The sequence below is a fragment of the Lactuca sativa genome, chromosome 8 (genome assembly GCF_002870075.4).
Source record: "Lactuca sativa cultivar Salinas chromosome 8, Lsat_Salinas_v11, whole genome shotgun sequence".
NCBI classification, from domain to species: domain Eukaryota; kingdom Viridiplantae; phylum Streptophyta; class Magnoliopsida; order Asterales; family Asteraceae; genus Lactuca; species Lactuca sativa.
Genome location: NC_056630.2, coordinates 131121153 through 131193241, shown reverse-complemented (window position 1 = coordinate 131193241; position 72089 = coordinate 131121153). Strand labels below are relative to the sequence as shown.

The window sequence follows — 72089 nt, the reverse complement described above, 5'->3', positions numbered from 1 at the left end:
AAAGCGTTACTAAGTAGGAGTATAAAATAAGTATAAGCGAAGCAACAGTATCTATTAAGTAAAAGTATACGTCGTGAAAGAGAAACTTCGATGAAAAACCTTTATATTCGGAGAAAATCACAATTTGTATTCTTTTGTAAAAACGTGTTTGAAAACCTTTGGTAATATTTCATAAATCAGTTTAGAATGAATTTAAACAAAACAGTATAAGCAAGAGTTTTGAAACAACTGAAAACCATTATAGTGTCCTGCTCGGTAAAACAGTGTACAGTGGTAAAATCTTGTGCATGCGGGTTATCAATCACATGTGATTGATATGATAACTGGCATGTTTAACTTGTATTCCCCCCTATAAAACATGTAAAAACATTTAAAAGGTTCATTCAGGGGTATGAACTCACCTAGTGTAAGTAGGTCCGACGAAGGTGCCGTTTGGGCGTCCGGTGTCACGCAAGGACTTGAACACACACAATGACCTATTTAACATATGATAACATATGTTCACATACAATTAGTATATTTAATACTAATTAAACAAGTATACGCGCTCAAAGGAGCGGAAAACACTTTGGATAAGTGTTTGGGTGTCCCGGGTAGCGTCTAAAGGTGTGTGTGACTTCGGAATGGAGTTTACTCTCCAAGATTAAGCCCTTAATATGATGTTTATGGCCCAGGGACTACTCACCATGATTTTACGATCGTAAACTCAAGGTGAAGGGTTCTAAGGTGTTTAAGGCTTCTAGCTTGTTCGTGGGATTTTTCTAAGCACTTTTCCAAAAAGGCATGAGTGGGTTTAAGGCTTCTAAAGGCACCTTATAGGAGTTTACGGCCTAGGGACAACTCCTAAGGAAGTTTACGGCCATAAACTCTCATTCTTTGAGTTTAGTGAAGTTTTAAGCCCTTAACTCACTTCTAGAAATCATTCAAGGCTATAGGGGGTGTTTGGGGTTCCAAAAGGGCACTCCTTTAGTGTTTATGGTCCAAAAGACCAATCCTTGAGAGTTTACGGCCGTAAGCTCTATGGCGTGGCCATGAACTCTCATACACCCTCCATTCTTTGAGTTTAATCCCTTAAATCCTTCCTAGCATTCTATAGAAATAGTCTAAGGTCATTTGGGGGGCAAAAACCACACTTTGGGCATGTTTTGGGGTGTTTACAGCCTTGGTATAAACTTGGGCCATAAACTCCTTTTTCCCCTTTATTTTGATGTGTTTAATTGATCCAAACCCCAAATACTAAGTCCCTAAATTATGTATGAAGCCTAAGGGTGATTTGGGAGTGTTTTTGGGGCATTTTGACAAGGTTTTGAGGGGTTTACGGCCTAAGCATGTGCTTGGGCCGTAAACTCTCTTTTATGCCCTAAATCATTGTGTTTTGATGTTTAAACACTCCTAGGCAATTCCCTTAATTTATTTCCAAGCCTATAGGGACAAGTTTTGGGTCTTTTGGCCTTGTTTAAGGGGTTTACGGCCTAAGAAGGAGCTTAGGCCGTAAACTCCATTCTAACAGCTTCTAAGTCGGAATTTTGGGCTATAAACATGAATCAATATGTTTAGAATAGGCTAGGGTAAGCGGACTTACAATTTGGAAGTGTTTGGTTGCGGATTCGGGGCGAAAACGAGTCTAGAGAGAGAGTATAGAGAGAGAGTTTAGGGAGTGTAAAAAGTCTCCAATGGACTCCACTCACCTTTATATAGGGTTTCGAGTCGGGGCTCAGTGGTATTTTACCCGATACTGCCGTTAAACGGGGCTTTTGGTCGCACCCGATTTAGTGGTCGTAATAATAAAAACTAACTTTTTCCAATTAAATGGAAATGTGTGTTATGTGTTTTTATTTCCTTTTATCACAACTTAACGGCATATTAATGTAAACCAATGGAATGTTTATTAAATTGACGCCCTCTAATTAACGGAACTTTTATACAGTGGAATATTCCGTTAACGGTAACGGGGAAATGTAACGGGACAACTTGGGTTGTCACATCATCCCCCCGTTAGAGGGAATTTCGTCCCGAAATTCAGGTCTAGGCAAGGAGGTAGGTATGAATGGCCAAGTAGAGGTAAGAGAGTACTTCCTATACGGTTGTCCTCGCATTCCTAAGTGACCTCTAGTCTGTGTTTGTCATTCCGACAGACCTTCACATACGGGATGCGGATTCCGTCTCGTGTAGGAAGTGGGTTCCGACTGGTGTATCTACGAATTTAGGGTTCTCAATGAATTCTATCAAGATGAGTGAGGCACAAAGAGTGTTATCGGGAATTCACATATCAAGTCTAAGAACTGGATCGACCGGGTGTGAATCTTGTGGTATATCCGAAGGTAGTAGCGGCCTGAATAGGGTTGGACCAAATCTCCATGAGAATTCTCATATGGTCCTAAGCTCTCGGAATGGTAGAGCTTTTCAGTACTCAGAACATAGTGTACTTCTATGGCAAGATCATCACTGGCGTGATCGCCATTTCGAAGTTCCCAACGTTCTTACTCGTACTGTGCGTGTAGTCCTTCAGGTTGGTTCTTAGGAATCTCGAGTGGTCTTTGGTCTAGCGTTTCCTGTCATTTGGCTGATGGAGACTTTCTAGATCGTCGAGTGGGTTGCGTGACTATGGTTACCGGTTTATTGAAGAGTGTCTATCTCAAGCTTGTGCAAAATGGACCTGCGCTAATGAATCTTGAGATACGGAAACCCTGAGGGTCGGGGAGATAGGGTTTCACCAGTCGAGTGTTGGACTATCTCAAGAGGTGGTTCTACTATCTCTGCGTGAGACAGTATTCGTGGAACACCTAATAGTCCAATTAACCTCTAAGACTTTGGTTTGATCTAGTGCGGAAAGCGCAGGCTCCTGCATAATCCCTCGACTAACACCAGGACTGGTGTCAAGTCTAAATCCTCCTTGGGGTCAGGGTCACGAGGCTTAACGCAACTACTTTTGCTCTTTGATCAAGTATTCTTGGCTGCGAAGTTTATCCTGTGGTTCTCGGTATTCTAGTGTTTACTTCGGAAAGTGTGATTCTTCGTCTACCGGGCGACGACGATTTCCTCCATGCGAGAGGGTGGAGGATGATAGGCACTACATGTCTATAACAGGGTGGGCAAGGTGCCTGAGTAGTAAGAGCATCTACTACAACTACTCTTCCGAAGGTTCTGAGTTTCCTCAGTCTAGGTCAATTCTAGTGAGTATAGGTTCTCTTCACTCGGAACTTTACTAGCTCAACCCGCAGTGATTATCTTGATTCAGGCTCCTATGTTATGGAATAGGGTGAAGGCGTTTTGCGAAGAGGTTTGTGGTAGAGCTCACGCTTGGCTTAACCACCAATACTTGGTGTATGCCAGCAATATACAATTGAGGTCGGCAGGATGTTCAGCTATGCGACTCCCCCCCCCCCCAAACCCACAACCCAACGAGGAACAGGGAGTAGGGAGGAAACACACACCTTAAATCTTTTTGATCTCAATTATATGCCACCTTTATGCATATACCTGGTTATAGTGGTCAGTCTCATGAGTTATGTTCTCTGGGATCAGGAACCTGATGTGCGAGGTGCGAAGGGTCTTTCTAGGGATTCTTCTGAGTATGCTCCGGGTGGTTGTCGTCTTCTGGAGTATCTGCAGTGTCGTTCACTTCGGTGTTCATCTGACTACAAGGGGTCAGTCAACAGCGCGGGGTACCCTCTCTTGGGTACTTCGGAAGGTTTGAGATAAGAGGGACGATTGACGGATCGCATTAGGTTTGATTATTTGTGTTAGGTTCAGGTTCGGGAGAACCTTTATTTTGCCGACATGGCTATGGAGAAAGTTCTTTTTACACAGCACTAACAATGTACACATGGTTGCACGAAGTCAAACCATGATCAATAGAGTCATCGAAGTTGGCACACTCCGACATGATATAAAGTGAAGATTGATAGAGTCATGTGCCGAACAGGCACACAAGTTCTAGGCGTCTCGGGTTTCGTCCTATGTATCACTACCGCGGATACTTGGACCGATAGAGTCGACGCGGAACTATAGAGAGTTCTAAGTGTTTCCGAATAGAGTATCTTTTCATGAAGGAAATTCTCACAAGGCATTTCTATAATCGCCACACATATACTAGTCATGTATATTTAAGGTGGGGAGGACTGTTGACTGAGCGACCCCGCCCTAAATCCACAACCAAACGAGGAACAGGAAATGAGGCGGCATTCGCTCACTCTAGGTCTGTCCATCTTAAATATACATGGCCGTAACGTATATGTTTAGCCATTATAGTTTTACCTAATGAATTTTAAATTTTATAACAATGCTGGGACTTTCGCCTTATTGGGAAGAATTTACATTTGAATTAGTCTTTTATTGTTCTTATTTTACTTATCCGAGATCAAGAGGCGTACCAAAATCTAACGAGTTCCTTGCCGCTCCTCCCTAAGTAGTAGTGTCAGGCTCCTTCTGTGTCTTTGTATTTCCCTTCGGTTGGGCAATTCCTTTTGAAGTGTCCAATCGTACGACATAGACGGAAAACTGTGCGGGTCGCCACATTGGTGGTTAATGTAATGAACTCAACCGGGGTTCTGCAGACGTGAGCAGTATGCCCCTTCATGTTGCACCTAGCACAATAGAGTTCCCGGCAGGCACCATGATGATGGTAGCTGCACTTGCTGCACTGGGGAAGGTCTCCTAGGTACGGTCTTCTTGGAGTCGGGAGGGAAGGATTTACAGGGGTATAGGCTGTCTCAGCTTGTTACCCTTCGGAAGGTCCTTGAGCCGAGGTACTTCCCTCCTCTATCTTGAGTTTTCTCTTTAGTGGGTTCAGTGGAGGTTCTTGGGTGGCTGAGTATGGAAGTGTTGGTTGTTGCTGTCCATCGCTAGGATTGGAAATCCCGGCAGGGCCCTTGCTAACTTTGGCGGTGTTAGCATTCAGGTGAGCCATGACAGCTGCTACAGCTGCTGAGACTGCAGCTTGGAACGTACCTTCGTCGAATAAGAGAGTAGGTTTCTTGCTTGTGGATTGGTTACGCTTCTTTGGTGGCATGGTTTTCCTACACGGAAAGGAATACAAGGTAATGAGAGATGATGGTTATCCCTGGACATTTCTGTCCTGAACGTATTAGGCATAAATTTTCCCATGCCTTAGGTACTGGTCGTCTGAGTGTCGACCTACATCCCTATGATGTAGTCTTGGTAATCGAAGTGGGTGTATGAGTATCGGAAAAAGGCCATAAGATGTGAGTCGTTCCTACTAAGCTACCTTTATACTGGGAAAGGTTTCACTCTCCGGCTTGGAGAGATTTGAGAACGGTTCGGAACGAAACTGCGGAAAGAGAGGCTCATGAAAGCTCATGGCTAAGCACTCTCAATAAAGGTGCGGGGATCCACCCTAATCGTGTATCTGGCAACGGGAAACGACGATTTACCTAACACATAGCGTGAGTAGTGTAACCACTAACTCACTAAACTGTATTATTTTATGGGTGTATTAGCGTGACGAACACGAGGAAAAGACACTTCTCGGGTTCCATGTACTGGCTCCCTCGGTCTGCCTCGTATCTTTGACTGGAATCGGCGTTGGTTTCCTTCGGGTAGTTTCCTAGGGTTCTTTTCTGGTGAAGACATATTGAATTTCTACTCCACCTTCCTTCTGATTCCAACTCTGGGTGTCACCACTTCATGATGGATGACTGGGAATCTCCGAAGTTTAGGCAAATCTCTCACCGATGTCCCTAAAAGAATATAGGCACCTGGTGAATTCAATAGTCTCGACCCAGTTCATTTATTTCCGAATAGGAAATCTTCTCAATGAACCTTCTCTGGGTCGGAATCAACTCTTCTGCCGAGTACTGAAGTGGATAGGGTTTTCTACAGGGTTCGTGCGAGAATGGAAATGTCTAAAGAATCCTAAGAGATTATTAACATTTCACTGGATGATCCATATCGAGCCCTGCTACGATTACACAAGGTATACAAATCATACATAGCTTAGATCCGATAGGCCTTCGAATATGTGATACTACTCGGAATCCACATCCAAACAAGGAAAAGGAAGTAGAGCGAAACCACACATTCTTAGCCTATGGGATCCTTATTATATATAACCTTAGGAGTACACCCTCTGTAGTTGTAGGTATATCAATAAGGATCTTTTTAGTTATTCACACAAGGTTGTTAATGGATTCTAAAATACCCCTATGGTATTTTAATTCTTGTTTGATTCTTATCTTCTGAGTTTCATTCTGGGATTAGTGTGGATCTTTTAGCGTTCTAAAATACTCCTATAGTATTTTAACTTTATGTTTGGCTCTAGCAATCCTAGTTGGTAAGTTTCAGATCTGTTGTACACCACTATCCCTCCCAAGCACACGTTCATCGCATCTCGCATAAATGTAGTTGATCAGGTTACATTTATCCCAGCTTGCAATTACATAACTGCCCAAGTTTGACAGTAATGCTCAACATCCGAAGACTTTTATTATTGTTCTTCTTGTGATACTTTTGTTCGAGTGTTTGGATTATGGATGTTATTATACTTTGGTAAAATATGGTTATATTTTAAAGTATAATTCTTGGTCAAAGAGTTTTATCCCATTGTGTTTATAGGTTGTATATCTTTTATGAATTGATATACTTAGCTCATTATAAACAATGCTCTGATACCAATCTGTCACACTCCAAAACCGAAACGGCGGAAACGTTCTGGGGTGGATGACGTCATGTCAAGTATCACCACACATGCATTATAGTAATCAAAGTACAACAAAACATTGCATTAATAGTAATAATTTGACATGGTTACATTAATACATCAAAGTAATACAAGTAATAGAATAAGTACAGCGCGGTACTAAGCTATCTTCATCAACAGCTCCGGGGATGTACCTGTCTAATGCTAACCTGAGAATACAAGTTATTTGAAAAGCGAGTATCATCATTTTTACAAATGCTGGTGAGTTCATAAGTATTTAGTGACATTTATCCAAATAACTTTATAAAGTAGTAGTTTAAGTGTTTACAGTGCATTAGAGTTCTTTCCAGAAAATCCTATATTTTCTTTAATAAAGCAGCCTTCTACCAAGGCTGGTCAGTGTTATGTGGTAAAAAGTAGTTTTCCCTAAATTGCTATCATTATCAAAATACTGAATTTGATTATTGATGAAAGCAAACGACATTAGGGAATAACATATGCCTCAACAGTGAGGACTGCTGACTAAGGAAAGGAATCATAGACTCCAGGAGAGTATCGAACAAACGACACGCCTGGTTCAATCTAACAAATAGAGACTCAGACCCCAGAAGGTACCAAATGAAAGGTACAGCTGGTAAGGTCTAAAACAGTGAATACAGACCGCAGACAATATCAAATGAAAGATACGTATAGCCAGGTCTAAAACAGTGAACACAGTGAATACAGACCACAGACAATATTAAATGAAAGATATGTCTACCAAGGTCTAAAACAGTGAATACAGTGGATACTGTGAATACAGTGGATACAGACCCCAGACAGCATCAAATGAGAGATACGTCTTGTAAGGTCAAAACAGAGGAGACAGACCCTAGACAGTATCAAATGAAAGATACGTCTTGTAAGGTCAAAACAGTGTGACTTTGAAATTGAATTACCAGCATACAGTGTAAATTGCTGGCGAAATACCGTTACCTTAAAGCCAATGAATTATAAGGTAACCCGGGATACTCGTAACCATACTGACTAGAGTACCAGACGCCCTACAAGCATCTAAAATGTGACATTTGTCACCCGTTGGCTTGGTAGGCCGGGACTGTAGCTAGCAGTCTGGGTGCGGGGTTGTCAATCCCGTATAGATCTATACACACAATGTCCGCTCTCCCTACAGGAGACTATGGTTACCAAATAGACGACGGAGAAGGCCGTGTCCTGAAGATGCATCCCAAATAGTGAGTAGAGACTTCCAACTAGTGGGTTTCTAATGGAAGTGCTGAACTAGAGGTAGAGACTCTTAACTGAATTGAATGAAGTAAACCCGTATGTCTATGCTTGTGTACATAATATATAAGTAATGAATCAAACGACCTTCGGATGGACATCCGATCCCACCAGACCACATCTCAACGAAGAAAAGGAAATACGGCGGACAAGCCTTCCTAAGTCCTTCAATCATTATTTATATGCATCTATACAAGCACAGACATACATCTAACTACGACTGAGTGTGTATCAAGTAGAAGTGATTCTTGTGAAGTAGGAGTGTCTAATAAGTGAAGTAGGAGCGGTCGCAAGTGAAGTAGGAGTGTCGAGCAAGTGAAGTAGGAGCGGTCGCAAGTGAAGTATGAGTGTCGAACAAGTGAAGTAGAAGCAGTCGCAAGTGAAGTATGGGTGTCGAACAAGTGAAGTAGAAGCGGTCGCAAGTGAAGTAAGAGTGTCGATCAAGTATAAGCGTATCACGAAGTAGAGACGACAATAAGTGAAGTAAGAGCGTCTACCGGTATAAACGTCTATAAGTATAAGTGAAAGCGTTACTAAGTAGGAGTATAAAATAAGTATAAGTGAAGAAACAGTATCTATTAAGTAAAAGTATACGTCGTGAAAGAGAAACTTTGATGAAAAACCTTTATATTCGGAGAAAATCACAATTTGTATTCTTTTGTAAAAACGTGTTTGAAAACCTTTGGAAATATTTCATAAATCAGTTTAGAATGAATTTAAACAAAACAGTATAAGCAAGAGTTTTGAAACAATTGAAAACCATTATAGTGTCCTACTCGTTAAAACAGTGTACAGTGGTAAAATCTTGTGCATGCGGGTTATCAATCACATGTGATTGATATGATAACTGGCATGTTTAACTTGTATTCCCCCCCCCCCTATAAAACATGTAAAAACATTTAAAAGGTTCATTCAGGGGTATGAACTCACCTGGTGTAAGTAGGTCCGACGAAGGTGTCGTTTGGGCGTTCGGTGTCACGCAAGGACTTGAACACACACAATGACCTATTTAACATATGATAACATATGTTCACATACAATTAGTATATTTAATACTAATTAAACAAGTATACACGCTCAAAGGAGCGGAAAACACTTTGGATAAGTGTTTGGGTGTCCCGGGTAGCATCTAAAGGTGTGTGTGACCTCGGAATGGAGTTTACTCTCCAAGATTAAGCCCTTAATATGATGTTTATGGCCCAAGGACTACTCACCATGAGTTTACGGCCGTAAACTCATGGTGAAGGGTTCTAGGGTGTTTAAGGCTTCTAGCTTGTTCATAGGATTTTTCTAAGCACTTTTCCAAAAAGGCATGAGTGGGTTTAAGGCTTCTAAGGGCACCTTATAGGAGTTTACGGCCTAGGGACAACTCCTAAGGGAGTTTACGGCTGTAAACTCTCATTCTTTGAGTTTAGTGAAGTTTTAAGCCCTTAACTCACTTCTAGAAATCATTCAAGGCTATAGGGGGTGTTTGGGGTTCCAAAAGGGCACTCCTTTAGTGTTTATGGTCCAAAAGACCAATCCTTGAGAGTTTACGGCCGTAAGCTCTATGGCTTGGCCGTGAACTCTCATAAACCCTCCATTCTTTGAGTTTAAGCCCTTAAATCCTTCCTAGCATTTTATAGAAATAGTCTAAGGTCATTTGGGGGGCAAAAACCACACTTTGGGCATGTTTTGGGGTGTTTACAGCCTTGGTATAAACCTGGGCCGTAAAATCCTTTTTCCCCTTTATTTTGATGTGTTTAATTGATCCAAACCCCAAATACTAAGTCCCTAAATTATGTATGAAGCCTAAGGGTGATTTGGGAGTGTTTTTGGGGCATTTTGACAAGGTTTTGAGGGGTTTACGGCCTAAGCATGTGCTTGGGCCGTAAACTCTCTTTTATGCCCTAAATCATTGTGTTTTGATGTTTAAACACTCCTAGGCAATTCCCTTAATTTATTTCCAAGCCTATAGGGACAAGTTTGGGGTCTTTTGGCCTTGTTTAAGGGGTTTACGGCCTAAGAAGGAGCTTAGGCCGTAAACTCCATTCTAACAGCTTCTAAGTCGGAATTTTGGGCTATAAACATGAATCAATATGTTTAGAATAGGCTAGGGTAAGCGGACTTACAATTTGGAAGCGTTTGGTTGCGGATTCGGGGCGAAAACGAGTCTAGAGAGAGAGTATAGAGAGAGAGAGTTTAGGGAGTGTAAAAAGTCTCCAATGGACTCCACTCACCTTTATATAGGGTTCTGAGTCGGGGCTCAGTGGTATTTTACCCGATACTGCCGTTAAACGGGGCTTTTGGTCGCACCCGATTTAGTGGTCGTAATAATAAAAACTAACTTTTTCCAATTAAATGGAAATGTGTGTTATGTGTTTTTATTTCCTTTTATCACGACTTAACGGCATATTAATGTAAACCAATGGAATGTTTATTAAATTGACGCCCTCTAATTAACGGAACTTTTATACAGTGGAATATTCCGTTAACGGTAACGGGGAAATGTAACGGGACAACTTGGGTTGTCACAAAAACGGATATGGCGGCTAGGGTTTGATGTTCTGGATGAGAGGAGTTGTAAAGGAACCCTAAGGAAAAGAATGGGGTGCTTAAATATTGCACAAGGTCCCGGATTTAGGGTTTCCCTCTTCAGACCGGACTCACCGAGTCCATACTCCGACTCACCGAGTCGGTCACTTACTCCTCGACCCGGATCCCGCTCGGACTCGTCGAGTTCCTCCTTGGACTCGACGAGTTGGCCCCCTTGACTTAGGGTTTTCTTTCCTTTCTTGGTCTTTCTGATTTTCGGGTGTTACATCTTGGCATCATCTGGAAGGTAACAAGTCGTTTCCTTGACTTCTCTTTAGCTAGATCTCTCCATGCTTAATTCTAGAGCCATTTTTAGCATATATGTGAACCCATTTCGGGTATTGGTCATGATCTGAACTTGTAGCTTTAGATTTGGACTCCTGTAAGTCCCTATAGCCATAAAGTTATTAGATTTGGCAAGCTTGGGCCCTTCTCTTTGGGTTAAACCTTTCCTTTAACTTGGTTTTCGCATCTAGGACCATGCATGCACGCAAAGTTTGCAACTTTACATAGAAACCATGCCCTAGGAGGTTAGATCTGCATTTTAGAGCTTTGGGGTAGCTTAAAAATGTCTGAATGAGAATGGAATGAAGGGACTCAATGAGTTGCAGGGTCAAATTGACGAGTCCGATGAAGATTGACAGTTGTTGGTTTCTACATGGACTCGGCGAGTCGGTGAGACGACTCGACGAGTCAGTTAGGGTTTTCCCGACTTTTGGACATGCATGGACTCGATGAGTTGTCTGGAAACTCGACGAGTCAACTAGGGTTTCATGGTTTCTTGATTTTTGGAAGGACTCGACGAGTCAGTTAGCTACACTCGACGAGTTGGGTTAACATGGACTGTTGATTTTGACTGTTGACTGTTGACTTTGACTTTGACTCGACGAGTTGTCTGGAAACTCGACGAGTCAACTAGGGTTTCACGGTTTCTCGAGTTTTGGAAGGACTCGACAAATCAATTAGCTGCACTCGACGAGTTGGGTCAACATGAACTGTTGATCTTGACTGTTGACTGTTGACTTTGACTTTGACCAAGGGTTGACCAGTTTGACTTTTGGGGGTATTTTAGTAAATTGGGAATTTATGGAAGTGGTCCTATGATGAATATAGGTGGTGGAGTTCGTGGCTGTAATTCGAGAGTTTGATCTTAGCACTACAGTTCAACATTTGTGAGGTGAGTTCTCCTCACTATACTAACAGGGTCTAAGGCACCAATGTCGGCCCTTTTTGGATTTGTATCCGGTTTTACTGCATGATATGTTATTAATTTACATCTTGGTAGTTAGGATAGTGATATGCTTAGTGGCCTGGTTGTGTCGGTATGCTGGTATATAGGATAACGCAATGTTAGTGACCGATTAGGTCGGTATCCTGATATATAGGATAATGCTATGTTAGTAACCGGTTAGGTTTGTATCTTGGTTATAAGATGTTGCTATGATTAGTGATCTGTTAGATCGGCTTGACTTCTGTATATGCTAGCATATGATATTTATGTGCACATGATTGTTTGATTTGGGGGTTGGGTTGAGGTAGACCTACTTTATGCGGAAGGCCAACATACCCTGGGCTCACCAGATAGACTGCAGACCCGGGAGGGAATATTAGTCAAGTCGAAGGCCCGGCGAGCCGTCCGGATAGGTTGAATGCCCTGAGAGGCGGTCCAGACGTGTCGAAGGCTAGGAGAGCGGTCCAGATAGACTGAAGGCCTGCGAGGCGGTCCAGTCAGGCGGATGACTTATTATGCATGTTGTTTGTTTATATGATATGATTATGATTGTATGGCGTTGGTATTTTGGGGAAACTCACTAAGCTTCAGGCTTACAGTTGTTGATTTTATTTCAGGTACTTCTGATGATCACGGGAAAGCGAATGTGTGATCGTACACCTCCTTATGTTTTATGGTTTGATTCTGAGATGCTCTAATACTATACTATTTTGAAAATAAGTTTTGTAATAATTATTGGTTTTGAAATGTTTTAAAAAATTTAAATTTGGTGTGATTTTTATGGATGTTACATGATCAAGCAAACAAATGTTAGTTTGGAGAAAATGACACATTTAATCCCTCTTTCTAAATTATTAATATAAAATCAAGATTAATCCTTTAGTTATTCATTAAAAATAATAATAATAATTTTTTTTAATTCCCCCCTAAAATTAGGATGTACCATGTTGTTGTCGCAATCAATAGACTACCCACTATGACCATTCACAGTCCATCAACTTCACTAGCAAATGTCTGAGCAATATGTAATACGTAGTTAATAAGTGTGTCGCTTGGAATTCCAACGTCACATACAAATGTGCTAATTTTTATACACTATGATTTGAATTTTGAATATATGAAAGGTAGAAATTTAATGTATCTAGTTATAAAAAAAAATAAAGATAAAACGATAAATAATTTTATGAGCATAATACTTTATAATATATGATACATGTTTTACATTTGAAAGTTTTGAATTTTTTTTTTAAATTATATACTTTTTATAGAAAAATATTTAAAATTATTTTATGTGTTTAATTAAATAGATTAACTAATAAAAATAAACGTATTTGACATTTAAATACAGTTAGAACATAAAATAAAATGTTATTAAATATATTAACTAAAATAGTCAAATCTTATAAAAAAAATTAAAATATTATTAAATATATAAACTTTGACATACTGATATGTTAGAAGGTATTAAAAGGGAAAAAAAGTGATTAAGTGGATAAATGTATTGTTAAACTAAGAGTATATATAATTATATATGTGAGGTTTTCTGTAAGTTGGAATATTAATAGTAAATCTCATAAGAGTATTTTTGTTACTATTAGAGTATTGGAGTGAGTTAAATTTTTTTCTTTTTAATTTTGTATTTTATTCTGCTATCTTTATTTACAGTTTAAAATAAACATTTTATATATTATAAGTAGAAATATTTCTTTGAAAAAAAAAAACTCTGAAATTTAAAGTTCATATGTAATTAGGACATTTGGGAGAAAATTATCATTTTTTAGAAAATAAAAAAATATTATGTTTTAGGAAAAACTTATTTATAATGATTAGTTTATTCAATTTCTCAAATATAATCTTCAAACTTATCTAGAACAACAAAAGTGTTTTGAATTATTAAGCAAAATATCGAAAACAGTTTTTTGGGTTGAAAATGCTCGAGGAGAACTTGAACAAAAGAAGTACAGCAAAATGAGAGGTTGGCATTCACTCCTTTTAAATGTGCACCTACATTTGTTGGCTATGTACCCCTCTGTAAAATAAGGATAGGATGGTACCGGTTTATAGTTTAAAATGAAATGAATATATATATATATATATATATATATATATATATATATATATATATATATATATATATATATATATATATATATATATATATATATATATATATATATATATATAATAAAAGAGTAGCTCTTTTGCCATGTGTCATCATATTAGACATTTTAATTAATGTGTTGCCACTTGTCAATCTATTAGTTTTTCATTTTAAATTTATTAGATCTTCTCATTAATGTGATTCTATTTTAAATTTTAAATTTTAAATTATTATTCAAAGAACCAAGGAACCAATCCAAAGCGTCGGAATATAAAGCGATCAAGGCAAAAGGAAGGGTTGTAAATTTTTATAATGGACTAAAGGATTATAACAAACTCACTTCCTTTTTTCATTTAAAATATTTTTTAGGCCATGTTTTTTATCGAAAAAAAATTCAAATATACCGTTGTTCACGATTTTTCATCCTCTTTCCATAGAAATCTATGATGATATATATAAAAAACGATTTTTTTCGAAAAAAACCCACTTAATTTTCTTATTTTTTTCAATATTTAAGTTTTTTTATTATAAAATAAAAAACTAATTATACGAAAAATATTAATTTTTTGTACTCTATTAATAAACATCAACACCGATGAAAAAAAAAAACCTCGAACAGTGTAGATTCACACTGTGAATCTAAACTGTAAATATTTCAATTTTTAACATTCACAATATGAAAAATCTCAAACAGTTCAGATTCACATTGTGAATCTGAGAAGGTTCACAAAAAAAAACCCTCGATCAGTGTAGATTCACATTGTGAATCTAAACTGTAAATATTTCAAATTTTAACATTCACAATGTGAAAAAGCTCCAATCAGTTCAGATTCACACTGTGAATCTGATTTATTATTATACATACTGTGAATCTGAGGAGGTTCACAATGTGAATATGAACATGTTTACAATATGAATCTAAACAAGTTTACAATGTGAATCTGAACTGAAATATCGTTTTTTTTAATATGAATATGAATCTATGTTTAAAAAGTACAAAAAATATGAATTTTGATATATTTATTAATTTTTTTCTATAAAAAATAGACCTTAACTTTTTTCATTAAAAAAAATGAAGTGGGTTTTTTTCGAAAAAAAAAAAGTTCGTTTTTATATATTATCATGGATCTCTTTGGAAAGATGACGAAAAATCGTGAACAACGGTATATTTGGGGGGTTTTTTTTTTTGATAAAAAACATGGCCTAAAAAAATTTTAAACAAAAAAAAAAAGTGGTCGGTTATTTTTTGTAAAGGGTGGATTTTTTTGTATAATCCGGTGTGTGTGCGTCCAATGTAAAAGTCTACATCTATTTTCTTGGCCGTTGATCGTTATGATTTCCGATGGTCACGATTGGTTCCTTGGTTCCTTGGTTAATTATGGTTCTCTATTGAACCTCACCCTATATAGGAAAAGTTCAATAGAGAAGTATAATTATGGATTCTTCAAAAAACCAAATCTTTCTTTTTAATTTCTAGAGCTTATTCTTTATTGAAAAAAAATCTAAAAATATCTAAATTCATATATTAACATTATGAATGTGAAAAGTATTTTTTGGATTCAACTTGTGAATCCGGATTCACGTTGTGAATTTTCGAAAATTCACATTGTGAATTTGACGTAAAAAATAATAATAATAAAAATTCGAATTTTATATCATTGGAAAAAGGATAAAAAGTTATGCTTTTCTGTATTTTTAGTTTTTTTTTGATAAAAAATAAGTTCTAAAAGTTGAAAAAAAGATTGGTTCCTTGGTTAATTATAGTTCTCTATTGAACCTCACGATATATATATATATATATATATATATATATATATATATATATATATATATATATATATATATAAGTTAGGTTATTTTGTTTTTTCTAACTATTATGTGCCAGAATGCACAGATCTGGACCATCAGATTAATAAAATCAACAGTAATGATCTGAAGGTTTATGATATTACAAAATGGTAGCATGTATCATATAATCACACAAATTTCAACAAAAAAGTATTTTGGTCAATTAACCTACTTTAAAAAAGGAAATTTTCAGATTTTAAGGGATCAATAATTCCCTTATTTTTAAAAAATCTGAATTTTTTGAATTAATTATAATTAAATTTTAATATTATTTTTAATAATAACCGATTTTATTCTGTTAGAATGAAAAAAAGTCAACAATAAACTAGTAATATATTTACAGTTTTATTCTTGTAGAATATGGTTTCATTCAAGAAATTTTTTATATTAAACATGCGTAAAGAATTATATAACATATTATCAAGAATAACATTTTCTAAAAGAATACGGATTTTATTCATTAAGCATCACTATTTACGTTCATCCGTAAAGAATAAGACTATAACAATTATTACATTCATTCTAAAAAAATGATGACTAATAATGGTTTAAGGATTATATTTATTCTTAAAGATTAAAACTAAAAATGGTTAAAAAAAAAAAAGGGGAAAAAACATTAAAATCTAACAAAAACATTAATCCATTTCGAATTAATAATATTGTTAAGAAACACTTTATACATTCTAGTAAAATACATTTTGCAAGAATGCACTCTAGTTCTCCATGTTTATTCTTCTTTTTCACATCAATGACAGTCTCTTCAAAACCTAAATCCACAAAAAAAAAAAAAAAAAAACATAATCAACTTTTAAATATTAAAAAATTTAGAGTATTCTAAAAGAATAAAAACTATAAATTCTGATAGAATGTAGTAGACATTAAACAATTGTAATTTATTCTGATAACATACATTACTAGTTATTCTGTTAGAATATACTATCGCTATTCTAATAACATGCATTACGCGTAATTCTGCTAGAATGCGTTACCAGTTAAACAAATATACTTGTTGTTAACAAAACATTCTTAAAGACATTTTGACAGAATGCATTTATATAAATAAATTTTGACATAATACACACAAGTTTTAACTTATATTCTAATAGAATTTATAACATCTTTGTTTTATATAAAATAAAAACATCAAAATAACATAACTACACATATTAACATCAATTCTAAAAGAATATTTCATTTCTATTTGTTGTTTAAACTTCAATTCTTTAAGAATTATAACAAAATATTATTTACTTTACTTCTAACAGAATATTTCAACACAAGTATAAACGTGTTACCTTAACATATTATCGCAGAAGCTTCCCAATAAGTCCAACATATCAAACTTGCCTCTTTTACACAAAAACTTTCTCTTTTTGACATTATGTCAAACACTACACTTGGAAGATATGTTTTAATATCAACATTCAAAAAACCCAACAGTACAAACAACATTCAAAAGCATTGATAACAAAAAAAAATTGATTATTGATTCTGATTCACTTCCAAAATCACAAGTAGTAGATAGAAAATTTGAGTGCAATATTTCAATGTCACATATATGACTTATAACTATAGGAAATAAGGAATCGAGTCAAAGCCAGTGTAAAATAAGTTAAACACATTTATGAAATCCACCAAAAAAATTCTTTGCCTCCTGATAATACTCCTATTTTCATACGGTGAACAATTTCTTTAATTATCAAATGCAACTTCCCGGAATTAATATGATCTGAAAAGTGATTAACTACAAACCATTAAGAAATCAAAATAAAATAATTAATAATTATCATAATTTTAATGCAACGATGAGTAGAAAAGAAAAACATTAATGGTATACCCATTTGTTCTATAAAACTGAGCCATGATTCATGATTTTGTTACAAAACTCTAATCGTAACCGATAATTTCAAATTACAAATCTTATCACACTTTATGATTTTATTATAGGGCTCTAATTCAATAGGGATCTAATTAAAAAGTGGGAGATTCGTCAACAAACTATACATGTGATCTTAAACAAGGTATCAAAATCAAAGCAACAAAAAAAAACTATTCATGCCTTTGCGTTTTCCTTTACATTCGTCTTCAGAATCCGATGACGAAGAATGCTTCAATGCCACTGCCAACAATAGTGTTGGTGTACGATGACATCATCACGAGAACCAATAGGTGAAGAAGAAGAAAGTGATCGACGACTGATAAAGGGTTGTTGTCGGCATTGATTGAAAAATGGAGATGCATACTGTCGAGGGAGAAGAACGACATCATCAGGAGAACCAACGATAAATACTTTGATATAGAATTAGGGTTATGAGGATGAAGGAACCGTGATTTAAGGGATCAAATACGTGATTTGAAGGTAATTAAAGATTTTTATTATTTACCATAAATAATTACAACTAATTTACTAATATACCTTATCAATTTAATTAATTATTTATTATTTTCTTAATTCTCATTGGTTCCTAAAATCACACAATAATTATCAAAAACATATGAATCAAGCTCTCTCTCTCTCTCTCTCTTTCTTTCTCTCTCTCTCTCTCTCTCTCTCTCTATATATATATATATATATATATATATATATATATATATATATATATATATATATATATATATATATAACCAGGTTTTTTTGAGAACCAAAAGTTTTGTGATAACTTTGCGAATTCATAATTAGTTCGTCATTTTTTAACACCAAAAACACAAATCTTCTCCAAATGGTGCGTCTAATCCATATTTAGGCCCCAAAAAATATTCGATGATTTTTTTTATTATGGTTTTTTTTGTAGGATTGCCGATGAACACAATCAGTATATATATATATATATATATATATATATATATATATATATATATATATATATATATATATATATATATATATATATATATATATAACCAGGTTTTTTTGAGAACCAAAAGTTTTGTGATAACTTTGCGAATTCATAATTAGTTCGTCATTTTTTAACACCAAAAACACAAATCTTCTCCAAATGGTGCGTCTAATCCATATTTAGGCCCAAAAAAATATTCGATGATTTTTTTTTATTTTGGTTTTTTTTGTAGGACTACTGATGAGCACAATCAATAGTTGTACGGACTACTGATGAGCACAATCAACGTCACACCCTATGATATGTTGAGTAAAACACACAACACGCTGATAAATCAACGTCAGCATCTACTACATCTATAGCGTCAACGTATCAAGCTTATCAACGTCAGCTTACAGTACAATTATCCAATTGTAATCTTTTGTATATTAGGTAATGATATAGATAAGTATAGAATAGATCACAGATCCGGTAGCTTTATGATAAGATCGGTTCTTAGTATAGATTAGACGCAATTCCTTCAATCAAAGGATATATATATATATATATATATATATATATATATATATATATACACACACACACAACATTAGGGCAAACCCTAATGTTGTGATCATGTCTCTGTGTCAATCATCTTTGTGACAAACCTGTCTTCTTGGTCAAGAAAAAACTATTTCTTGGTGAAAGAACAATTTGAAGAACTTCTGTGTTATTTACTTTCTGTTTATTATTTTTCTTAGATTAGTTTTACGTTTGCTATTCATAGTTGAAGTGTATCTGATCGATACCAACCTTCACTATGGAATGATGATTGCTCATCAACAATCCATATGACTACTGATTGTGCACATCAGCAATCCATATGACTTCTGATTGTGCCCATCAGCAGTCCGTACAACTGTTGATTGTGCATACATGTAAATTTCGAAAATAAATTTAAAAAAAATTATCAAATCTTTTTTTAGTCTAGATATGGCTTAGACACACCATTTGGAGAAGATTGATGTTTTTGATGTTGAAAATGATGAGTTGATAATGAGTTCACAGGTTAACATGTTTTTTTTTAATTCTCACAATAACTCAACCCTATATCTATTCTAATAAATAAAAATCATTTTGCCACATGTAACACTCTTATTGGCCACATGTCATTTTGTGACTATTTTCAATTAAAAAATTTCCACATGGCATTTTGAGGTTTTTTTTATCATTTTATTAATTTCACATAGTATTTATAAGTCAAAATGTAACGCCCTGTCTTCAGGTATTGATTTAATGTGTGAGTTTCTTGATTTCAAGGGCTACTCGACGAGTTGCTTGCCCTACTCGTCAAGTAGCAGTGGGTTGGTCCACGTATTTTAATGACCTACTCGCCGAGTGCAGGAAGGGACTCGACGAGCAGGAGCTGGCAAATGAAACCCTAAATCTTGGAGTTTTGCACCCTATTTAAAGGATCATTGGCCTCCCCCAGCCTCCCCTTTACTGCTTCTTGCCCTTCTCAAACCCTAACCGAGTGTGTGTGTTCCATTTGTGTATTTTGAGCTTGGAAGAGGATTTTATGGAGAAAGGAGCTTGGGGAGAAAGTATTCAAAAGCAAGGAGCTTGTGGGATCTGAAATCTACCTTTGTGGGCATCTTTTGGAAGGTATAAATCGTTACCCTGACCTCATTGCATTCTAGATCCCCTCTTTGGACAAACCCTATGGTTTTCATGGTATGATTGGAAGCTTTTCTTGTGTGCAAGTTAAGATCTAAAGTTGTAACTTCAGAACTAAGCTCCCTTGGGCTTCTTAGTCCATAAAGTTTCCAGCTTGTGCAAGGATGAGGCTCTCCCAAGGTGTAAAGCTCCATTGGAAGCTTAGATTGGTCATTTAGGGCCTTTAGAGCCTTGCATGTGCGTAAAGTTTGCAACTTTACGTGATAAACGTGCCTTAGAAGCTGGGATCTGTAATCTGGAACCTTTCCATGGATTAAAAAGCGTTTGCATGGAAAAAGGTTTGCATGAACTCGACGAGTTGATGAACAACTCGGCGAGTCCGTTGAAGATTGCCTTGAACTAGGCGAGTCGTTCGAAGACTCGGCGAGTCGGCTAGGGTTTCTCCCAATTCTTGGACACGTATGAACTCGACGAGTTAAAGGGGAACTCGGGGAGCCAATCAGGGATTTCACGACTTCTCGAGTTCAGGAATGACTCGACGAGTCGGTGAACTGCACTTGACGAGTCGAGTCAACATGGACTGTTGACTTTAACTGTGGACTTTGACTTGGACCAAGGGTTGACCAGTTGACTTCTTCAGGTATTCTGGTAAATTGGAGATTTATGAAAAAGGGTTTTACGGTAACTATAGGTGGTGGAGTTCGCGTTGGCGATCCGGGAGTTGAGCTTTCTTGTTTCAGACGTCAGTTGCAAGGTGATTTATCCTCACTATATCAACAGGGTCTAAGGCACCAAGGTCGGCCCTTATGGATTTTTATTTTGATTATTATGTAATATGTGCATTGTTTCGCATCCTGTTAGTTAGGATGGTGATATGCTTATGCTTAGTGATCGGATTCGGTCGATATCCTAGTTATAGGATTATGCTATGATATGACCTAGGTAGGTCGGTGTCCTGGTTTAGGACGTTGTTATGCTATTTGATCTGTTAGATCGGTTTGTCTGTTATTATGATAGTCTATGAATGTATGTGCACTTGTTGTTTGATTTGTGTGTTGGTTTGAGGCGGTCCTACTTTGTGCTGAAGGCCAACATACCCAGGGCGGTCCGGATAGACTACAAAACCCAAGAGGGTATGTTATTCAGACCGAAGGCCCGACGAGCAGTCCGGATAGGCTGAAGGCCCCGCGAGGCGGTCTAGACGTGCCGAAGGCTCGAAGAGCGGTCCAGATAGACTGAAGGCCTGCGAGGCGGACCAGTCAGGCTGAAGGCTCATTATGCTTGCTGTTTGGAGATATATATATATATATATATATATATATATATATATATATATATATATATATATATATATATATATATATATATATATGTATGTCATTGTTATATGGTTGGTATTTTTGGGGATAGCTCACTAAGCTTCAAGCTTACAGTTTCAGTTGTTGTTCCAGGTACCTCTGGTGATCGTGGGAATGCGAAGGGTTGATCATACTGCTCCTCTCGCTGTTACAACTTTTATGATTTGATACTGGGATACTCTGATAACTGTATTTTGAAAACAAGCTATGTAATGACCTAATGGATTAAAATGTTTTCAAAAGTTTAATTTCGCTTGCATTTTTGGGTGTCACAAGTTGGTATCAGAGCCTTGGTTTGAGTGAATTGGAGGAACATGCGTGTGAATCTAGTCTCAAATCAAGGAAAGGTTTTCAAAATAATTTTTAAACGATTTTCAATATAAGCGAAAGAGGATGCAGAATGTACGATTACTCGGAGCCAGCAAGTATCCCCAAAATACCATATAGTTATTTGATTATGTGACATGTTAAAACAGCATGCTAGTATTAGGCTAGGGATCATCAGGAATTGCATGATAGAATTGCCTAAATACATGATGCCTGCTAGCCTAGGGTTATCTTTATATGGGATTGACATCATTACTGTAGTTGCTCAGTGTATGCATCATGGCTATACGAAACTAAGATCTTATAGCCTGAGAATGTTTGATTTGGCCTTATGTTCTGTTCTTGTTTGATTGGGAGCTTAGGGTAGGATTGGATATTCGAAAGTCTATAGGGTCCAACGTTATGTATGACTAAAATACACTAGTGTTGCAGGGTTGGTGTAAGTTCCATGGATGGGTGGGTTGTGTGAGGCCGGGAGGCTAGTTATGAGATATTTAGCATTTCCTCTAAGAGTGAGGATTGAGCGTTTTCCATGTTGAGTATTCAGTTAGGTCATTGTGGTGATGCTTGAGGCAAATATGGGTAGGTATGGAAGGTAGTATGTGCCCGTACTACTGAAAGCATAGGACCCATATGCGTGTCAAGTAAGTCACAATCCCTAGGGGTTAGTAGGGAATTGACTCCCAGTTATCTATATGGATTATCTGATATCTTGTGCTATGTTTTAGAATAGTGATGATGAGGTGCTTTGTGACTGGATCCGGTTCGGGATCAGGATTAGGGGACGGAGGCCAGGAGGGGCCAACAACACCTAAGTCGGTGGTATAGATGGGTACGGACGAGTTGGATGCCAGGATTTGAGAGATCCTATAGGATGGGGTGGCTACTGCCTTCCGGGCACAGTTACCAGAGATGTTTGGGTCAATTAAGACCACTATGGTGGAGTAGTTTGATGAGCGTTATGCAGCCCTTGCTGAGATAGCCGCCGCAGCAGCTGCATCAGCTGTATCAGTGGAAAGGGGAGGAGTCAGTAGGGGTTTCCAGTATTGAGACTTCGATAACACAAAGCCCCCGACATTTGACGGTACATAGGACCCTATTTGAGCCATGAGGTGGTTATCCGACGTGGAGGGTTGTTTCTTCACGTGTTCATGTCCTACTGACCAGAAGGTCAAGTGCGCCCTGAACATGCTGAGGCTTGGGGCCAACGACTGGTGGAGACTGACGACATGGTCATACATGGATTAGCAGAGAGTTGCGGTTACATAGGAGCAGTTCCGGGACATGTTCCGCGCCCGTTACATTCCATGGGTCGAGCGGGAACGTTTGGCACATGAATTTTTGAGTCTGAGACAGGATGGAGAGACGGTGACAGAGATCACCCGCATGTTCACTGAGAGCGCGATGTTTTGCCCTGAGTTCGCGTCTAAGCAGACCCAGATGACACGTTATCTGAGCATGCTCAAGACTGATATTCACCAGTTTTTTGCCACACAACGATGTAATACTCTATTGGAGTTACAGGAGGCTGCTAGTCGGCGTGAGTTGGAGATTAAGCTGCAATTGAGGGAGCAGCGGTCGCCCCCGGTGCAGTCGCAGCTAGTGCTGAAGTGGTCTAAGATCGGGGGTCAGCAGGGTCACACTTGTGGAAAGTGCGGCAAGGGTCATAATGGAGCTTGTCGATCTAGTAGCGGGTGGCACAAGTGTGGCAAGGATGGGCATTTTTCTAGGGATTGCCGCCAGTCTGCCCTTGCCTCGGATATGAGGATATGCTATCATTGTCATCAGGTTGGTCACGTGAAGACCAACTGTCCACAGCTGGCGGCCAAGCCGATGTAGGCTCCAGCACCAGCTACACTGAGGATTACCGATGGGAGGCAGGGTAGGGCAGAGCCCCCGAAGGCTCAGGGGCACGCCTTTCATCTTACGGCTGAGGAGGCCAAGGCAGCTCCGAACGTGGTTGCTGGTATGTTTCTGTCCTTTACCTCATTTACCATATCTACTGTATGCTTATCTGTTGTACCTGTGATTAGGTATGTTTTTAAAGAACTCTTTTCCTGCTTTGGTCTTATTTGACTCGGGGGCGAGTCTGTCCTTCGTATCTCAGTCATTTAGTAGGGAGTTCAGTGCGCCAGTGGGCGAGTTAGAGTGTCCGTTGCGAGTGTCTATCGCCAATGAACATGGTGTTTCTGCTTCTTTAGTTTATCGAAGGTGTGACTTGGAGATTTTCAGGGTGTCCTTTCTGATAGATTTGATTCCGATCCCCTTGGGGGAGGTGTGCATGATTGTGGGCATGGATTGGCTCAGTCGGTTCGGTGCTATGATTGATTGCGAGGGCCAACGAGTGGTAGTTCGAACCCCAAATGGGGGAGAACTGATTGTCTATGGCGAGGGCACCAGAGTAGGATCAGGGTTTTGTTCAGCTGCCAGGGCTCGGCAGTACATTCAGCACGGGTGTGCGGGTTATCTAATGTATGTGGTAGATATGCGAGTCAGAGATCAGATTTCGGTTTCCGATGTATCGGTGGTAAGGGAGTTTGCAGATGTGTTTCCGGAGGAGTTGTCAAGGATACCTCCGGAGAGGCAGGTCGAGTTCAGGATCGACCTGGTTCCAGGTGCGGCCCCTATCGCTAAAGCGTCGTATCGATTGGCACCACCAGAGATGCAGGAGCTGTCATCGCAGCTTTAGGAACTGCTGGGCAAGCAGTTCATTCGACTTAGTAGTTCTCCATGGGGAGCGCCGATTCTTTTTGTCTGGAAGAAGGACGGTTCGCACCGGATGTGTATTGATTACCGGGAGTTGAATAAGTTAACGGTGAAGAATCGTTACCCACTCCTGAGGATAGACGATCTCTTCGATCAGTTGCAGGGCGCATCTTGGTTTTCCAAGATAGACTTGAGGTCTGGGTATCATCAGGTCAAGGTCAAAGAGGAGGACGTGGAGAAGACCGCATTCCGAACTCGTTATGGACATTACGAGTTTGTGGTGATGTTGTTTGGGATCACCAACGTGCCAGCAGTGTTCATGGACCTGATGAATCGGGTCTGCAGACCGATGCTTGATCGCTCGGTCATAGTGTTTATAGATGATATCTTGGTGTATTCCAAGACCCGAGAGCAGCATGAGGAGCATCTGCGAGAGCTGTTAGGAGTTCTGAGACGAGAACGGTTGTACGCCAAGTTCTCGAAGTGTGAGTTTTGGTTACGAGAGGTCCATTTCCTCGGACATCTTGTTAACCAGGAGGGGATTTTGGTCGATCCGGCCAAAATCAAGGCGGTTATGCAGTGGGAGATTCTGAAATCTCCCTCAGATATTAGGAGTTTTCTGGGATAGGCAGGTTACTACCGGAGGTTCATACAGGATTTCTCCAAGATTGCAGTACCCCTCACTCGTCTGATAAGGAAGGGGGTGGATTTCCGGTGGGTCCCGGAGCAGCAGAGGGCGTTTGATACCCTCCGTCAGCGTTTGTGTGAGGCACCAGTCTTGACACTCCCGGAGGGAGTTGAGGATTTTTTGGTGTTCTGTGATGCATCCATCATAGGTTTGGGGGCGGTCCTCATGCAGAGAGGACGAGTGATAGCCTACGCATCGCAGAAGCTAAAGCCGCATGAGACAAGATACCCTACACATGACTTGGAGCTGGGGGCGGTGGTGTTCGCCCTCAAGATATGGAGGCATTACCTCTATGGGGTCCGCTGTACTATTTACACGGATCACAAGAGCTTGAGACATATCATGGATCAGTCGAACCTGAACATGAGGCAGCACAGGTGGCTGGATGTAGTCAAGGACTATGATTGCGAGATCGTTTACCATCCTGGTAAAGCGAATGTGGTTGCGGATGCCTTGAGCCGCAAGTCAGCTGGGTCTTCCACCCCCGCGGTATGTATGAGGATAGCGGTGGATTCTCCGCTTGTGATTTTGATCAGAGATGCCCAGGTAGAAGGCATGCGACCGGAGAATTGGAAGCTGGAGAGGATCAAGGGTGAGAATACCCAGTTCGTGTAGGATAGTCGGGAACTATTGACCCGATGTGGTCGGGTTTGGGTTCCGATGTCTGGTGGGGTTAGGCAGACGGTTATGGAGGAGGCTCATAAGTCTCATTTCTCTATTCACTCGAGGGCCAGCAAGATGTATCGAGATTTGAGTTTGAGCTATTGGTGGCCGTACATGAAGCGAGAGATCGTTTGGTACGTCGAGAGGTGCTTGACCTGTAGGATGGTCAAGGTCGAGCATCAGAGGCCACATGGAAAGTTACAGCCTCTAGAGATTCCCATGTGGAAATGGGAATAGATCACGACGGATTTTATTACCAAGTTGCCGAGGACGGCAAAGGGGTTTGATGCTATATGGGTCATCGTGGATCGATTCACCAAGAGTGCCCATTTCTTGGACATACGGGAGAGCTCATCGGCCGAGAAATTGGCCGAAGTGTATGTGCGTGAGATCGTCTCTCGCCATGGGGTTCCCATTTCCATTGTCTCTGATCGGGATGTCAGGTTTACCTCTCGCTTCTGGCAAAAGTTTCACGAAGAGCTGGGCACGCGGTTGCACTTCAGCACAGCATTCCACCCGCAGACAGACGGCCAGAGCGAGTGGACTATTCATACCCTCGAGGACATGTTGAGGGCATGTGTCATTGATTTCGGTGGGAGTTAGGATTCTCACCTACCACTTGCGGAGTTTGCCTACAACAATAGCTATCATTCTAACCTTGGCGCCCCGCCATTCGAGTTGTTGTATGGGCGGAGGTGTCGCACCCCGGTTTGTTGGGGTGAGGTTGGTCACAGGGTGATGGGTCGGACGGAGGTGGTCTTGCAGACTACCGAGAAGATTCAGCAGATCAGGCAGCGACTGCAGACCGCTCAAAGTCGGCAGAAGAGTTACGCCGACCGGCACCACTCCGAGTTAGAGTTTCAGGTCGGTGACATGCTACTCCTGAAGGTCTCTCCTGGAAGGGTGTGATCCGCTTCAGGAAGAGGGGAAAATTAGGTCCCCGTTATATTGGGCCATTCAGGATCATTGCTAGGGTTGGCAAGGTAGCTTACAGGCTAGAGCTGCCGGAGGAGCTTAGTCAGATACACAACACATTCCACGTTTCGCAGCTGCGAAGGTGCATTATGGATCAAGAGGAGGTGGTGCCACTGGATGATATCCAGGTTGATGAACGCCTGAATTGCGTAGAGAGGCCTGTGGCCATACTGGAGAAGAAGATGAAGATTCTGGGCAATAAGGAGATACCTTTGGTGAAGGTACAGTGGGAGCATCGGAGGGGGTCCGAGTGGACATGGGAGCCGGAGGCTGAAATGCGGGAGCATTACCCGGAGTTATTTGCTGCAGCAGACTTTGAGGACGAAGTCTAGTTCAAGTGGGGGAGAATTGTAATGCCCCGTCTTCAGGTATTGATTTAATGTGTGGGTTTCTTGATTTCAAGGGCTACTCGACGAGTTGATTGCCCTACTCGTCGAGTAGCAGCGAGTTGGTCTACGTATTTTAATGACCTACTCGCTGAGTCCAGGAAGGGACTCGACGAGTAGGAGCTAGCAGATGAAACCCTAAATCTCGGGGTTTTGCACCCTTTTTAAAGAATCATTGGCCTCCCCTAGCCTCCCCTTTACTGCTTCTTGCCCTTCTCAAACCCTAATCGAGTGTGTGTGTTCCATTTGTGTATTTTGAGCTTGGAAGAGGATTTTATGGAGAAAGGAGCTTGGAGAGCAAGTATTCAAAAGCAAGGAGCTTGTGGGATCTGAAATCTACCTTTTGTGGGCATCTTTTGGAAGGTATAATCGTTACCCTGACCTCATTGCATTCTAGATCCCCTCTTTGGACAAATCCTAGGGTTTTCATGGTATGATTGGAAGCTTTTCTTGTGTGCAAGTTAAGATCTGAAGTTGTAACTTCAGAACTAAGCTCCCTTGGGCTTCTTAGTCCATAAAGTTTCCAGCTTGTGCAAGGATGAGGCTCTCCCAAGGTGTAAAGCTCCATTGGAAGCTTAGATTGGTCATTTAGGGCCTTTAGAGCCTTGCATGTGCGTAAAGTTTGCAACTTTACGTGATAAACGTGCCTTAGAAGCTGGGATCTGTAATCTGGAACCTTTCCATGGCTTAAAAAAGTGTCTGCATGGAAAAAGGTCTGCATGAACTCGACGAGTTGACGAACAACTCGGCGAATTCGTTGAAGATGGTCATGAGCTCGACGAGTTGATGAACAACTCGGCAAGTCCATTAAAGACTGCCTTGAACTCGGCGAGTCGACAAGGGTGTCTCCCAATTCTTGGACACATATGAACTCAACGAGTTAAAGGGGAACTCGGCGAGCCAATCAGGGATTTCTCGACTTCTCGAGTTCAGGAATGACTCGACGAGTCGAGTCAACATGGACTGTTGACTTTAACTGTGGACTTTGACTTGGACCAAGGGTTGACCAGTTGACTTCTGTGCGTATTCTGGTAAATTGAAGATTTATGAAAAAGGGTTTTACGGTAACTATAGGTGGTGGAGTTCGCGTTGGCGATCTGGGAGTTGAGCTTTCTAGTTTCAGATGTCAGTTGCAAGGTGAGTTTTCCTCACTATATCAACAGGGTCTAAGGTACCAAGGCTGGCCCTTATGGATTTGTATTTTGATTATTATGTAATATGTGCATTGTTTCGCATCCTGTTAGTTAGGATGGTGATATGCTTATGCTTAGTGATCGGGTTCGGTCGATATCCTAGTTATAGGATTATGCTATGATATGACCTGGGTAGGTCGGTGTCCTGGTTTAGGATGTTGTTATGCTATTTGATATGTTAGATCGTTTTGTCTGTTATTATGATAGCCTATGAATGTATGTGCACATGTTGTTTGATTTGGGTGTTGGGTTGAGGCGGTCCTACTTTGTGCTGAAGGCCAACATACCCAGGGCGGTCCGGATAGACTACAAAACCCAAGAGGGTATGTTATTCAGACCGAAGACTCGACGAGCAGTCCGGATAGGCTGAAGGCCCCGCGAGGCGGTCCAGACGTGCCGAAGGCTCAGAGAGCGGTCCAGATAGACTGAAGGCCTGTGAGGTGGACCAGTAAGGCTGAAGGCTCATTATGCTTGCTGTTTGAATATATATTTATATGACCTGGTTATGTGGTTGGTATTTTGAGGGATAGCTCACTAAGCTTCAAGCTTACAGTTTCAGTTGTTGTTTCAGGTACCTCTGGTGATCGCGGGAAGGCGAAGGCTTGATCGTACTGCTCCTCTCGTTGTTACGACTTTTATGATTTGATACTGGGATACTCTGATAACTGTATTTTGAAAACAAGCTATGTAATGACCTAATGGATTAAAATCTTTTTAAAAGTTTAAATTCGCTTGCATTTTTGGGTGTCAGAAGTTGGTATCAAAGCCTTGGTTTGAGTGAATTGGAGGAACATGAGTGTGAATCTAGTCTCAAATCAAGGAAAGGTTTTCAAAATAATTTTTAAACGATTTTCAATATAAGCGAAAGAGGATGCAGAATGTACGATCACTCGGAGCCAGCAAGTATCCCCAAAATACCATATAGTTATTTGATTATGTGATATGTTAAAACAGCATGCTAGTATTAGGCTAGGGATCTTCAGGAATTGCATGATAGAATTGCCTGAATACATGATGCCTGCTAGCCTAGGGTTATCTTTATATGGGATTGACATCATTACTGTAGTTGCTCAGTGTATGCATCATGGCTATACGTAACTAAGATCTTATAGCCTGAGAATGTTTGATTTGGCCTTATGTTCTGTTCTTGTTTGATTGGGAGCTTAGGGTAGGATTGGATATTCGAAAGTCTATAGCGTCCAACGTTATGTATGACTAAAATACACTAGTGTTGCAGGGTTGGTGGAAGTTCCATGGATGGGTGGGTTGTGTGAGGCCGGGAGGCCAGTTATGAGATATTTAGCATTTCCTCTAAGAGTGAGAATTGAGCGTTTGCCATGTTGAGTATTCAGTTAGGGCATTGTGGTGATGCTTGAGGCAAATATGGGTAGGTGTGGAAGGTAGTATGGGTTCGTACTACTGAAAGCACAAGACCCATACGCGTGTCAAGTAAGTCACAATCCCTAGGGGTTAGTCGGGAATTGACTCCCAGTTATCTATATGGATTATCTGATATCTTGTGCTATATTTCAGAATGGTGATGACGAGGCGCTTTGTTACTGGATCCGGTTCGGGATCAGGATGAGGGGATGGAGGCCAGGAGGGGCCAACAGTACCTGAGCCGGTGGTACAGATGGGTACTGTAGCACCTGGTTTCCGGTATGTGAATTTTATTTGAGCATTGACCTAATTTAGCCTTAGACTCGGCGAGTCATAGGGTCCGACTCGCCGAGTAGGGACGGGACTCAGGACGCGTTTTAAGTAGGCGACTCGACGAGTCCATATCCTGGACTCGGCGAGTCACCGCTGCGGGATGAAACCCTAAGTTTCAAGGGTTTGCACCCTATTTAAACCCTCATTCCGCCCCAACTCGTCCCCATCCACCCCAGAACTCCCCCTACATCGTTTTCCCCTTGTTTTCTTGAGAGTTTGAGGTGCTCTTAGTGTATTCTTGAAGGTTTTGAAGTGTAAGAGGAGTAGATCAAGAAGAGGAGAAGGAGATCAGCCATCCTTGTGTCATTTCAGCATTTCCCTTGAGGTATAACCCGTTTTCCCCTTGATTCCATGCTTAAAACTTCATTTGGGTCCTTCTTGGTCAATTCCCCAAGTTTGCATGTTCTTTATATGTTGTAATAAGGCGTTTGGCCTTTGGATCTATGTAAGATTGAGCTCCAGGAGCTCAGATCTGCTAGCTTTTTGGCCTCATAAGACTTGTTAGCCCTAGATCTACCATTTTGAGACATTTTGAGCCTTATAATCCTTATTGGTGGATATCCACACGTAAAGTTGGAAACTTTACGTGTGATTCGTGTCCCAGAAGTCCAGATCTATGAATGGCATAGTCTGGAACCGAGCAAATCGGTATGTTTAAGGAGTGCATGGCGACGACTCGGCGAGTCGCATAGGTGACTCGGCGAGTCTGGTCGCGAGTCACAGAATTGGTCCCTTCTTCATGTGTCGAGTTGAGCCTTGAGTCACAGGGGGTGACTCGGTGAGTTGGGAGCTGAACTCACCCATGTTAGGACTCGGCGAGTCAATGCCCTGACTCGGCGAGTCCAAGGCAATCTTCATAGCTCAAGAACAGACTCGGCGAGTTGTTCATACAACTCGGCGAGTCTTAGCATAAAGTGTTCATCGGATGAAGATGAACTCGACGAGTTGTTCATACAACTCGGCGAGTAGGATGAAGGACTTGAATATTGGTTAAGAAGGTGAACCCGTCAAGTCGTCGCCTAACTCGACGGGTAGAATCGGGATTCAGGGCAGTCGTTTGGGCAGGGACTCGGCGAGTTGGAAAGCCAACTCGGCGAGTCGGGTCAACTGAAAGTTGACTCTGACTTTGACTTAGAGCATGGTCATGGGTAAAATGGTCATTTTACCCAAAGGTCAGTGAGCAGTGTTTGATTGGGTATATTGTGGAAATTGCAGCCGGAGGACTCCCGGAGCAGCAGTCAGTTAGTTCCCGATCAGTTCAGCAGCTACGTTGAGGTGAGTTACCTTCCAGTAGAGGTGGGTCTAAGGCCACAATGCCGACCCACCAGTAGGAGTTGTATGATAGATGACTGTCTTTGTGATATCATCTAAGTTCGCTAGTATATGATATGTTATATGCTAGCATGATACGTTGTTTGTGATAGTAGTCGGGTACGGTCACTAGGACCGAAGGGTAGTCAGACACCCCAGATGCGTCTGACAGTATATGATTATATGTTTGCATGCGGGCTTGTTATGTTATACATGATAGAGGTAGTATGAGGGGACCAGTCCCTGTGGTCGGTTGTTAGGACCGACGGGTAGTCAGCACCCCAGAATGGCTTGACATGGGTAGTCAGCACCCCAGAATGGCCTGACACGGGTTGGTCGGCACCCCAGAATGGCCGTACCGGGTAGTCAGGCACCCCAGAATAGCCTGACAGTATATATGTCATGTGTTTGTATGGTATGCGGTACGTTGGGGGAACTCACTAAGCTTTGTGCTTACGTTTACAGTTTTGTTTTCAGGTACCTCTGCATTGAAGGGGAAGGAGCCGGCGCGGTAGTGGCACGTCATACACACACTCTTCGGTTTCCGCATTTATGAGATTTACTGGGACTGTACTCTGATATTTTGATGGGATGTATGGTGTGGCTTTTTAGAACATGGTTGCAATGTGTTATGGTGTGAACAAACAACGTTTCTTTTTATTTAGACAATGTTTCTACTTATTAATGTTCTCTAAAGTAATATTTTAAAAATGAAATTTTCGGACGTAAAAATTGGGTCGTTACAAGTTGGTATCAGAGCCCTGGTTTGAGGGATTCGGACACGCCTTCGGGAGTGTTTGGACTCAAACCAAGGGATTGAAAGAGTTTTCCAAAAGAAATTATTCTTTAAAACCCGGAAAAGAGTCACGAGAAAGAGTAAAGTGTGTGACGTGCGCGACCGGCCGAGCTCAAGTAAGTATTCCCCATAGTACCCATACAAGTTTATGTTATGTTTATCAGCTTTATGAATATTGCATGCTAGAATAGGCTAAGGATCTAGGAGTGATGCCTTATGTGCCTGTTTATTTGTTCCCGCTTATTGAATATTGCATGCTAGAATTGAGTAGACAGCAGTAGGGTAGCCTGTTTAGGTTATGCCTAATAGTAATAGCTTAGCATCCTATGTTAAGTGTCGTTTCTTGTTCTAAAAACAGTTTTGGCTTGAGTCTGTTTTTCCTTATCCGAATGCTGCTTGCTTCGTGCTTGGTGGGATTCTGAGTAATGGGAGTGAGCCACTAGGTAAACACGTCACACCACATGTAATCGGGGTTGAATGATCCCAGAGTATTGGAACTGGCCCTATTGCGCAGCTCTTGTTTGAGTCCAACCGTTGTAGGGACGGGTCTTTTACTTGAAGGATGATCTAACCCTCATCACAGGTGGTGGTGTTAGGGTGGTGGCTAACTGGCATTATGAGGAGACCTACAGCAGCTGAGGACCAGTTGTGTTGAACTTGAGTTCTCCCTAGGGCAAGCCTAGGGTGAGAATAGCGGAGGGTAGCAGTAGTAGAGGGGAGTTGGTGGAGTCGAGGAATTCCTCGGAAAAGGTACGGATAGATGTGGAAGGTAGTATGGGCCCGTACTACTGAAAGCAGAGGATCCGTACCCGAGCCGAGGAAGGCCAAGACGAGACCAAGGAACCTATAAGTAGTTGAGATCCCTCAGAAAGTAGCAGTACCACTAATGATTATTATTGATGTTTTGCAGAATGGTGGTACTTCGACCGAGATCGACAGATGGCGGGTCAGGAGAGGGGTCAGGTTCGGGATCTGGCACCGAGCCGATTGAGGAGAGGCTACGTGAGTTCATCACGTCGGAGATCACTAGGGGCATCCTTGAGTCGACCCCCATCATCTTTGGGTCGATCAAGGAAGGGATCGTGGAGATGATGGAGGATCGCCTACGGGCATTCAGGAGCGACTTGGCCTCTAGCCAATCAGGATCTCGCACACTGTCCTTCAAGGACTTCAGGAGCAGTGGTGCGCCGGATTTCCATGGGGTGAAGGACCCCATTGTCGCCAGGCGGTGGATTGCGGATATCGAGTCCGCCCAGTTGATCAGTTTCTGCCCCGAGGGGTCGAAGGTGAGGTACGCGGCAGGGTGTTTACGGGACCGGGCCCGAGATTGGTGGGAGTCAGTGGGTGACTCGATGGGAGCCTCGGCTGTCGAGGCAATGACCTGGTCGGACTTCGTGACTAGGTTCAGGGCAGAGTTTGCGCCAGCGGTCGAGCTTCAGCAGCTGGCCAGGGAGTTCTTAGACATGAGGCAGACGACAGAGACCGTGGCGGAGATCACCGCCAAGTTTCGGGAGAGGGCTTTATTGGTGCCCCAGTATGCAGGTGACGAGGACATGAGGAGGACTCGTTACCACGACATGCTACGAGCTGACATTCGGGAGCATGTTAGCTTTTCGGCTTGCCCTACCCTGGACTCCATGATTGCCAGGGCTAGGGAGAGAGAGATAGATTTGGAGCACATCCGGAAACGGAAACTTGAGGATGGTCAGTCATCGGGGGCTTCGGGGAAGAAGCCCAAGGGATCAGATGGGAGGCCGAAAGGCCAGTCGGGACCGAGCCGCTGCAGGAGGTGCGGCAGGCCGCACGAGGGGGCGTGCAGGATGGGTTCGTCAGGCTGCTACAAGTGCGGCAAGGTTGGGCATATCAGCAGGGATTGCACTGCTCCTGCGACCGTTATTCAGACATCGGAGTTGCTGTGTTTCCACTGCAACCAGAGGGGCCACAAGAAGGCCAATTGCCCCATGTTGACAGCTTCAGCGCCAGTGAAGGCGCCAGCTCCAGCGACCCTGCGGATCACGGATGGCCGTCAGGGCAAGGCAGAGGCTCCAGTGGTGAGGAGTCGGGCATTTCAGTTGACTGCCGAGGAGGCACGCGCCGCGCCCGATGTGGTGACGGGTATGATTCCTTCCTTCTATCTTTTATTTTACGTTGTTATGATATTGATATGTGCTCTGTGTGTATATATGTGTATTAGGATCGTTCCATGTGAACGGCATCCCGGTTCAGGTATTGTTCGACTCGGGTGCATCCCGATCGTTCGTTTCTCTTGCTCTTAGCAAGAGATTTCATGAGACTTCAGGCGAGTTAGATTGCCCGTTAGAGGTGGAGATTGCCGATGATCGATCGGTGCGAGCATCGAGGGTGTTTCGAGATTGTGCCCTGCGACTGTTTGAGGAGTGTTATCTGGTGGACTTGGTTCCCATTCCATTGCGTGGGAACAAGGTGATTATTGGTATGGATTGGTTGAGCCCTAATGGGGCAGTGATAGATTGCGCGCAGCAGCTGGTGCGAGTCAAGACCCCAAGTGGGGGAGAGTTGGTGATCCATGGAGAACGGCCGCAGTGTGGACCCACTGTATGTTCAGCAGCGAGGGCTAGGCGCTACCTTCAGCAAGGATGCGCGGGTTATGTCGCGTACGTGATGGACACCCGGGAGGCGGGTAAGGCGACCGTAAGCGAGGTCCCGGTGGTTCGAGATTTTGCTGATGTTTTTCCGGAGGAACTACCTGGGATACCTCCGGAGCGACAGGTGGAGTTCAGGATTGACCTCGTTCCCGGTGCGGCTCCGATAGCCAAAGCACCGTATCGGTTGGCTCCTTCCGAGATGCAGGAGTTGTCCACGCAGCTGCAGGAGCTGCTGGACAAGGGATTTATTCGGCCGAGCAGTTCGCCCTGGGGAGCCCCGATTCTGTTTGTGAAGAAGAAGGATGGGTCGCATCGGATGTGTATAGATTATCGGGAACTGAACAAGGTAACGGTGAAGAACCGTTACCCGCTTCCGAGGATTGATGACCTCTTTGACCAGCTTCAGGGCGCATCTTGGTTTTCCAAGATTGATTTGCGTTCGGGTTATCATCAGATGAGGGTCAGGGAGGAGGATATGCAGAAGACCGCGTTTCGGACGCGCTATGGCCATTACGAGTTTGTAGTGATGCCGTTTGGGCTCACCAATGCTCCTGCCGCGTTCATGGACCTCATGAACCGTGTATGCAGACCGATGCTGGATCGGTCTGTGATAGTCTTTATCGACGATATCTTGGTTTATTCCAAGACCCAGGAGGATCATGAGGAGCATTTGAGAGAGGTGTTAGAGACCCTGGGGAGGGAGAGCTTGTATGCCAAGTTCTCCAAGTGTGAGTTTTGGTTGCGCGAGGTGCAATTTCTGGGGCACCTCGTCAACCAGAACGGGATTCTGGTCGATCCGGCCAAGGTCGAGGCCGTGATGAGATGGGAGGTTCCGAAGTCCCCATCTGAGATTCGGAGCTTCCTAGGATTGGCAGGCTACTATCGGAGATTTATCCAGGATTTCTCCAAGATAGCCGTGCCCCTGACGCGGCTGACGAAGAAAGCCGTGGTCTTTCGGTGGGGACCCGAGCAGCAGGCTGCATTTGAGACGCTGAGACAGAGATTGTGTGAGGCGCCGATCTTAGCCCTGCCAGAGGGCGTAGAGGATTTCGTGGTTTATTGCGATGCGTCCATTTCTGGGTTGGGCGCGGTGTTGATGCAAAGGGGGCATGTCATTGCTTACGCTTCGAGGCAGCTCAAGCCTCACGAGGCGAACTACCCGACGCACGATTTGGAGTTGGGGGCGGTGGTATTTGCCCTCAAGATTTGGCGACATTACCTCTATGGGGTTCGGTGTACCATCTACACGGACCACAAGAGCTTGAGGTACCTCATGGACCAGCCGAATCTGAACATGAGGCAGCGTCGGTGGTTGGATGTGGTGAAGGACTATGATTGCGAGATCCTTTACCACCCGGGAAAGGCCAATGTGGTGGCCGATGCGCTTAGCCGCAAGGCGGCGCCGATCAGGGACGCCTGTTTGAGGATGACGGTGGTGACTCCCCTGTTGGAGCAGATTCGGGAAGCTCAACAGGAGGCTATCAAGGAGGAGCATCGGAAGAGCGAGCGCGTAGTAGGTCAAGTTTCCTCCTTCGATTATGATAGCCGAGGGTTATTGACACTACACCGTAGGGTGTGGGTGCCGTATCACGGGGGCGTGCGCCAGATTTTGATGGAGGAGGCGCACAAGTCCCGATTCTCCATTCATCCCGGGGCGACGAAGATGTATAGGGATCTTCGTCTAGATTATTGGTGGCCCTGCATGAAGCGGGATGTGGCATGGTACGTCGAGCGGTGCTTGACCTGCAGGAAGGTCAAGGCCGAGCATCAGAGGCCGCATGGCAAGATGCAACCGTTGGACATTCCACTGTGGAAGTGGGAAGATATCACGATGGATTTTATCACAAAGCTTCCCAGGACCGCACGTGGAGTGGATTCGATTTGGGTCATCGTGGATAGATTGACCAAGAGTGCTCACTTTATTCCGATTCCGGAAAGCATATCGGCCGAGAAATTGGCCGACATCTATATCAGGGAGATTGTGGCACGGCATGGGGTGCCAGTATCGGTGATCTCAGACAGGGATGTGCGTTTTACTTCCAGGTTTTGGAAGAGATTCCATGACGAGTTGGGCACTCGTCTGCATTTCAGCACCGCCTTTCACCCGCAGACAGATGGACAGAGTGAGCGGACCATCCAGACTTTGGAGGATATGTTGCGGGCGTGTGTTCTGGATTTCGGTGGTAGCTGGGATACCTATCTTCCTTTGGCTGAGTTCTCCTACAACAACAGCCATCACGCGAGTATCGACCGCCCTCCCTTCGAGATGTTGTACGGGCGGAGGTGTAGGACCCCGATATGCTGGGGTGAGGTTGGCCAGAGAGTTATGGGAAGCACCTAAGTGGTGCTCAAGACGACTGAGAGGATACAGCAGGTCCGGAGCAGGCTTCAGACTGCTCAGAGTCGACAGAAAAGTTATGCCGACAAGCGTCGATCCGATTTAGAGTTCCAGGTCGGGGATATGGTCCTCCTGAAGGTGTCGCCGTGGAAAGGCGTCATCCGATTCAGGAAGCGGGGCAAGTTGGGCCCGCGATTCATCGGACCGTTCAGGGTCTCAGCCCGGGTGGGCAAGGTAGCATATAGGCTGGATCTGCCAGCCGAGCTTAGCCAGATCCACAGCACTTTCCATGTTTCGCAGTTGCGGAAGTGCCTAGTGGACGATACTGCAGTAGTACCTTTGGAGGATATTCAGGTTGATGACAGCCTGAACTACATCGAGCGCCCAGTCGCAATCCTCGACAGGAAGTCGAAGGATTTAAGGAACAAGAGGGTGGAGCTAGTGAAGGTGCAATGGCAGCACCGCAAGGGTTCAGAGTGGACTTGGGAGCCGGTAGACGAGATGATGGAGCACTATCCCGAGCTGTTTCAGGATCAGGCAGCAGACTTCGAGGACGAAGTCTAAAATAAGTGGGGGAGATTTGTAGCACCTGGTTTCCGGTATGTGAATTTTATTTGAGCATTGACCTAATTTAGCCTTAGACTCGGCGAGTCATAGGGTCCGACTCGCCGAGTAGGGACGGGACTCAGGACGCGTTTTAAGTAGGCGACTCGACGAGTCCATATCCTGGACTCGGCGAGTCACCGCTGCGGGATGAAACCCTAAGTTTCAAGGGTTTGCACCCTATTTAAACCCTCATTCCGCCCCAACTCGTCCCCATCCACCCCAGAACTCCCCCTACATCGTTTTCCCCTTGTTTTCTTGAGAGTTTGAGGTGCTCTTAGTGTATTCTTGAAGGTTTTGAAGTGTAAGAGGAGTAGATCAAGAAGAGGAGAAGGAGATCAGCCATCCTTGTGTCATTTCAGCATTTCCCTTGAGGTATAACCCGTTTTCCCCTTGATTCCATGCTTAAAACTTCATTTGGGTCCTTTTTGGTCAATTCCCCAAGTTTGCATGTTCTTTATATGTTGTAATAAGGCGTTTGGCCTTTGGATCTATGTAAGATTGAGCTCCAGGAGCTCAGATCTGCTAGCTTTTTGGCCTCATAAGACTTGTTAGCCCTAGATCTACCATTTTGAGACATTTTGAGCCTTATAATCCTTATTGGTGGATATCCACACGTAAAGTTGGAAACTTTACGTGTGATTCGTGTCCCAGAAGTCCAGATCTATGAATGGCATAGTCTGGAACCGAGCAAATCGGTATGTTTAAGGAGTGCATGGCGACGACTCGGCGAGTCGCATAGGTGACTCGGCGAGTCTGGTCGCGAGTCACAGAATTGGTCCCTTCTTCATGTGTCGAGTTGAGCCTTGAGTCACAGGGGGTGACTCGGTGAGTTGGGAGCTGAACTCACCCATGTTAGGACTCGGCGAGTCAATGCCCTGACTCGGCGAGTCCAAGGCAATCTTCATAGCTCAAGAACAGACTCGGCGAGTTGTTCATACAACTCGGCGAGTCTTAGCATAAAGTGTTCATCGGATGAAGATGAACTCGACGAGTTGTTCATACAACTCGGCGAGTAGGATGAAGGACTTGAATATTGGTTAAGAAGGTGAACCCGTCAAGTCGTCGCCTAACTCGACGGGTAGAATCGGGATTCAGGGCAGTCGTTTGGGCAGGGACTCGGCGAGTTGGAAAGCCAACTCGGCGAGTCGGGTCAACTGAAAGTTGACTCTGACTTTGACTTAGAGCATGGTCATGGGTAAAATGGTCATTTTACCCAAAGGTCAGTGAGCAGTGTTTGATTGGGTATATTGTGGAAATTGCAGCCGGAGGACTCCCGGAGCAGCAGTCAGTTAGTTCCCGATCAGTTCAGCAGCTACGTTGAGGTGAGTTACCTTCCAGTAGAGGTGGGTCTAAGGCCACAATGCCGACCCACCAGTAGGAGTTGTATGATAGATGACTGTCTTTGTGATATCATCTAAGTTCGCTAGTATATGATATGTTATATGCTAGCATGATACGTTGTTTGTGATAGTAGTCGGGTACGGTCACTAGGACCGAAGGGTAGTCAGACACCCCAGATGCGTCTGACAGTATATGATTATATGTTTGCATGCGGGCTTGTTATGTTATACATGATAGAGGTAGTATGAGGGGACCAGTCCCTGTGGTCGGTTGTTAGGACCGACGGGTAGTCAGCACCCTAGAATGGCTTGACATGGGTAGTCAGCACCCCAGAATGGCCTGACACGGGTTGGTCGGCACCCCAGAATGGCCGTACCGGGTAGTCAGGCACCCCAGAATAGCCTGACAGTATATATGTCATGTGTTTGTATGGTATGCGGTACGTTGGGGGAACTCACTAAGCTTTGTGCTTACGTTTACAGTTTTGTTTTCAGGTACCTCTGCATTGAAGGGGAAGGAGCCGGCGCGGTAGTGGCACGTCATACACACACTCTTCGGTTTCCGCATTTATGAGATTTACTGGGACTGTACTCTGATATTTTGATGGGATGTATGGTGTGGCTTTTTAGAACATGGTTGCAATGTGTTATGGTGTGAACAAACAACGTTTCTTTTTATTTAGACAATGTTTCTACTTATTAATGTTCTCTAAAGTAATATTTTAAAAATGAAATTTTCGGACGTAAAAATTGGGTCGTTACAGGTACGGACGAGTTGGATGCCAGGATTCGAGAGATCCTACAGGATGAGGTTGCTGCTGCCTTCCGGGCACAGTTACCAGAGATGTTTGGGTTGATTAAGACCGCCATGGTGGAGTACTTTGATGAGCGTTATGCAGCCCTTGTTGAGATATCCACCGCAACAGTTGCATTAGCGGCAGGGGGAGGAGTCAGTAGGGGTTTCCAGTATCGGGACTTCGATAACACGAAGCCCCCAACATTCGACGCTACGCAGGACCCTATTCGAGCCATGAGGTGGTTATCTGGCGTAGAGGGTTGTTTCTTCACGTGTTCATGTCCTACTGACCAGAAGGTCAGGTGCGCCCTGAACATGCCGAGGCTCGGGGCCAAGGACGGGTGGAGACTGATGACAGGGTCATACACGGATAAGCAGAGAGCTGCGGTTACTTGGGAGCAGTTCCGGGACATGTTCCGCGCCCGTTACATTCCACGGGTCAAGCAGGAACATTTTGCATAGGAATTTTTGAGTCTGAGATAGGATGGAGAGACGGTGACGGAGATCACCCACATGTTCACTGAGAGGGTGATGTTCTGCCCTGAGTTCGCGTCTGATCAGGCCTAGATGGCACGTTATATGAGCATGCTCAAGACTGATATTCGCCAGTTTGTTGCCACACAACATATGATACTCTATTGGAGTTACAGGAGGCCGCTAGGCGGCGTGAGTTGGAGATCGAGTTGCAGTTAAGGGAGCAGCGGTCGGCCCCGGTGCAGTCGCAGCCGGTGCCGAAGCGGTCTAAGACCGCTGATTCTAGGACTGGGGGTCAGCAGGGTCACACTTGTGGAAAGTGCGGCAAGGGTCATATTGGAGCTTGTCGATGTTGTAGCGGGTGCCACAGGTGTGGCAAGGAGGGGCATTTTGCTAGGTACTGCCGTTAGTCTGCCCCTGCCTCGGATATGAGGATATGCTATCAATGTCATCAGGTTGGTCACGTGAAGACCAACTGTCCACAACTGGCGTCCAAGCCGGTGCAGGCTCCAGCGCCAGCTACACTGAGGATTACCGATGGGAGGCAGGGTAGGGCAGAGCCCCCGAAGGCTCAGGGGCACACCTTTCATCTTACTGCCGAGGAGGCCAAGGCAGCTCCGGATGTGGTTGCTGGTATGTTTCTGTCCTTTACCTCATTTACCATATCTACTGTATGCTTATCTGTTGTACCTGTGATTAGGTACGTTTTTAGTGATCTCTTTGCCTGCTTTGGTCTTATTTGAATCTGGGGCGAGTCGGTCCTTCGTATCTCAGTCATTTAGTAGGGAGTTCAGTGCGCCAGTGGGCGAGTTAGAGTGTCCGTTGCGAGTGTCTATCGCCAACGAACACGATGTTTCTACTTTTTCAGTTTATCGAGGGTGTGACTTGGTGATTTTCGGGGTGTCCTTTCTGATAGATTTGATTCCGATCCCCATGGGGGAGGTGTGTGTGATTGTGGGCATGGATTGGCTCAGTCAGTTCGGTGCTATGATTGATTGCGAGGGCCAGCGAGTGGTAGTTCGAACCCCAAGTGGGGGAGAACTGATTGTCTATGGCGAGGGCACCAGAGTAGGATCAAGGTTTTGTTCAGCTGCCAGGGCTCGACAGTACATTCAACACGGGTGTGCGGGTTATCTAGCGTATGTGGTAGATATGCGAGTCGGATATCAGATTTCGGTTTCCGATGTATCGGTGGTCAGGGAGTTTGTAGATGTGTTTCCGGAGGAGTTGCCAAGGCTACCTCCGAAGAGGCAGGTCGAGTTCAGGATCGACCTGGTTCCAGGTGCAGCCCCTATCGCTAATGCGTCGTAACGATTGACACCACCAGAGATGCAGGAGCTGTCGTCGCAGCTTCAGGAACTGCTGGGCAAGCAGTTCATCCGCCTAGCCTCATAATACTGACAAAAAGAATGCCATAAGGTAATTGTTATCATTTTCTAGGATATACTTTACTTTTACTGAACAACGCTGTCTATTCACTATTCATATACAATCACCTATTACCTATCTTTATTAATTGTTATATTTTTCTAAAAAAAGCCTACGTAATTAATTTCTTTTAATAATTTAATTTATTTATATTTCATACTTTATTATTATTTAATTAGTTGTTATAATTAACAGCCTAAGATCGTAAGATGGGTTATATAATATTAACTCATTATATGATATTAGTTCATAAATTTTCTAATTAATTGTTTAACTATATATATATATATATATATATATATATATATATATATATATATATATATATATATATATATATAATGTTTTTTTTTTTAAAATTTTGTTTAGTTGTGTGAATAAAAGATAATAAGGTACCGACTATTATTTTAAAATTTTCTTTGAGTTTTTGGATTAATTTTATGACTATACTTATTTTATGTGGTATTATTGACGACCACAACCCAAATGTTTTAGATCATTTAACTTTGTTATCATGATTAAATTGGATATATGTGACCTTGAATCCTAAATTCATCACAGAGATCAATTTGTTGTATTAAATTGTGAATTAACTGTATTAAAAATTTTAAGTTGATAATATGGTTGTGAATACATTTTTTGTGTATTAAACTGTAATATTATTGTATTAAGCTGTGAATTTTATATATTAAGTTGTGTTTTTTGAGTTTTAAACTTTGAATTAACTATATTAAGGTATGAATATTCTATTTAAACTGTGAATTAACTATATTAAGCTGTGAATTTTATGTATTAAACTGTGCTTTTTGTATTTAAAACTGTGAATTGACCACATTAAGTTATGAATTTTTTGTTTAAGCTATGAATTGATTGTATTAGGTTGTGAATTTTTAATAAATTTTGTATTAAAATATGAATAATTTATGTATGAATGTTTGTACTAATTTTTTTGTGAATATATTTATTTTTTGTGTTGTATAAATATTTAAGAATATATTATTTTTTATAATTATTTTGCATTAAACTCTGAATAAATTATTTAATTGGTTTATTAAATTGTGAATGTAGTATTTTAGCTCATAATTAATGATTTTATAAACATATACTATTTGAAAGGAATGATGATTGCGACGGTGACATATATGGTTGATGGTGACATGCAGTAGTTGGTGGTGGTGCTATAGTTCGAGTTAGTTTGAGTTTGACTTTATTAAATATGTGAATTAGTGTAGAATAGATTATATTATGTTACAGTTTGAATTTTATATATTAAACTAAAAATGAATTGAATTAAGTTAATATTTTATATAATTTTTGTGTTAAAATATGAATGAATGTGTATGTCAAAATAATAAATTGTGTATTAATCAATAAATATGTTTATTAAACTATGAATATGATATTTTAATATGTGAATAAATATGATACATGGTATATAATTTTTTTTTTTTTAAAATCTACAATTTCAAAAAAATGAATTTGTCAAGGCATGATTCTATCTTTGTATATTTAGTTGCAAAAATAAAATTATATGTTATAAAAAATATTACAAAAGAAACTTGAAGTAAATCATTTGTTCTATTAAGTAGTGAATGAGACAATAAAAATGCAATCGAATTTGGTGTTAATCCGGTGGTGATCCGACGGTGGTTCGACAACGGTCTAACAACAAATGACAACTAGTTGTAAACTAGGGTAAACTAGGGAATCAAAAAGTTGCTTAATATAATATTAGATGTTTGATTTTTCAAAAATACCTTTAATGAAAATATATAAAAAAAATAGGTTTTAGAATTTTTAACATACTTTGGTTCTCATATATATATATATATATATATATATATATATATATATATATATATATATATATATATATATATATATATATATATATATATATATATATATATATATATATATATATATATATATATATATATATATATATATATATATATATATATATATATATATATATATATATATATATATATATATATATCCTGTGAGCATGGGAATTGATGGAAAATTTGGCATGCGATTGTCGCACTGTAATGGGGTATCATAATTGAAAAATGATGCATCTCCCCTGCTCTAGTCCCAAGTGATTTTTAAATTAAAAAGTGTCATAGTTTTTTCCAAATTTTATTAGATTGTTGGATATAGACGCCTAACAGGGTGGAGGAAGCTGAGTTGACACTTATCCACACCGATGAAGTTATTGGAACACTACCCTATATTCATATTATGCTGAGAGATGTTGAAGACTCAACATGGCTCAATGCAAAGGAGAATGCTTGGACCAATCATTGTCAGATTTTTAATTTTTCTTTTTTCAATTTTTTTTTTAATTTTCAAATATAGTATGGTTGTATGTTGAGTATTTTCTAATCCTTCGTAATAAATGGAAATAATTTTATCAAATGCCACTTTTTCATTAATTTGGACAAATGTTATTTTCTGGTATTTTTTAATAAATGTTTTTTCCATGTGTATTTTTCTCATTTTTTTTATCTATTCTTAACTAGGTGTGAGACTCATTTATTACATATGTTTATTTAAAAATAAAATAAATATGAAACTTTAACAATTTGAAAATTTTGAATTTTTAAGAAAAATGAGAATTTTTTTGAATTATTAAAATTAATGAGGCTTTAATGTATTGAATACATTACATATATACGCCATTTTTAATAAATACCTTAAATATATATTACCTTACATATTAAATGTGGAATTTTAATTTAATAAAATGAAAAATACAATAAAATAACAAGTGAAAAAAAGAAAAATTAAAAATTTTACAAAATGACATGTGTCCAAATCAATGAGAAGAGAACATGTGACAAAAAAACCTTCATTTATTAGAGTAGATTAATACATCACATTTACACCTCAATTAATAATTGTCTAAATTGAAAATAATTTATAAATTACAATATTACTATTCATATGTTGAACTTAATATGTTTTCTTTTAAATTTAAATTTTAAATCTAAAATTTCAATTTTAAATAAATTTTTGTTTAAACGTTCCTATTTAGTTTTTTGTTATATTCAATCTATATAATATACAGGTCTCACAACTAGTAAATATAAAGCGGTGTGGAAGTGATATAGCTTATGATGTATGTGGCAAACAAAATGATACTAAGGTGTGACCCATATCCAATAGCTTTAGAATCATCAATAGACAATAGTTTATCACTTTATCTTTTTGTTTGTTACAAATACATTGTTTGTTGATGTTTATAATTTACATATGCAAATTTTACATCAGTAAATTATAAAAAGAAAAGAACGCAAAATTCACAATTATTTTTATATTTCACCAAAAACTGTGCAACTCTTAGATACTAAAAAGAAAATCATTTATCAATTTGGAGTAGGAAATAAATGGACAAAAGTCATTAAATAAAGAAAAGATATTGATAATTTGAGTTGCTTTATTACTCACGAATCACCATGGCATGTTGTTGTATGTATGAAGGACCCAACCGACATCTACATGTTTCCTGTTTTGCTTTCAACTGGAGCCAATTGTTTATACATCAATATAGTTAGATAGCAACTTAGCAAGCATTTGACATTGGGCCAACGGACCCCACCCTTGGCCCTTCTCCATGTTCAGTTTATTAAAGAAAAAAAAACGTCAATTCATATTAACCAAATAAAACACAACATGTAAGTAACATTCATGATTAATAACATATATATTTAAACACAATTAAAAAAAGATTGTCCGTTAGAGCAGCCTTTAAAATAAAAAACAATAAACTCATGATGGTTGTTTAAAATCCTTTTACGACTAATCGGAGGGACTCCATATTCTCTTGATTATACAGGTGGTCCTACACTAGCTTTTGTATATATAGTACACATTTACATACTGTTGTTACTTATAATTCATTATAATAGGTATATATGTATACATGTATATAAGTACCCATAACAAATTTTTTTTATTTTTTATTTTTTTATTTTAGAAATACTCCTTGTGAAATTCAAATCGTGTTGATGTCTTGTGGCTCATTTCATATGACAGTTTCTTCAACTCCTTAGCCAACACCGGCATCCCACAGTAAAACACCCCTGCAAAATCAACATCATTTTTAAACCTTTAACCCAAACATAAATTATTATTTAAAAAAAAAGGATTTTAGAGTATTATTGAAATTTAATTACCTACGGTTGAATTCGGATGTTTTGATGCAACCTTACTAAACACCTCTCTCCAATTCGGCCTTGCAAAATGTGTTCTTACCTGCAACAAAACTTATGCTAGTTATTTCACATTAGTTTAATTAATGTAACATATATATTGGAGGGTATTTTTGGAATTATATCATACTCGGGTGCCAGATAGGATGTCAACCCCATGTTTAGCATGAGTAAGTGCTTGAACCATAGTGATTAGAGTTGACCTTGCATCACCTTCTTCATAAACACTTGTAAGATAATTATGCATCTCAATTTGACCCTGTAATATAATTATAGAAATTAGCAAGAGAGTCAAATGGTAATTGATCTTTAATTATGACTATGAACATATATATATACTTTATGATCCATTTCAGCAACTTCATCCATAACTCCTTTGAACCATTCAAATGATCCGGATTCTCTTGTAACCCAATAAAAGTTTGCAACTTTCGCCTTTTTTGATTTCTTTTTATTATCACTTGATGATGCCATACTTGAAGATGCAAGACTCGTAAGACTATCCCCCGATATACTTGTCTCCGTGTTTGAATCCTAACCACAATGCACAAAAGATAAACCATAAAAAGTTTAAACCACTTTCTACTTTTTATCATAAGATCCAAAAATAAATGTACATGATTTTGAGTTTTGAGTTTTGAGTTTTCACCATTTGATCATCAACTGCACGATTGTGGTTTAAAAGATCTCTAAGAATACTTATGAATGGAGTTGCTCCAATTCCTAGCCCCACAAGAAGCAACACATCATAGTTCCTGTAGTCCTGCGCTGGTGCACCGTAAGGTCCATCTAACAATAGCCTCGGTAACCTGTGCATTATTTACTTTGAATCTTTACTTTACTTTCTAAAAATGCATAAAAAGTAGTTTTCTTTTTTTAAATTATAAAAGTAAGTTACCCTTTTGAGTTGACATCCCCTAACTTCTTGAATTTTGCTCGGCCAATTGTACATGGTGAACCGTTGTCATTGTTTAAAACTTGCTTGAGTTCTTGTGTCCAGTCACCTACTGTCCGGATATGAACACTTAGGTAATCATCTCCAGGTGATGACGTAATTGAAAATGGATGCCTGGATTTTTCAATAGATATAAGCAGAGGAAGGATTTTTATATATATCAACAAAAGTGAAAATGGATATAAAATTAGTTTACCATTCAAATGGAGAGATTGAAGGGCATTGAAGGAATATATACTGGCCACTTCTGTATTTGAATCCATTTGGTTTGGCCATGATTATGGTGAATACATCTCCTGGTAGATTGGAAACCTTTATGATTTTAGCAGAGTAGTGTTCTGACCTTCCTGTCCTCAGACTCCTCTCTAACAAGTATATAATCAGAGGGACAGAAATGTACATCCACGTCTGCAGGGACATTGCAACATATATATATATACATCAACAAGAAATGAAAAAATAAATAAATTTATTATTTATTATAAATAAATAATCTTGATTACCGTTTTCTGAGTCCATTTGTGAACCAAGAACAAGAAGGATCCATGAATCAAAAGCAATATATACACCAAACCAAAAAGATGATGTGAAAACCAAAAAGCATTAAACCCTGTCAATCGGTTCAATGGTGAAGGCAGTTTTACTAAATTCTTCCTGAAATATTTTGAAGCAAGTGTGAAGGCGAAGGTCATGAGTATCAACATAGTAATTCCGGTCACACCTTCCACTCCAACCATCAAATCCTTGTATGTTGGTTTTTCATTATGGAAATCGGAAGCTATAAGTGCGAATTTTTCCGGCGAAGAGTTCACCAAACGAGGGAAATCACAGACCATATGGTTCCCGACATGAACGACGATTCCAATCGCTATCGCAAACGCAATCATCTGCATCATGTAATTAAATCAGACATCAATTTTTCACGGTGTAGGATTTTAGGGTTTTTTGAAATCATCAATCGATCACCTTGTGAAAGTTGATATTGTCATCGAAGGGGATGAAGAATCTGGCGCGTGTAGATCTGAGGAATGTTAGCATGTTTCGACAAACGGGTAGAAGGATGAGAGCCATATTGAGTTTCAGGGTCTCGGCAGCGCCTTTTGCAGTAGTCAAACAATATCCCATTACTTGAAACGCTGCTTTGTTTTTATATTGTTTAAATTTCCATATAAAGAGACACGCCATTGTTAAGAACCAGAGCATCAAGACCCAAGTTCTTTGCCCGTTCTCTATCATGACCCACCTAACAAAATGAGCTACCCGATGGATGATGCTTTTTGGCTTTAACGAATTCAAGTTTTGACTCCAACCTCCACTAGCTATGCTCAACGGTCTACTGTAGTTCATGTATGCTTCCCTTTGTAGTAGAAGCGTTTCCAACTGCCATAACTGAAGCAAAATTTTCACTTCAGTACTGTTTCTTAATATAACCAAGCAAAATTTTCACTTCAGTACTGCTTCATAACTGAAGCAAAATTTGCTGTAATGAAAGGTTTTCAGCTAATTTACCTCTATATAACCAAGATTTTCAGGGTCTAATTCTTCCATAATTAAAGAAGCGTATTCCTCTGCTTGTTCTTTCAACTTTGATAATCTGTTGGCAGCAGCACTAAGCACTAGGAGCTGCATACAAATGTAAAATCACCCGATTTAATAAATGAATCTCAAAGTCCTTTAATAGTGACAACTTAAAAGAATTTAATATATCAAATATACAAACCTCCTGAATCTCATCCCTTGTGATCCTTCCATCTTCGTTGCTGTCAGCCCTGTATTTATAAGAAGAAAATAATCGTTAGAATTTGTTTAACAATAAAGAAAATATCATAAACCAACGTTTAATTTAACGTTTAAAACAATTTTCTAGTGTTTTCTTACAAGCCAAATGGGAACCCTGCAATCAAAACGTCATAAAAATTTAATTTTTTTAACATTGAAAAGAATATTATAGAATTCTTTTTGATGGCCACAGCTCAACATCATATCGGGTCAACTTTGTTATTATATACAACTGAGATTATGTTGGCATAATATGAAATGACAACGGTACCCTTCACCAAGAACTCATTTTTAAGATATTGGGATTAAACTAATCCTGCCCCTATTTGCTGCGCCTATTGGTTGTAATCTTTTGTTGCGAATATTGCACCATGGCCACATGGGAAGGACTAAGGAGTATGTTAAATAATAAATTTGAGACAAACGTAATGGAAGATGAAAGAAAACGTCATAAAAATTCGAAATTTGGTGGAAGAAACTTAAGGGCTAAGTAGTCATTTTGAGTGTTAATATGTCAGCAACCGACTGACTATGAATTTTGTTGTCCGTGTTTCCCGCTCGTAACCGGAGTTTTGCAACTTGAACGTTTTGGGTGCAGAATTTTAAGAATAATGGAAAAAAGTTCAAGATTTCAGGTAATATCAATGGAAAGAAAGAGAGAAGAGAGAAGCATACATGTCAAAGAAGATCTGCAGACGAGCATCGAAGCTCTGGTCTGAAATCTGTAACCAAAACTCGTAAAGCTCTGCTTTCGTAATTTTCCCCAGTTTCTGCTGTCGTCTTCTTGCCAATGCATCGAATACTCCCAAGGCAAACTCTTTTGAGTCCGCCATTCCTGCAAAAAATCACACACTGAAAAGTGAAAAGGAAGAACAGGACGAAATGATTTGATTATACCGGGAAATGATCAATTTGGATGGTCACCTATACATTCGGCGAAATCTTCTCTAGCTAGGAGTCCGTCATGTTTAGCGAGACATGCGAACCTTGACTCGACGTTTTTCCACAGGTCGCTGACGTCGGAGGCATTTGTGGTTTTGCTAATAAACCTGAGACCTCCTAAAGCTCGTTGAGCGCTAGATTTGGTGCGAATCAATTTCGCTTTCATTTTCCTAGCATCCCGAGATGGGATGGCACGATCCACACTAGCATCAGATGAAGAAGCTCGTGACGAAGACGACGTCAACCACGAAAATTTCCGACGAAGCCTGGAGGTGGCGGCCGGCGGCGATTGTGATTGTGAAGAAACAGGAAAGGGATGGGAATTGCTGTTGGCGGTGGCGGTGGGAGTGACACTGCACAGGATAATTGAATCATCTTCTAGCTCCAACGTGACTTCCACTAAATCCTGATCGTTGTTGCGTTGTAGATCATTGAGGAAAATAGGGAGCATTGCTCCTCCAATTCCGTAAACGTCATTGGAATCATCAAGTGGGTAGTCCAACATACGGCTGTAATTTGATCTTCCATCGGAGCGGCTACTCGCCGGAGAATCAGACCCCATCATTCTGCTTCAAATTTGGTGCAACTCCATAGACAAACATACGTGTTTAGGCGTAAATTTGCATCAACCGGTAGCAAATCAAACGATGAGGTTGATTGGAAAAAAAGGGTTTGTAAAACAAACACCTCTCAACCGATGGGTGCACACGAATTCAACGCTTCTGTGTAGAGAGTAGTTGAGTCTTGTTTCTTTAACCCCCCATCTTTTCCATCTCCTACCTTGCCAATATAAACTATACATACACCCACCCCTTCCATTTCTATTCCCATATTTTACAGAAACACCCCCTACTATCACTTATTATCTCTTCTCACCCCCATTTTAACAAAATTACCCAATTCTCTTGTTACGGTCAATCTTCTTTTTTTATCCTAAATGTTGTTTCATAAATATAGTGATGACTGATGAGACTGAATAAGCTTACAAATTTTATATTGTTACAATAATAATTAAATATATTTATTGGTATAATTTAGAGTGTTGTACGCATTAATAATATACTTTGAATAACTTTTGGGTAATTTGATCCATTTGTTTTTATTAACTAACCCCTTATATTTTATTATCATTTCGCTGTTAGTATTGAAACAACAACTCTCACGATCACTAATTAAGCAAACAGATGAAGATTAAAATTAAGATAGGGTGTACATGGTGTAATAAATAGGTGCATGCTATCTTACGTACCAGATTAATTAGAAAATATTAATTTGGTAACTAACATTAATTGTTTGTTATTTTTTTAGTTTTCCATAAGCTGGAGTCGTGTCTCCCACTCATCCCTACTTCCAGTTTACGACTTCTTCAACTATTTCATTCATAATTCTAATTTATATATAGGGATTGGTTGGTGCTCTTTGATTTTTTTTTTTTTTTTCTAGAAACAATTCAAAACGATAATAACTTTGTATATTATTCATTTATTTAGAAATATACATTTAATAATTTATCAAACAAGTTAATAACATGATCTAAACTTGGATTATGATCATTAAAAAGTTTCATTCAGCAAAAGAAAGTCAGCTATATAACGGAAGTGAGCAATATATTGTTTTTATTTATGTCGTAGATAAACATATAAAACTTTATGTGGTAATCAGATGTTGTAGGTTTCCTTTTCCATTGAATTCACACCTTTTTTTCGGTAAATGTTGATCATCTTCTTAAAAGAAAACTTCTCATAAAACACTTTATAACATACACAAATTACTGATCATCAACAGTACAATTAACGTGTAATTATAAAATTTACTTTTAAAAGGTCATTGATGTCAATTATAGTTGAATTTAAAGGAAAAGAATGATGCTATATAACAATGGTATTTACTATTTAATATTAAATTGGAGCTGGCAATTAGCTTTCAGTTTGATTAACTGGTTAATCTTTTAATATGTGAATCAATGATGGGCGTTGTAAAGTTTTAATGTAAACCGTAATATTTTTCCAACGGTCCTATTTTATTATTGAAAAACTTCATAAAAATCGTTATGTTTTGGTTTAGTAATGAATTTAGTCCTTAAATATATTCTTTTATTCGGTTAAGTTTCAAAAGCCAACAATCATATTCATTTTGACCATTACATCTCATTTTAAAAAATTACATTTTTGATCTAGTTTTTATATTTTTTTTATAAATTCGGTCAAAATTTTACACTTTTGTCATAAGTTTAAAATTTTTGTTAAGATTTCATCATAAATATGTTTTTAATTTTTTTTAAAATTTGGATACTTTTTGATTGTTGTATAAAATCATACTTATACAAACAAAAAACATATTTTTCACATAAAAAACCTTATTTTTCCATAATTTAAAAAAAAACATTTTTGTATGCAAAATACCTATATAAAAGCCTTCATTTTAACATTTTTTAAGCAAAATACCTATTTACAAAATACTTTTTATTTTAAATACTTATTTATAAAAATATGGTTATGTAAAAATGTATTAAATATACTTATATAAAATACGTTATTATACACGTATATACTTTAAAAAACTTTAATCAAATAGGTATTTATTAAGTACATAAAAATATTTTGTGTGAATATAAATACATAAATATATACAAGTCCGTTTTTATAAAAAAATAATATATATAACTAACATAATAATCAAAAGTCAAGCAATACATCTAGCATCCTAACATAATAATCATGGGTTGGGATTGGTGCCTTCAACCTGCTAAACCCAGTGAGGAAACTCACATCAGACTGTTGAATCTCACAGATAATCCTCTGGCAGCTGGTTCGTTAAAATCCTTTCACTATCAACATAAAATAACATCCAATTAATAATTGGATCCTGACTCACACTAAGAGTCAAAACTAGGGCAAAAGACATTTTTACCCTTTACCTAACTTGGCCCAAGCCAACTATCCAAAACGCCCAAATTCCAAAATAATCACGCAAGGCCCAAATATGGTTATATTTTCCAAATTGGGCCCAAATCCCTTTGTGGGCCTTCAACCAAAAAAGTCCTATAAAATAGCATCAGCCCAAAAATAGAATTCTGATGGCCCAACAAAGCCCTAGACTCCTAAGCTCCAACATGGGCCCAATACCGCAAAGCCCAAAACTTCGAAGCCCACTGTTAAGTACACAGGGTGTACTCAGCCCGTACACTTAACGTACTCGCTTTGGGGCTCGTCTACGAAACGTACCATCTTGTACACCCAACGTACTACCTATTTGGCCAACTGTCATCATTAATCTCTTATTCGGTTAAGACTGTTGGATTAGTGTCTAAGTCAATAACTATATTTGGTATGTACTTGACCCGATTGTAGCATGGTCCTTTTGGGTTGTCTTCACCAGAGCAACTAGACTGGATGATTAGTGGAGAAAGAGGATATTATGATTTATTAATATATTATGTAACCACCGTAGATCAGGGCTAGTCAATTTAGAGACGATAAGCATCAAAAGTGACTTTTTGAAAGAAGATTATTTAGAATAAATAATCTTAACTAAGTTTCAGTATATGTCACAAGGTTTTCGTACATATAAAGAATACTGAAATTTGAGTTATAACGAAGAAGTTATGACCTGTCAAAGTTTCGCGACAGAACGACACGACACAGCGCGACGTAAATAGTGAATTTACGTTAGAGCGATATTTGGCCTTAGCGATCTAAATGAAAGTCGTGGAATATGTTAAACCGAGAGCGTTCATAAAAAGAACGGCCAAACCTGACTTCATATGAGGAAGTTATGATTATTCTAAGTTTCAGCTTAGCAGTATGCAGCCCGAGATTCGAATTCGAGATCATGTGATTTCTAGCTGAAACGATCTAAACTAGAATCGAAGATCTCATCGATAGTAGTCCAACGGTGAAAAGACAATCGAAAAACAGACGTCAGATGAAGGAGTTATGAATTTCTAACGAAGTTTTCCTATCCCGGCCTACTAAAAATAATATATTATATTAAAAATAAATTCAAAATTAGCCGACAAACTCTAAATGAAAGTTGTAGATCTTGTTTTTACCTATACGTCTATATAAAGAACGTCGAAAACGAAGTTCGTATGCCAAAGTTATGAATTTCTGAAGTTCGGGGCGCGAAACCCTAAAACTGTTAGAGTTCACGACGTGAACTGACTTTTAACGCCTTCTGGAGCCTGACAGACACAAGTTGCGATGATGCACCTGATGACGAATGAACTCACGAAGTGAATATTTGAGATTCACTGCGTGAATCCAGAAAATCAGTCCTATAAATAGAAATCGAAGGGCAGTCGATTTAGGTTGCTACTTTATCACTCTCTCACTCCCGGTACCCTCTCTAAGCCCTATTTTAACCCCCCGAAGCCCCGGTATCATCCCGACACCGAAGCAAGTCCCGAAGTTCCTGAGAAGAAAAGAGTTTCCGAGCCGAAGATCTGCCAGCGAGAAGCCCGGTGTGTGAAGAGATCACAGCTTCACCGAAGAATACTACTTCTACTACTAGCCGTAGTGCTGCCCGATCATCTTCTGATCAAGTGAGTGTGTAGTCACTTTCTTCTAACACATAAATATTAAGTATTTGCTATGAAATACGTGTTATGTGTATAATATATTGTTGTTTACCTGAGATGGTTGTGGAATGGATGAATTATATAAGTTTTAGTAAGTTAAACTGTATATGTATTTTGTATCTACAAATATTTTGGGTAGAACATGGGTGGTTGAGGTTGTTGGTAGGTGATAAAAGATGGGTTGGACCCTAAGATAAAAGGATAAAGAGATAAACTTGTTTTAGATCTGGGTGTATGGATCAGATCAGGAGGTTAGTTTTAGATCCGAGAGTATGGATCAGATCAAGAGGTTAGTTTTAGATCTGAGAGTATGCATCAGATCAAGAGGTTAGATTTAGATTTGAGAGTATGGATCAGATCAAAAGGTTAGTTTTAGATCCGAGAATATGGATTAGGTAAGGAGGTAAATTTTAGATCCGGGAGTACGGATTATGTATTTTTGAATTATGTGTTCATTCGATAAGGTATCATGTGGATAGTTCCTTTCATGGACATGATTTTATTACAAGTATTGATTAAAAGTATTAAATATAAATGTATGTGAAGTATTTGTTATTGTCCGAAATACGTGTTAGATATATTTGATGATATACAAAGTGCGAATCAGTTATGGTTCAATATGTGTTAAGATATGTATGTATGATATTATTACTTAAAACTCTGTGTTAAGTATACACTTTTTAGCGTTGCCTAAACAGAGAAAGTATCAAAAATTGATTATAAGCATTATAGGTTTGCCTAGTGATGGGTTAAGACTTAAGAAGGGATGTTTAGTTCAATTAAGTTTGGACATTGGGAAGCCTCTTATTAAGTGTACGTGTGTTGTGAGATTGATGATCGGTGGAGTATGTTCTACGTACAGAAGTACATTTTATGTATAAAGTCCTTTTTCTAAGCTCTGTGTCTCAGGTGCTGCTTGTGCCAGGGTACTATTATGTTCTCGGGTACGAGTCCTACGCATACCAGGGTACTATAATGTGCCAAAAGTACTATCTAGTACAAAGTCTTTTTGACACTATTGTGTGTCAGTTACCGGAGCATACGGGAGTACTCTATTAGTATTTCCCCATACAGTTTCTGTTGAAAGAGCTTTTGAGTCAACGTTTCTTTTATGAAGTGATCGGATGAGCTTCATGTGTCAGCGTTTCCTTTCACGAAGTAATTAAGGGAACTTCGTAGACTGCCTAATAAAGTGTATCGGTAATAGACCACTGCTAGGTATGTCTGGTGTTATATTGCAGAATAGGGTGCGTCTGGGGGTGAAATACCTCATGATATTCAGACCACTGCTAGGCAAACTTCGATGTTGGATAGGGAGAGTCTGGGGGTAAAACACCTCACGATATTGGGACCACGCATAGGCATTGTTATCTAGATAACTACCCCTTACTTAATTGTCTTGTGGTTCTTTCTTTTACGAATGAAGGTTCGTGGTGAAACTTATTCCATTCCCCTCAAATGATGTCTTTATTGATCCTCATTTGCTGCCAGGGAATTTCCAACGCAGCTTCGTCAGTTCGATGTTCATATCAATTCCTTAGGCTGGATCTCGTAAGGTCATTGTATAGGGTCAATATGTGGGGATCGACGGGATAGGATAGATTGTTTTAGAAATATGATTTATATGTGTTAATAATATTAGTGGTTTTGTAGGATCGAGATATACATTATTATCACCTTGTTTGAACAAAGAGCTTCCGTACTCTGTGTTCCTTAGGTGATTGGGTTCACCAGGGATATTTGAACTAAGTGTTCACTAGATGTTTTGAACTATGTGTTCACCAGGGATATTTGAACTAAGTGGTCATTAGGTGTTCATTAATTATTTTGAACTGCGTGTTCACCAGAGGCAATCTAAGAACCTTGGCGGCACTATACTTGTGCCAATTCCTTAGGGAAATCCTTAGGAATGAATGGGAGAAGGGTAATTGGTTCTTAGGGTAAATCTTTAAGAAATAAAGGAAGATAATGGGGGTGGGTAATTGGATTGATTGTTTGATAAGTGAATATAATAATTATATTATTGTGGGTTGAAAACCCTATATGCTCACCAGGCTCCCAAGCCTGACCCTCTCAGTTTTCTTTGTATTACAGGTTATGGCACGAGAGCATAAGTTGGCTGACATAACGAGAGATTTTTGATTATAGGCCAGTAGTTATGAATAACTGTTGTAAGGTCTATTTTGTTCTATTTATGCTTTTGGTCTGTATTGAACATGACATCCCGAGATTTTGTTATATAATGAAAATACATTTCTTTAAAGAAACGCTTTGATAAATTCTTATCATATTTTGTTTTGGAAATAAATTCCGCAACTGTTTTCTTTAAACGATTACTTTGATTTTAAAAACAAAGCATAAACAAATCGCTCTTTTCTGGACGTGAAATTGGGGATGTCACAGTTGGTATCAGAGCATTAGTTAAAGCAAACTAGGAAATTGTAGGAAATTTCTAGACTTAAACTTAGAATGCTAAGTAATGATCATGAGGAGTGTGTCTAAAATATGTTAGGTAGTACACCTAAATTGACACAAGCACTAGTTTATTTTAGGAATGATGCCTAAAATGATTTTATGTGCTAAATGTTTTGTGTGATAGTTATATAGATGCTATTATTTGTTCGGATCCATGGTCTATTGCCGACCGGATTTGGAAACCTTATGTGTGTAGGATTCTAAGCGTGTGACTACGATATTAGAACTAGCATGTAAATGTTTCGGAGTGATAAGGCTATTTATATGTTTATCTTAAATGAAGCTTTCCTATCTTAAATTCTCGCCTAGTACATCGAATGTTTGCTTGGGTGTACAAAAGGTCATGGTGAAGACTCGTAGAGAATTGTGTAAATAGAGGAAATGAAGAAGGCTTATGATAGTGAATGACACCTATCGGAAGATATCGTAAGAGTGGTATCTTGACTTTAGAATATGTCTTATGAAATAACAGTACATTTAGAGGAGTATGGTACGTCTGAAGCACACCTTCGATGGGCAGGATGATGGAACGATTGGTATAATTCTTGAAGTTGTCCCATCGTCTGGAATTTCCATCACAAGCCGAGTTGAAGTAGAATTGATGATTGAAGATGCACAATGAAGAAGTCCTAGTAGAGTCTAGGGAAATTTTTATGATTATTTGGACAATTCGTATGTGTTAAATTGTTTTGTGATTTTAGGACTTGGGGACTGCGAGACAATACTTGGGACGAGTATGAGTAGGTGTGAAAGGTAGTAGATGCATATACTACCGAAAGCACAAGACTCGCACTTGGATCAGGGAAAGTCACAAGGTTACCAAGAACCTAGTAATTGAATCCGTTTTATTCGGGTATGTCATTACCATTGTTTTGGTAATGACTAGTAAGATGGTTGTTATTCCAACCCTAGTGTTTATATTCAAATTGAGTCCGACTACGATGATTTTGTTATGTGGTTCCGAGAACCGAGTTCGATGTAACATCTGACTTAAGTCAGAAGGTTGAAATTAATGTGATCGATGGTATCGCGCTCGTTCTTAATGAAGTTTGTAGCTGGAAATGCTACATGCTAAAAGGTGATTATAACACATTAGAATGTGAAGGAAGGTATATTCCATTCTAGAAATTGACTCTAAGAGGCTTGAGTTTAAGCGTTGCATCATATAATGAGAGGTCAATATAACATGACCCAACGATCTGTTACAATAGATAAAGGAAAGTATTTATCCTAAGAAGAAGAAGGAGTCCACATTAAGGACTTATTTTGTAACTTGAGGGTTATGATTGAAATTCCAACATAGTACAAAAAGGAGATGCAAGATTGAGCATCATCTACAGTCAAGAAGCCCTAGAGTTAAATACTCTTTCGAGGAAACATAGAAGTTACGATTAGTACTTAGGATGGAGAGATAACACATGGAATCATTATACAAGACCTATTTCGTTGATGATTCCGGGACGTAATCATCCTAAGGGGGAGATAATTGTAACGCCCGTAGATCAGGGCTACACAATTTAGAGACGATAAGCATCAAAAGTGACTTTTTGATAGAAGATTATTTAGAATAAATAACTTTAACTAAGTTGTAGTGTATGTCACAAGGTTTCCATACATATATAGAACACTGAAATACGAGTTAAAACGAAGAAGTTATGACCTGTCAAAGTTTCGCGACAGAACCGGCACGACACAGCGTGACGTAGATAATGAATTTACATTAGAGCGATATTTGGCCTTAGCGATCTAAATGAAAGTCGTGGAATACGTTAAACCGAGAGCATGTATAAAAAGAACATCCAAATTTGGCTTTGTATGAGGAAGTGATGATTTTTCTTAGTTTTAGCTTAGCAGTATGCAACCCGAAGTTCGTGTCACACCCCAAAACTAGAATGGCAGAAACGTTCTGGGGTGGAAGACGTCACGTATAGCATCACAACCAATGAATAATAGCAATCATAGCAACTCAACCATTACAGTAAATACTAAAATGAAAATAATTACATCAGTTTGGAACTTTGTCTGAATCTTGTTTGATTTACATCAAATTGTATGTAAAGATATAAAAATATAAAACTCTTATTGCTCCAACTTCTCAAAAACCCAGCAGGTACCTATCTACTGATTTCCTGAGAATACAAGCTGTTTGAAATATCAGCATAAAGCTGGTGAGTTCATAAGCGGTATTTTTTTTGATGAATTTATAAAAAACGTTTGTATGTTTCCAAGAAAATCCGATATTTTCTTTAGTGAGAATGTAATGTTATCAATTTTGTATAAAACCATGAATATCTGTATGTTTCCAAGAAAATCCGATATTTTATTTAGTGAGAATGTAGCGTTATCAATCCTGTATAAAACCATGAGGGTTCGTTACTGTAATCTGTAGTGACATGCGAAAATACTACTTCATGTGACTAGTTAAGGCTAATCATGATGTATAAGTATTTCGTACGTGAAAACATTGTATAATCGGTTCTGTTAGAAAACCCTGACTATTCTCCAGTTGTAGTGTATATTAGTTCTACTTAGTATAAATAAAACTGTTAAAGAGTGCCAACTTGTAAACAAAAGGTGATTTATCCATAATGTGAGTCGTATAACCGTACTTGATATGACTAGAGACATTTCCAACGTTCTTCAGGTGTTGAGTTAAATGACATTTGTCATCCCAGGCATGCCTGCCTAACTGTAGCTAGCAGTTCGGGTATGGGATTGTCAGTCCCAAATAAATCTATTTGTTGGATTAGTGTCTAAGTCCATAACTATTTTGGTATGTACTTGACCCGATTATGAGCATGGTCCTTTTGGGTTGCCTTCACCATAGCAATATGTAGGATGAATTAAGAAGAGAAAGGTTTAATTATGATTTATTAATATATTATAAGAATAATATATTAAAGGATAAATCATAATGTTTAATTAATATTAGTCAAGAATTAATTTTGTGACTAAAAGAGATTAATTAAACTTAAGGGACTTATTGTATAATTATAAGATAATTACATAGATGGGCTTATGGACTCCATAGAAGGTGGAGTGGACGAATTCTATGGGGGAAACCCATTATAAGTCGTCCAAGGCTTCTAAAGAAGGGGTCCATGGGCTGCTTAGGGCTTAAGCAGTCAAATTAGGGTTTCCTTGTTAGATAACCCTAATTGCATAAGTATATAAAGAGCCCTTAGGCACCAAAAACGCGGGCAACTAAAGGATTAGGGTTTCCAGCCATTTTGGTGTCTCCCCTCTCTTCTCTTCTTCATCTTGTTGCTTAGTGGTGTTTGTGACTCCATTAGAGGTGCAACAATTGAGGCACTAAGCTTTTTAAGCCAATCAAAGTAAGGAATTGATTGTTATTGCAATATAACAATCAAAGGTAATTACTAAACCCTTATTTCAGTTCTTATATGATAGATCTAGGGTCTATAGCTTTGGATATTCAATTGCATGTTCATTAGACAAACGAGATCCTAAAGCTATTAGGGTTTGCATGTACACCATAGGATTGATGTTTTGCTCAAAACTCATCAGTGGTATCAAAGCCTATGGATGTTTGTTAGTGAATTTGATGCTTGATTGATCGTTTTTTGCTTGGAAAACGAAGTTTTTTGGCTTCTGCTTGTCCGACTCGGCGAGTCAGAAGATGAACTCGGAAAGTATCCAGTCTCTGACTCGGCGAGTCCGAGGATCTGGCAGCGTTTTTTTGGCAATTTTCTTGCTGTTTTGGCTTGGGATACTTACCATAAACGTTTTTAATTAATAAAATCCGATTTTTATTGATTTTGGGTGAATATCCTTACTAAAATAGTGGATAATTACCATTTAATCAAATATTTGTTACCTTATAAGATAATATTTAATTATTTGAGTTATTTGATGATTATCCTGCAAGATTTTTGACTAGGTCAAAATAAGATAATTGCCTTGTTTGAATAGTTTCAAATTGCACCCTTTAGGTTTTATAGTTTAAATTTGAACTTAAAAGTTTTGTTTTTGAATTTTGAATAAGTTAAACCCTAATGTTTTGAAAAGTTTCAAAACTTGCCCTCAAGTTTTGGAATTTAAATTTTTGATTAAAAGTTTAATTTTGAAATATTTAAGTTCTAAACCCTAATGTTTTGAAATGTGTCAAAACTTGCCCTCAAGTTTTGGAATTTAAAAGTTGATTAAAAGTTTAATTTTGAAATGTTAAATTCTAAAACCCTAGTAATTTGAAAAGTTCAAATCACACCCTTATCGTTTTATTAATTAATTAAAGTGTATAATTAAAGGTGATTTAATAAACCCATAAAGTTTTGGTTTACATTTAATTAAATTAAAAGTATAATTTACTAAATTGAACCACCTAGTATTTTAAAAGTGTAAAATACACCCTATACTATATATAACATTAAAAGTCTAATGTTATATATATATATATATATATATATATATATATATATATATATATATATATATATATATATATATGTATGAGTAAACAATTAGTCTTACCGTTAGTAGGCCTCATTCACGAAGCTGGTCTTTAAGGGGTGCTTAAGGAAATTGCCTATAAAATGGTGATTGAATGGGTATCCACGCTTACCCACCACACTCTTGACTAGTGCAGGGTCGTTAGCTGAACGGGTAGGATAGGACAGAAACCTTTCATTATAAGTATAATGAAGTACGAAGTAACTAAATGCTTATACAAATTCCCAAATCATAGTTACTTTAGGCAAAATGTGAAATTGTATGCTAATCTATGGGATTACACTTTGTACCCTTGTCAAACGTTAGTGGAGCGTGTGTGGTTAACCGACACACTAATTTGGGGATTACATTGGTGACGAAGGGTGGCTCGATGCTTATCATAGATCAATGGAGCGTGTGTGGCTAACCGGCACATTGATTAGGTGATAGTAGAATTGGGTGCACCACATAATTCGTATGGTTATTCACACCTTGTTTGTGATCCTCGGCATCCCAATCACAAATGGCAGGGCATAATCGAGATTAAACATGCCATTGAAAAGTTCAATGAATCTCAAAAGATCTAGGAGTTTTAATTCATTTAAAACTTAAACTTCCTTTTTGATTTTCATGGTGGAAATTGGTAAATCGTCATTTACCTACCTACAAATATTCTGCGACTAGATTACGACATCCCTCTTCTAGGTTGTAGAGTATTGTGTTGGATCCTAGCCTTAATAACTCATTTGGGTGTTTTATTAAGGGCTCAATCAACTTAACTTGAATTTTTTCCCGTTTTGTAGATGTCTGAATCTTACAATGGTCTTCCCAAATCCTTTGGAACAAGCTTTCCAAATGAAGATGACGTTCCGAGATACGATCAAGGAAATGAGAGTCATGCTTCACTTCCTCCACCTCCTCCAATTGTTCTCCCTGACCCACAAGTTCAAAGGCTTGAAAAGTTCGAGCTCACTCAAGCCCTATTGGCAATTAAGCATGAAGATGGAGAATCAGTGTGTGAACACGTCGTAGAGATGAAGTCACTCATTGATAGGTTAAGGATGTTGGGTGTCGATATCTCAGAGATGTTGACTGTTGAATGGGTTCTTTAGTCACTTCCTGAATCATATAGTGAGTTTGTTAGAGAGTACTATATGATGGATCACGACATGACCCTCATTGATCTCACATATTTGCTTATAGTTGCTGAATCAGCAATGATTTGGCGTGCTTGATAAGCAAATTTGTCTGGTGAATCAAACTCCCAAACTTTAATGGGCACTGGCAACATTGGAAGTCCAGAAAGAACTAAGTATGTGATTGTCCGATGTGTTGTGCCAAAGGAGTCCATTTTCTTTTATTGCCAAGAGAAGGGACATTGGAGACGAAGCTGCCCTAACTACCTAAGAGTTCTAAGAGATGGGAGAGTCAAGATGTATGGCTCTGCTTCAGGTAAAAACCATGAACTAACTCTTTTAAGTTCCTATTCTAGATTCTTAATACATGATCTGATAAGATTACATTTTGATGTTTTGTAGGATCGAAGAAAAGAGAGGAAGCTTAAGGGAAGACGTGAGCTGAATCTAATCGTGAAAAAAGTGGATTTTGATCGCATTGTTTGAAGATTGGATTTTTGAGCTACTACTTGGAGTTAGAATAGATAGTTAAGAAATATGTAATAACATAGTTTTTCAATTGAATTGCATTGTAAGGACAAATTTTTTCCGCAATAAAATGAATTTTGATTTTATCTTATTTATTTATCCTTGCAATGGGATGTATGAAAATTTGATGTTTGAAGGTTTCTATTATTAGCAATAATGGATTTGATTCTTGATTATGTTATTTGTGGAGATGTCAAGAATTCACCAAATAGGGAGAGTTTCTCATCGCCCAAGTTTCAATTGGACGGAAACTTGGAATCATACAACTTGGTTGCGTGATGAATGAGAAATTTCATATTTGGAAATTAGACTAATTCTTTGACAAAGTGTCAAGTGAAGGACTAGAAAATCAAGTATACTAGGTTGTGCATTGATTTAGTCCACCACAAGAGTGATAATAAAATATTCATCATGATTTACTAAAGTTTAGTAAATATGATAAGAATAAGTGTAATTATGAGTTATGTGAAAGAGTTTCAATGAATAGCAGAACGAATAAAGAAGAATCAAGTAGGCAGAAAGATAAAAGTTTCTCTATTCTAAGAACAAGGGAGAGTACCTTTTATTGTGTTTTATGATAGGTCTTAATGATTAAGAACCATGTCTCAATTGATCCTCTAAGTGAGTCTTAGTGAAATTGCATGTCTAAGAAAAGGAATCGAGAATTGTAGAAATGGTTAAAAATCAAGAAGTCAATCATACTTCATTCCAATATCAAGTCTTAGAGTCAAGACTGTGACTTGAATGAAAAGTTTTAAGTAGGTTTGTAAAACTTATCAAATGTAGAATAAGAAAAGTTCTTATTCTTGTACATTTGAAATTGATAAGTTGTGATGTCTTCGATAAGACAAAGACCAACTAGGACCAATTTGTGAAGTGTTTTTGTCTTGATAATAACTGCACTAACTCTTGAATATTTGATTGTCAAGAAATGTTTCTTGACAAGGAGAATCATATATGTCAAGAGGTCAGTGGGAGTTTTAATGATCTTGAAAAAGGTTTCAAGAACAAATCAAGAATAAACCTTATCAATTATCACCAGCACATGACTTGAGGTTTACAACCTATCGTGTTGACATTATTTAGTTTTTGTGTCATTCCAATTGAGTTAATTATGCATGTGAGTTCTACGAGTTCTCATTTGAATGCATAAAGACAAAGTACCTTGATCGATGGAAAGTAAATTGATATGTAAGGATAAGTTGCTAAACTACTTAGAAGACATGGTGGGCACTCCTGTTACCATGAGGCAAGAAATCAAGATTAAGAAAGTTTAGTCCATATGAGTTTGGATTTGTCGCAAACTTTGGTTTTGGCAAATTCACATGGATAGGAACTCGTACACCATAAAATCTAAGTGTCATAAGATTTCTTCCTTCATGAAAATGACTGTGAGGAAATGCTTTCACTAAGAGAGATTTTAAGAAGACAGCAGTTGTGAGAATTGTATTCTCAAATTCAATTATGGTTACGACATCCCTTTCCATAGTTCGAATTGTGAGATTTGGCAATTAGTCTAACATTTGGAACTTATTGATATAAATTATGAATTTTTTAGACACACATATGAGCTATCTAAAGCAAAGGTGTATAAGTTTAAGAAGCTTAGACAAAGGCTTATCGAAGCATCTGGTATTAGAAATATGAACTTCAGAAAATCAATAAGCATTGTTTTCTGAAAGTTCAACTGTTTTCTGAATACATGTCAAAGCTAGTGGGAGCATAAGTGTTATGCTTATATGATAATAATCATCATGATAGTGGGAGCATAAGTGTTATGTTTGTATGATTATTATGGCAAGTATTGCAAGTTAGCAATATTAATTATAGAAAAACAAAGATTCAATTTGCAAAGTTGCATGGTTTGAAAAGTTGTTTTGCTATAATTAAGGTAGAGAATATTATACTTCGTTTCAAAATCTAAACTTAGATTGAGAAATTTTAATAAATTTAGTCAAAGGATACATAGTGTGTTCTCAAATTTCGATTATGATTACGGCATCCCTCTTCATAGTTCGAATTGTGAGAACGTGACACATAAAATATTATGGTAGAAGATTGATAAAGTATAATATATTTATGTAAGACATTATGCATCGTGTCCCATACGCTTCGGGTATAGGATCGATTGCAAATGCTATAATATTTGACCATTCTAAAATTTTCCAAATGTCTAGCGCATTAAGAGTGAAAAAGGACTAGAATCGGTTTTGACTAAAATAATTAAACAACTATCAAAGGACGATCCAAAGTTCACTGAGGATTGGTCGCTTGTGAGTAGTTGGAAGTATGGTATTGGATGGACCATATCGACATTATTATGAATAGATAAGATTCTATTAAGAATAAGTTGTCATATGGCAAATGTGGAGATGTTTCCATATTGGGAGTTGGATATTGAGAGTCTATGTCTAGATTAGAAAATTTTATGCGAGAAGGATGTTCAAAGGAATGTACTTTGAATGTGAGACTTCGCGTCTATGGAATTGTCTTGTAACAATTTCTGATAGAGTACTTTGTAATTTCATTAGCCAGGTCTTGGTGACTTTTGTGCTATGACTTTGCGAAAGGATCATTGCATAAAATGTTAGAATCTAGTGTATTCTAGTAGTGGCAAGAACATTGTGTTATAACACTAATGATAAGGATTGGGAATTGTGAAATAAGCGTCATTTGAAAGGTTTTTCAATTGATCTATTTCACAAAGTAAGGAACATAGCAAACATAGTGTACATGCTTTGTGCATGGGACAGCTATTGTTGTAATTCAAGTAATGATTTGATTATCCGAAACATTAAATGATAAATAATGAGTAATCAATATGGTGGATAAATAGAAGTGTTTTATTTACTCTCACGAGTTTGGGGCCATATAGGATTAAGTATTATTGCTATGTTTTAGTTTGCATGTTTTGACTTCCAGAATAACTGGGTTATTCGAACCTCCATAATCATTCATACGTTGGAAGTAGGTATGAAGGAAGACTGTCATGAAGAGTCTGTAGATTGTCTGAAGAGTTTACACATAGCACGAGGTTGCTGTAGGGTTCATGAGTGCTTTGATAAGATTAGAGTATTGGATTAAACCCACACTCACTTAGATCACTTCATAGATTTATCACGGGTGATTAGTGAGATGATAATATTGTATATTCTTGAAATCGAGACGTGTGAGTTGTTATTTGTTGGTCGGTTGCGCATCGATAATAAGTAAACGCACCAGTAACTTGGTGTTATAAAACTTATTGTTGTGTGTGACTCGATCAGTGAATGCAAGCGAGCATTTGAGTCAAAGTTTATCCATTCCTTTTACCCAAAGTGGGATAAAAGCGATATTTGTGGGCCCCTCGATGATTTAGTGATGACACCTAAGCGCTTGGCCAAGCCGGGACTAAGTTGATGTGTTCAATTGTAGTCTATTATCAGTCATCATAAATCGGAAGTCGGGAAACAGTATAGAGAGAATGATTGAAATTCATGTCTTATGTCTATATGATATCTTGAGAATGGAGGAATATATAATCCCTTATCTAAAGGACACGCTATCTGATAAGATTAGAGTTGACAGCGGCTTTTGAAAGCTACGATTGCTGATCAGGTTCTGAAGTCATACGGAAAATAGTTATTAGATTTATCCAAGTGGGAGTGTGCTTGATTAGTGTCTCAGTCCATAACTATTTTGGTATGTACTTGACCCAATTATGAGCATGGTCCTTTTGGGTTGCCTTCACCATAGCAATATGTTGGATGAATTAAGAAGAGAAAGGTTTAATGATGATTTATTAATATATTATAAGAATAATATCTTAAAGGAGAAGTCATGATGTTTAATTAATATTAGTCAAGAATTAATTAAGTGACTAAAAGAGATTAATTAAACTTAAGGGACTTATTGTATAATTATAAGATAATTACATAGATGGGCTTATGGACTCCATAGAAGGTGGAGTGGACGAATTCTATGGGGGAAACCCATTAGAAGTCGTCCAAGGCTTCTAAAGAAGGGGTCTATGGGCTGCTTAGGGCTTAAGCAGTCAAATTAGGGTTTCCTTGTCAGATAACCCTAATTGCATAAGTATATAAGGAGCCCTTAGGCACCAAAAACGCGGGCAACTAAAGGATTAGGGTTTCCAGCCATTTTGGTGTCTCCCCTCTCTTCTCTCTTCATCTTGTTGCTTAGTGGTGTTTGTGACTCCATTAGAGGTGCAACAATTGAGGCACTAAACTTTTGAAGCCAATCAAAGCAAGGAATAGATTGTTATTGCAATATAACAATCAAAGGTAATTACTAAACCCTTATTTTAGTTCTTATATGATAGATCTAGGGTTTATAGCTTTGGATATTCAATTGCATGTTCATTAGACAAACTAGATCCTAAAGCTATTAGGGTTTGCATGTACACCATAGGATTGATGTTTTGCTCAAAACCCATCACTATTCACAAATCTCACGTTCTCCCTCCAGGAGACTCTGGTTATACTATGATAGGATTTATCCATGTACACCTAAGGGTACAGTATTGAAGTAGCACCTCACAGTATCGTACAATCTAGTTTACATGTAGTGTAGTAGCGTTATACCGTAGTAAAATCCGTATGTAGTGACAATCATCGTTATGAATGCCATATTCATGTAGTGGTGTAAATTCGAAATGTATTTGTCATAGTGTATATGTTTAGTAGTGAAAGTTTCTGTACTTGTTATGTTCCAAAAATGCCAAACTATATCGATTATAGTTTTCATGTATAGTGTAGTGAGTATCGAGTCCGGAAAACTATGTAATTTACTGATAAGTTGTAAAACTTCCCTTATGCTCAACATAGAACAAAAGGGTTAAAGTATGAGAATTGCATGAGTTTTATATTTGTTAAAAACTCTTTGTATTAATTTACAAAAGCACTTAGGGTTTGGCTTGTACCCCCCCCCCCCCCCTGAAAACATTAAAAATAAGGAAAACGTAGGGGGTATGAACTCACCTTGAGCGAGTGGTTTGTTTGAAGGATCGACACGGAAAGTTGGATGTTCAAGTGAAGCCTTGAACACGATTTGATCCTAATTAACACGCAATGACACACACATAGGAGTCAAATGAAGGTATTTTACCACTAGATACGTTAGAGAATCGCTATAGGGACTTGAAACTACTTGCACCAAGGATAGAACCTTGCATAATTGAGTAAAGGAAGTGTATGGCCACCTTGAGTGTGTGCGCGGCCATGGGTGTGCGGCCATACACCCATGAAAAAGGGTGCCTTTAAAGTTTTCTAAAGGTCCATGCTTGCATCCACAAAATGTTCTAGGTCTTTACTCAATTGTAGTGCACGTTAAGGTCCTAGAAGTGGGTTTGTGGTCCTAGGGTGTGTGTATGGTCGCACACGGGAGTGTGCTGCCGCACATAAGGAGTGTGCTACCGCACAAGGGTCTATGTGGCCGTACACAGGTGTGTGTGGTTGTACACCCCATAAAATGATGTCCCAATTGTGCATTCCAAGGTGCACGCAAGGCTAGGGGCATGTCTATCTCGAATATGGAAGTTAAACTCTCACTTTGGAGGGTGTTTTAAGGGTGTGCGGCCACCTTAAGGGGGTGTGCAGCCACACTCCTTCAAAGAGATGAAGAACATATTATTTATTTCACACTTAAGGCTTAGATAAAGTGGTCTTTCATGGTTTTCAAGTTAGAGGATGAAGTACTTACGTTCTTGAAGCTTTAGAAGGTTCAAAGTTGGAGAAACTTGAGAGAATAGTGTAGTGTGCTGCCAAGGTGTTGAGGGAATGAAAGGGAAGGGGGCTACCCTTTATATAGGGGTAAGAGTGCTGCCAAAAAGTGAGTGTGCGGCCGCACACCCATGTGTACGGGTGTACACTCCTCCTAGAGGTGTGTATGGCCCGGTTTTCTCACTCTATGGCTTGTTGACTCATTCCTAAACTCAACCTTGGTCATACTCAAGCTTAGAACACTTAAATGAATCCTTAAACAGTACAAAAAGTCAACAAAATAGCTTAACGTTGATTGAATTGACTAAGTGTACAAGATAGTGGTTCCGGGTTGTCACATCATCCCCCCGTTAGAGGGAATTTCGTCCCGAAATTCAAGAATAGAGTACAATCATCAACTAGGAAATAGATGAGGGTACTTCTACTTCATTGAATCTTCGCGCTCCCAAGTGAATTTAGGACCTCGCTTGGCATTCTAGCGAACCTTCACTATCGGGATGCGGCTCTACTGCATGTGTTTGACCTCTCCGTCCATGATTTCGACAGGTTCTTCCACAAAACGCAAAGTTTCGTCTAGCTCGATCTCGTCAAGAGGAATCACAAGTGTCTCATCAGACAGACACTTCTTTAGGTTCGACACGTGGAAGACAGGATGAACATTGATGAGATCTCGGGGTAAGTGGAGTCTTTATGCTACGGGACTGATACTAGCAAGGATCTCGAATGGCTCAATGTACCTTGGGTTCAACTTTCCACGTTTTCCAAAACGTATCATGCCTTTCCAGGGTGAGACCTTCAGAAGGATGGGGTCGCCAACCTGGAATTCCAAGGTTTTTCGTTTCTTATTGGCGTAGCTCTTTTGTCTATCCCGCGAGGCTTTCAATCGTTCTCAGATTTGTACGATCTTTTCGGTTGTCTCTCGGATGATTTCAGGACCAATGAGACTGTTGTCAGGGACTTGACCCTTGACTAGTTGTGTGTCACCCACTTCAGCCCAGCACTGAGGGGATCTGCACTTGCGGCCATAGAGGGCTTCAAACAGCACAACCTTGATGCTGGTATGGTAGCTGTTGTTGAAGAAAAACTCGACCAAGGGAAGATGAGTGTCCCATGACTTGCCAAAGTCAATGACACAAGCTCTCAACATATCTTCCAATGTCTGAATTGTCCTCTCACTCTGTCCATATGTTTGTGGATGATAAGCCGTGCTCATATCCAACTTAGTTCCAAGAGCCTTCTCTAGCGATTGTCAAAATCTCGAGGTGAACCTGCTATCTCGATCGGAGATAATGGATATAGGTGATGGTTTTTGAGAAATACATCATTCCTATGGTGTACATGCAAACCCTAATAGCTTTTGGATCTAGTTTGTCTAATGAACATGCAATTGAATATCCAAAGCTATAAACCCTAGATCTAGCATACAATTAAACATATTAACATAAAATAGGGTTTAGATCTTACCTTTGATTGTTATATAGCAATAACAATCAATCCTTGGCTTCAGAAAGCTTAGTGCCTCAAATGTTGCACCTTTAATGGAGTCACAAACACCAAGAGCAACTTGGATGAAGAGGAGAAGAGAGGAGGCAGCCAAAAAAAGTCTACAAACCCTAGAGGGAGTCTTAGCCACGTTTTTGGGGCAATAGGGTTCCTTTATATAGGTAGGCTATTAGGGTTTTCAACTAGGAAACCCTAATCTGACTGCTTAAGCCCTAAGCAGCCCATGGATTCCTTTAACATATCCCTTAGACGATTTCTAATGGGCTTCCCCGTGGAATTCGTCCAACCTATATATTATTAAGTAATCCATAGCCCAATTGTAATTATCTCATAATTACAAATCCAGTCCCCTAAGTTTAATTAATCTCTTTTAGCCAAAAAATTAATTCTTAATTAATTCTTTACTAATATTAATTAAACAATATGATTTCTCCTTTAATATATTATTCTTATAATATATTAATAAATCATAATTAAACCTTTCTCTCCTTAATTCATCCTACATATTGCTATGGTGAAGGCAACCCAAAAGGACCATGCTCATAATCGGGTCAAGTACATACCAAAATAGTTATGGACTTAGACACTAATCCAACAGTCTCCCACTTAGATAAATCTAATAACGATTCTGCGTATAACTTCAGATCCTGATTAGCAATCGTAGCTTTCAAAAGCCGCTGTCAACTCTGATCTTATCAGAAGCGTGTCCTTTAGATAAGGGATTATATATTCCTCCATTCTTGATATCGTATAGACATGAATTTTAATCATTCTCTCTATACTATTTCCCGACTTCCGATTTATGACGACTGACAACAAACTACAATTGAACACATCAACTTAGTCTCGGCTTGGCCAAGCGCTTATGTGTCATCACTAAATCATCGATGGGCCCACATATATCACTTTTATCCCACTTTGGATAAAAATAACGGATAAACTTCAACTCAATGCTTGCTTGTATTCACTTATCGAATCACACACAACAATAAGTTTTATAACACCAAGTTACTGGTGCGTTTACATATTATCAATGTGTAACCGACTCGCAAGATACAACTCACACATCTCGGTTTCAAGAATATAAGATGTTATCATCTCACCAATCACTCGTGATAAAATCCATGAAGTGATCCAAGTGAGCGTGGGTTTAATCCAATACTCTAATCTTATAGCAGCACTCATGAACCCTGCAGTAAACTTTTGCTATGTCTAAAACACTTTAGACAATCTACAGTCAGATTCATGACAGTCTTCTTTCATTCCTACTTCCAAAGAATGAGCGACTGTGGAGAGTTTGAATAATCTTATTATTCGGGAAGTCAAAACATGCAAAGTGAAACACAAGAGTAATACTAATCCCATATGGCCCCAAACTTTGGGTATAAATAAAACATTTTATTTAATTACCATATTGATTATTCATTATTTGTTGTTTCGGGTAATCAACTTCTTACTTGAATTATAACAACAATTGTCCCATGCTCTTAGCATGCACACTATGTTTACCTATGGTCTTTACTTTGTGAAATATTATAATCGAATAACATTTTCAATCACACTCATTTCACAATTCCTAATCCATTAGTGTAAGAATACAAAATTTTTGCCACTACTAGAATATGTTAGATTCTAACCTTTTATGCAATGGTCATTTCGTAACGTCACAGCACAAAAGTCACCATGATTCGCAGATTCGGCCAACGAAATTACAAAAATAGTCTAATGGAAGACAATTCCATAGTGATGAAGTCTCACATTCAAGGTACATTCCTTTAAACATTCTTCTTGCATAAAAGTTTCTAATCTAGACATAGATTCTCAATATCCAACTCCCAATATGGAAACATTTCCATATTTTCAATATGACAACTCATTCTTAATAGAATCTTATCTAT

At 39.1% G+C, this 72089-nt stretch overlaps 1 protein-coding gene across 1 annotated transcript; it reads right to left on the bottom strand.

The window, feature by feature from the left end:
• Positions 1–45694: 45694 nt before the first annotated feature.
• Positions 45695–50582, bottom strand: LOC111906528 (respiratory burst oxidase homolog protein E). Its single transcript, XM_023902283.3, has 13 exons — positions 49787–50582; positions 49538–49697; positions 48804–48852; positions 48593–48706; positions 48050–48472; positions 47587–47970; positions 47280–47491; positions 47027–47197; positions 46778–46937; positions 46468–46662; positions 46259–46387; positions 46093–46171; positions 45695–45999 (listed from the first exon to the last, which is right to left on the bottom strand). The coding sequence occupies exons 1-13, from the start codon at positions 50367–50369 to the stop codon at positions 45890–45892; spliced, it is 2769 nt and encodes a 922-aa protein (XP_023758051.1). The 5' UTR covers positions 50370–50582; the 3' UTR covers positions 45695–45889.
• Positions 50583–72089: the final 21507 nt, after the last annotated feature.

Bases quoted from the DNA above. Each gene is read 5' to 3' on its own strand.
- LOC111906528 (XM_023902283.3), bottom strand. From the start codon at position 50,369: ATGATGGGGTCTGATTCTCCGGCGAGTAGCCGCTCCGATGGAAGATCA. The intron at 48,473-48,592 runs GTAAATTAGCTG...ATTTTGCTTCAG, and splicing joins AAAATCTTGGTTATATAGAG to TTATGGCAGTTGGAAACGCT. The intron at 46,663-46,777 runs GTGAAAACTCAA...CATTGTGGTTAG, and splicing joins GTGCAGTTGATGATCAAATG to GATTCAAACACGGAGACAAG.